We start from the raw sequence: 72,089 nt of genomic DNA, 5'->3' as shown, positions 1-72,089 counted from the left end.
AAAAAAAACTTTTTTGACTGTGAAACATCAGTCTGCTAGTGTAATCTAAATGCAGTTGCCTGCCTGCCTGCCTGCCAGCGTGTGTGCCAGGCCCATTTGCTAAGTGCCACCACTCATATCTGTTGTAACAGTAGTGTAAATTTAAAAAAAAAAAAAAAACTTTTTTGACTGTGAAACATCAGTCTGCTAGTGTAATCTAATTGCAGTTGCCTGCCTGCCTGCCAGCGTGTGTGCCAGGCCCACTTGCCAACTAGTGCCACCACTCATATCTGTTGTAACAGTAGTGTAAATTTTGTAAAAAAAAACTTTTTTGACTGTGAAACATCAGTCTGCTAGTGTAATCTAATAGCAGTTGCCTGCCTGCCAGCGTGTGTGCCAGGCCCACTTGCCAACTAGTGCCACCACTCACATCTGTTGTAACAGTAGTGTAAATTTTGTAAAAAACTTTTTTGACTGTGACACATCAGTCTGCTAGTGTAATCTAATTGCAGTTGCCTGCCTGCCAGCGTGTGTGCCAGGCCCACTTGCTAAGTGCCACCACCCATATCTGTTGTAACAGTAGTGTAAATTTTTTTTAAAAAAAATTTTTTGACTGCGAAACATCAGTCTGCTAGTGTAATCTAATTGCAGTTGCCTGCCTGCCAGCGTGTTTGCCAGGCCCACTTGCCAACTAGTGCCACCACTCACATCTGTTGTAACAGTAGTGTAAATTTTGTAAAAAAAACTTTTTTAACTGTGAAACATCAGTCTGCTAGTGTAATCTAATAGCAGTTGCCTGCCTGCCAGCGTGTGTGCCAGGCCCACTTGCCAACTAGTGCCACCACTCACATCTGTTGTAACAGTAGTGTAAATTTTGTAAAAAAAAACTTTTTTGACTGTGAAACATCAGTCTGCTAGTGTAATCTAATAGCAGTTGCCTGCCAGCGTGTGTGCCAGGCCCACTTGCCAACTAGTGCCACCACTCATATCTGTTGTAACAGTAGTGTAAATTAAAAAAAAAACTTTTTTGACTGTGAAACATCAGTCTGCTAGTGTAATCTAATTGCAGTTGCCTGCCTGCCAGCGTGTGTGCCAGGCCCACTTGCCAACTAGTGCCACCACTCATATCTGTTGTAACAGTAGTGTAAATTTAAAAAAAAAAAATTGACTGTGAAACATCAGTCTGCTAGTGTAATCTAATTGCAGTTGCCTGCCTGCCAGCGTGTGCCAGGCCCACTTACCAACTAGTGCCACCACTCATATCTGTTGTAACAGTAGTGTAAATTTTGTAAAAAAAAAACTTTTTTGACTGTGAAACATCAGTCTGCTAGTGTAATCTAAATGCAGTTGCCTGCCTGCCAGCATGTGTGCCAGGCCCATTTGCTAAGTGCCACCACTCATATCTGTTGTAACAGTAGTGTAAATTTAAAAAAAAAAAACAAACTTTTTTGACTGTGAAACATCAGTCTGCTAGTGTAATCTAATTGCAGTTTCCTGCCTGCCAGCGTGTGTGCCAGGCCCACTTGCCAACTAGTGCCACCACTCATATCTGTTGTAACAGTAGTGTAAATTTTTTTTAAAAAAAACTTTTTTGACTGTGAAACATCAGTCTGCTAGTGTAATCTAATAGCAGTTGCCTGCCTGCCAGCGTGTGTGCCAGTCCCACTTGCCAACTAGTGCCACCACTCACATCTGTTGTAACAGTAGTGTAAATTTTGTAAAAAAAAACTTTTTTGACTGTGAAACATCAGTCTGCTAGTGTAATCTAATAGCAGTTGCCTGCCTGCCAGCGTGTGTGCCAGGCCCACTTGCCAACTAGTGCCACCACTCATATCTGTTGTAACAGTAGTGTAAATTAAAAAAAAAACTTTTTTGACTGTGAAACATCAGTCTGCTAGTGTAATCTAATTGCAGTTGCCTGCCTGCCAGCGTGTGTGCCAGGCCCACTTGCCAACTAGTGCCACCACTCATATCTGTTGTAACAGTAGTGTAAATTAAAAAAAAAAAATTTGACTGTGAAACATCAGTCTGCTAGTGTAATCTAATTGCAGTTGCCTGCCTGCCAGCGTGTGCCAGGCCCACTTACCAACTAGTGCCACCACTCATATCTGTTGTAACAGTAGTGTAAATTTTGTAAAAAAAAAACTTTTTTGACTGTGAAACATCAGTCTGCTAGTGTAATCTAATTGCAGTTGCCTGCCTGCCAGCGTGTGTGCCAGGCCCACTTGCTAAGTGCCACCACTCATATCTGTTGTAACAGTAGTGTAAATTTAAAAAAAAAAAAAAAATTTTGACTGTGAAACATCAGTCTGCTAGTGTAATCTAATTGCAGTTGCCTGCCTGCCAGCGTGTGTGCCAGGCCCACTTGCCAACTAGTGCCACCACTCACATCTGTTGTAACAGTAGTGTAAATTTTGTAAAAAAAACTTTTTTAACTGTGAAACATCAGTCTGCTAGTGTAATCTAATAGCAGTTGCCTGCCTGCCAGCGTGTGTGCCAGTCCCACTTGCCAACTAGTGCCACCACTCACAGCTGTTGTAACAGTAGTGTAATTTTTTTTAAAAAAAATCTTTTTTGACTGTGAAACATCAGTCTGCTAGTGTAATCTAATTGCAGTTGCCTGCCTGCCAGCGTGTGTGCCAGGTCCACTTGCCAACTAGTGCCACCACTCATATCTGTTGTAACAGTAGTGTACATTTTTTTAAAAAAAACTTTTTTGACTGTGAAACATCAGTCTGCTAGTGTAATCTAATTGCAGTTGCCTGCCTGCCAGCGTGTGTGCCAGGCCCACTTGCCAACTAGTGCCACCACTCATATCTGTTGTAACAGTAGTGTAAATTTAAAAAAAAAACTTTTTTGACTGTGAAACATCAGTCTGCTAGTGTAATCTAATTGCAGTTGCCTGCCTGCCAGCGTGTGTGCCAGGCCCACTTGCCAACTAGTGCCACCACTCACATCTGTTGTAACAGTAGTGTAAATTTTGTAAAAAAAAACTTTTTTGACTGTGAAACATCAGTCTGCTAGTGTAATCTAATAGCAGTTGCCTGCCTGCCAGCGTGTGTGCCAGGCCCACTTGCCAACTAGTGCCACCACTCATATCTGTTGTAACAGTAGTGTAAATTTAAAAAAAAAAAAAACTTTTTTGACTGTGAAACATCAGTCTGCTAGTGTAATCTAATTGCAGTTGCCTGCCTGCCTGCCTGCCAGCATGTGCCAGGCCCACTTGCCAACTAGTGCCACCACTCACATCTGTTGTAACAGCAGTGTAAATTTTGTAAAAAAAAACTTTTTTGACTGTGAAACATCAGTCTGCTAGTGTAATCTAATAGCAGTTGCCTGCCTGCCAGCGTGTGTGCCAGGCCCACTTGCCAACTAGTGCACCACTCATATCTGTTGTAACAGTAGTGTAAATTTTGTAAAAAAAAAAAACTTTTTTGACTGTGAAACATCAGTCTGCTAGTGTAATCTAATTGCAGTTGCCTGCCTGCCAGCGTGTGTGCCAGGCCCACTTGCTAAGTGCCACCACTCATATCTGTTGTAACAGTAGTGTAAATTTTGTAAAAAAAAAACTTTTTTGACTGTGAAACATCAGTCTGCTAGTGTAATCTAAATGCAGTTGCCTGCCTGCCTGCCAGCGTGTGTGCCAGGCCCATTTGCTAAGTGCCACCACTCATATCTGTTGTAACAGTAGTGTAAATTTAAAAAAAAAAAAAACTTTTTTGACTGTGAAACATCAGTCTGCTAGTGTAATCTAATTGCAGTTGCCTGCCTGCCAGCGTGTGTGCCAGGCCCACTTGCCAACTAGTGCCACCACTCATATCTGTTGTAACAGTAGTGTAAATTTTGTAAAAAAAAAAACTTTTTTGACTGTGAAACATCAGTCTTTTAGTGTAATCTAATAGCAGTTGCCTGCCTGCCAGCGTGTGTGCCAGGCCCACTTGCCAACTAGTGCCACCACTCACATCTGTTGTAACAGTAGTGTAAATTTTGTAAAAAACGTTTTTGACTGTGACACATCAGTCTGCTAGTGTAATCTAATTGCAGTTGCCTGCCTGCCAGCGTGTGTGCTAGGCCCACTTGCTAAGTGCCACCACTCATATCTGTTGTAACAGTAGTGTAAATTAAAAAAAAAAAATTTGACTGTGAAACATCAGTCTGCTAGTGTAATCTAATTGCAGTTGCCTGCCTGCCAGCGTGTGTGCCAGGCCCACTTGCTAAGTGCCACCACTCATATCTGTTGTAACAGTAGTGTAAATTTAAAAAAAAAAAAAAAATTTTGACTGTGAAACATCAGTCTGCTAGTGTAATCTAATTGCAGTTGCCTGCCTGCCAGCGTGTGTGCCAGGCCCACTTGCCAACTAGTGCCACCACTCACATCTGTTGTAACAGTAGTGTAAATTTTGTAAAAAAAACTTTTTTAACTGTGAAACATCAGTCTGCTAGTGTAATCTAATAGCAGTTGCCTGCCTGCCAGCGTGTGTGCCAGTCCCACTTGCCAACTAGTGCCACCACTCACAGCTGTTGTAACAGTAGTGTAATTTTTTTTAAAAAAAATCTTTTTTGACTGTGAAACATCAGTCTGCTAGTGTAATCTAATTGCAGTTGCCTGCCTGCCAGCGTGTGTGCCAGGTCCACTTGCCAACTAGTGCCACCACTCATATCTGTTGTAACAGTAGTGTACATTTTTTTAAAAAAAACTTTTTTGACTGTGAAACATCAGTCTGCTAGTGTAATCTAATTGCAGTTGCCTGCCTGCCAGCGTGTGTGCCAGGCCCACTTGCCAACTAGTGCCACCACTCATATCTGTTGTAACAGTAGTGTAAATTTAAAAAAAAAACTTTTTTGACTGTGAAACATCAGTCTGCTAGTGTAATCTAATTGCAGTTGCCTGCCTGCCAGCGTGTGTGCCAGGCCCACTTGCCAACTAGTGCCACCACTCACATCTGTTGTAACAGTAGTGTAAATTTTGTAAAAAAAAACTTTTTTGACTGTGAAACATCAGTCTGCTAGTGTAATCTAATAGCAGTTGCCTGCCTGCCAGCGTGTGTGCCAGGCCCACTTGCCAACTAGTGCCACCACTCATATCTGTTGTAACAGTAGTGTAAATTTAAAAAAAAAAAAACCTTTTTTGACTGTGAAACATCAGTCTGCTAGTGTAATCTAATTGCAGTTGCCTGCCTGCCTGCCTGCCAGCATGTGCCAGGCCCACTTGCCAACTAGTGCCACCACTCACATCTGTTGTAACAGCAGTGTAAATTTTGTAAAAAAAAACTTTTTTGACTGTGAAACATCAGTCTGCTAGTGTAATCTAATAGCAGTTGCCTGCCTGCCAGCGTGTGTGCCAGGCCCACTTGCCAACTAGTGCACCACTCATATCTGTTGTAACAGTAGTGTAAATTTTGTAAAAAAAAAAAACTTTTTTGACTGTGAAACATCAGTCTGCTAGTGTAATCTAATTGCAGTTGCCTGCCTGCCAGCGTGTGTGCCAGGCCCACTTGCTAAGTGCCACCACTCATATCTGTTGTAACAGTAGTGTAAATTTTGTAAAAAAAAACTTTTTTGACTGTGAAACATCAGTCTGCTAGTGTAATCTAAATGCAGTTGCCTGCCTGCCTGCCAGCGTGTGTGCCAGGCCCATTTGCTAAGTGCCACCACTCATATCTGTTGTAACAGTAGTGTAAATTTAAAAAAAAAAAAAACTTTTTTGACTGTGAAACATCAGTCTGCTAGTGTAATCTAATTGCAGTTGCCTGCCTGCCAGCGTGTGTGCCAGGCCCACTTGCCAACTAGTGCCACCACTCATATCTGTTGTAACAGTAGTGTAAATTTTGTAAAAAAAAAACTTTTTTGACTGTGAAACATCAGTCTTTTAGTGTAATCTAATAGCAGTTGCCTGCCTGCCAGCGTGTGTGCCAGGCCCACTTGCCAACTAGTGCCACCACTCACATCTGTTGTAACAGTAGTGTAAATTTTGTAAAAAACGTTTTTGACTGTGACACATCAGTCTGCTAGTGTAATCTAATTGCAGTTGCCTGCCTGCCAGCGTGTGTGCCAGGCCCACTTGCTAAGTGCCACCACTCATATCTGTTGTAACAGTAGTGTAATTTTTTTTTAAAAAAAACTTTTTTGACTGTGAAACATCAGTCTGCTAGTGTAATCTAATTGCAGTTGCCTGCCTGCCAGCGTGTGTGCCAGGGCCACTAGCCAACTAGTGCCACCACTCACATCTGTTGTAACAGTAGTGTAAATTTTGTAAAAAAAACTTTTTTAACTGTGAAACATCAGTCTGCTAGTGTAATCTAATAGCAGTTGCCTGCCTGCCAGCGTGTGTGCCAGGCCCACTTGCCAACTAGTGCCACCACTCACATCTGTTGTAACAGTAGTGTAAATTTTGTAAAAAAAAACTTTTTTGACTGTGAAACATCAGTCTGCTAGTGTAATCTAATAGCAGTTGCCTGCCTGCCAGCGTGTGTGCCAGGCCCACTTGCCAACTAGTGCCACCACTCATATCTGTTGTAACAGTAGTGTAAATTAAAAAAAAAACTTTTTTGACTGTGAAACATCAGTCTGCTAGTGTAATCTAATTGCAGTTGCCTGCCTGCCAGCGTGTGTGCCAGGCCCACTTGCCAACTAGTGCCACCACTCATATCTGTTGTAACAGTAGTGTAAATTAAAAAAAAAAAAATTTGACTGTGAAACATCAGTCTGCTAGTGTAATCTAATTGCAGTTGCCTGCCTGCCAGCGTGTGTGCCAGGCCCACTTACCAACTAGTGCCACCACTCATATCTGTTGTAACAGTAGTGTAAATTTTGTAAAAAAAAACTTTTTTGACTGTGAAACATCAGTCTGCTAGTGTAATCTAATTGCAGTTGCCTGCCTGCCAGCGTGTGTGCCAGGCGCACTTGCTAAGTGCCACCACTCATATCTGTTGTAACAGTAGTGTAAATTTAAAAAAAAAACTTTTTTGACTGTAAAACATCAGTCTGCTAGTGTAATCTAATTGCAGTTGCCTGCCTGCCAGTGTGTGTGCCAGGCCCACTTGCCAACTAGTGCCACCACTCATATCTGTTGTAACAGTAGTGTAAATTAAAAAAAAAAAACTTTTTTGACTGTGACACATCAGTCTGCTAGTGTAATCTAATTGCAGTTGCCTGCCTTCCAGCGTGTGTGCCAGGCCCACTTGCTAAGTGCCACCACTCATATCTGTTGTAACAGTAGTGTAAATTTTTTTTAAAAAAAACTTTTTTGACTGTGAAACATCAGTCTGCTAGTGTAATCTAATTGCAGTTGCCTGCCTGCCAGCGTGTGTGCCAGGCCCACTTGCCAACTAGTGCCACCACTCACATCTGTTGTAACAGTAGTGTAAATTTTGTAAAAAAAAATTTTTTAACTGTGAAACATCAGTCTGCTAGTGTAATCTAATAGCAGTTGCCTGCCTGCCAGCGTGTGTGCCAGGCCCACTTGCCAACTAGTGCCACCACTCATATCTGTTGTAACAGTAGTGTAAATTTTTAAAAAAAAAAAACTTTTTTGACTGTGAAACATCAGTCTGCTAGTGTAATCTAATTGCAGTTGCCTGCCTGCCAGCGTGTGTGCCAGGTCCACTTGCCAACTAGTGCCACCACTCATATCTGTTGTAACAGTAGTGTACATTTTTTTAAAAAAAACTTTTTTGACTGTGAAACATCAGTCTGCTAGAGTAATTGAATTGCAGTTGCCTGCCAGCGTGTGTGCCAGGCCCACTTGCCAACTAGTGCCACCGCTCATATCTGTTGTAACAGTAGTGTAAATTTAAAAAAAAAACTTTTTTGACTGTGAAACATCAGTCTGCTAGTGTAATCTAATAGCAGTTGCCTGCCTGCCAGCGTGTGTGCCAGGCCCACTTGCCAACTAGTGCACCACTCATATCTGTTGTAACAGTAGTGTAAATTTTGTAAAAAAAAACTTTTTTGACTGTGAAACATCAGTCTGCTAGTGTAATCTAATTGCAGTTGCCTGCCTGCCAGAGTGTGTGCCAGGCCCACTTGCTAAGTGCCACCACTCATATCTGTTGTAACAGTAGTGTAAATTTTGTAAAAAAAAACTTTTTTGACTGTGAAACATCAGTCTGCTAGTGTAATCTAAATGCAGTTGCCTGCCTGCCAGCGTGTGTGCCAGGCCCATTTGCTAAGTGCCACCACTCATATCTGTTCTAACAGTAGTGTAAATTTTTAAAAAAAAACTTTTTTGACTGTGAAACATCAGTCTGCTAGTGTAATCTAATTGCAGTTGCCTGCCTGCCAGCGTGTGTGCCAGGCCCACTTGCCAACTAGTGCCACCACTCATATCTGTTGTAACAGTAGTGTAAATTTTGTAAAAAAAAACTTTTTCGACTGTGAAACATCAGTCTGCTAGTGTAATCTAATTGCAGTTGCCTGCCTGCCAGCGTGTGTGCCAGGCCCACTTGCTAAGTGCCACCACTCATATCTGTTGTAACAGTAGTGTAAATTTTTAAAAAAAAACTTTTTTGACTGTGAAACATCAGTCTGCTAGTGTAATCTAATTGCAGTTGCCTGCCTGCCAGAGTGTGTGCCAGGCCCACTTGCTAAGTGCCACCACTCATATCTGTTGTAACAGTAGTGTAAATTTTGTAAAAAAAAACTTTTTTGACTGTGAAACATCAGTCTGCTAGTGTAATCTAAATGCAGTTGCCTGCCTGCCAGCGTGTGTGCCAGGCCCATTTGCTAAGTGCCACCACTCATATCTGTTCTAACAGTAGTGTAAATTTTTTAAAAAAAACTTTTTTGACTGTGAAACATCAGTCTGCTAGTGTAATCTAATTGCAGTTGCCTGCCTGCCAGCGTGTGTGCCAGGCCCACTTGCCAACTAGTGCCACCACTCATATCTGTTGTAACAGTAGTGTAAATTTTGTAAAAAAAAACTTTTTCGACTGTGAAACATCAGTCTGCTAGTGTAATCTAATTGCAGTTGCCTGCCTGCCAGCGTGTGTGCCAGGCCCACTTGCTAAGTGCCACCACTCATATCTGTTGTAACAGTAGTGTAAATTTTTAAAAAAAAACTTTTTTGACTGTGATACATCAGTCTGCTAGTGTAATCTAATTGCAGTTGCCTGCCTGCCAGCGTGTGTGCCAGGCCCACTTGCCAACTAGTGCCACCACTCATATCTGTTGTAACAGTAGTGTAAAAATTTTAAAAAAAAACTTTTTTGACTGTGAAACATCAGTCTGCTAGTGTAATCTAATTGTAGTTGCCTGCCTGCCAGCGTGTGTGCCAGGCCCACTTGCCAACTAGTGCCACCACTCATATCTGTTGTAACAGTAGTGTAAATAAAAAAAAAATAACTTTTTTGACTGTGAAACATCAGTCTGCTAGTGTAATCTAATTGCAGTTGCCTGCCTGCTAGCGTGTGTGCCAGGCCCACTTGCCCAATGCCACCACTCATATCTGGTGTAACAGTAGTGTAAATAATTAAAAAAAAAAAAAACTTTTTTGACTGTGAAACATCAGTCTGCTAGTGTAATCTAACTGTGCCTGCCTGCCATGTTGTGTGCCAGACTCACAGCATATACTGTGCCCACTTGCCCAGTGGCACCACTCATATCTTGTTTAATAGTAGTGTAAGTGTACATTTAAAAAAATAAAAACTTTTTGGACTGTGAAACATCAGTCTGCTTTTTTGTGTCAGGCTTACAGCGTATACTGTGCCCACTTGCCCAGTGCCACCACTCATATCTTGTTTAATAGTAGTGTAAGTGTACATTTAAAAAAAAATGTCAGGCAGAGGCAGGCCACCCCGCAGGTGCCGTCGTGGTCATGGTGCTGTGATTCCCTTTGGCCGTAGAGTAATGCCCAGTGTTTAGAGGCCACATCCCATGAACTCGAAAAGTTCTGAGGAGGACATAGTTGACTTTTTAACACAGGACACCCAATCTTCTATAGCTTCCGCTCCGAACCTTGACGCACCATCCTCCTCCAGCTTATCTTCGGGCACCTCTCAAGTTACCACCACTCGCCCGCCTGTCGCCACCACCAACACTAGCACCACAGCCACTTCACTTGATGTGTCAGAGGAGTTTTTTACACATCAGTTGGAAGAAATGAGTGATGCGCAACCATCATTGACAGAGGATGTAGATAACAGTGATATGTCTCAGTCAGGCAGCATTACAGACATGGACGTATGGTGTGATGATGATGATGTTGTACCCGCTGCTGCTTCCTTTTTTTGACTGTGAAATATCAGTCTGCTAGTGTAATCTAATTGCGCCTGCCTGCCTGCCAGCGTGTGTGCCAGGCTCACAGCATATACTGTGCCCACTTGCCCAGTGGCACCACTCATATCTTGTTTAATAGTAGTGTAAGTGTACATTTAAAAAAATAAAAACTTTTTGGACTGTGAAACATTAGTCTGCTTTTTTGTGTCAGGCTCACAGCGTATACTGTGCCCACTTGCCCAGTGCCACCACTCATATCTTGTTTAATAGTAGTGTAAGTGTACATTTAAAAAAAAATGACAGGCAGAGGCAGGCCACCCCGCAGGTGCTGTCGTGGTCGTGGTGCTGTGATTCCCTTTGGCCATAGAATAATGCCCAGTGTTCAGAGGCCACGTCCCATGAACTCGAAAAGTTCTGAGGAGGACATAGTTGACTTTTTAACACAGGACACCCAATCTTCTATAGCTTCCGCTCCGAACCTTGACGCACCATCCTCCTCCAGCTTATCTTCGGGCACCTCTCCAGTTACCACCACTCGCCCGCCTGTCGCCACCACCAACACTAGCACCACAGCCGCTTCACTTGATGTGTCAGAGGAGTTTTTTACACATCAGTTGGAAGAAATGAGTGATGCGCAACCATCATTGACAGAGGATGTAGATAACAGTGATATGTCTCAGTCAGGCAGCATTACAGACATGGACATACGGTGTGATGATGATGATGTTGTACCCGCTGCTGCTTCCTTTGTTGATTTTTCAGATACAAGTGAAGCGGTTGATGATGACGATGCATCCGTGGATGTCACGTGGGTGCCCGCTAGAAGAGAAGAAGAACAGGGGGAAAGTTCAGATGGGGAGACAGAGAGGAGGAGGAGGAGGAGACGAGTTGGAAGCAGGGGGAGGTCGTCGCAAGGAGCTAGTGGCACAGTCAGACAGCATGCATCGGCACCCGGAGTCAGCCAGACAGCACGCCAATCAACGCATGCTGTTGCCACCACCAGAATGCCGTCATCGCAGAGCTCAGCAGTGTGGCATTTTTTTTGTGTGTCTGCCTCTGACAACAGCGATGCCATTTGCAACCTGTGCCAAAAGAAACTGAGTTGTGGGAAGTGCAACACCCACCTAGGTACAACTGCTTTGCGAAGGCACATGATCGCACATAACAAACACCTATGGGATCAACACATGAGTAGAAGCAGCACACAAACTCAAAGCCGCCATCCTCCTCCTGGTCCAGCATCTTCACCCACTTCAACCACTGCTGTCCTCCTTGCCCGCTCCCAACCATCCGCCACTCTCACTTCCGGAGCAGTTCCTGCTCATCTGCCCACAGTCAGGTGTCTGTCAAGGACATGTTTGAGCATAAGAAGCCAATGTCACAAAGTCACCCCCTTGCCAGGCGTCTGACAGCTGGCTTGTCTGAATTCTTAGCCCGCCAGCTTTTACCATACAAGCTGGTGGAGTCTGAGGCGTTCAAAAAATTTGTAGCTATTTGGACACTGCAGTGGAAGGTACCCGGCCGAAATTTCTTTGCACAAAAGGCAATCCCCAACCTGTACTCGATTGTGCGAAAGGAAGTAATGGCATGTCTGGCACACAGTGTTGGGGCAAGGGTCCATATGACCACTGATAGCTGGTCTGCAAAGCATAGTCAGGGGAGGTATATCACCTACACTGCGCATTGGGTAAACCTGCTGACAGCTGCCAAGCATGGAATGCGTGGCTCTGCAGAGGAGGAGTTGGTGACACCGCCACGACTTGCAGACAGGCCTGCTGCCACCTCCTCTACTCCTCCTACTCCATCCTCTTCCATAACCTCCTTGGCTGAGTCCTCTTCTGCTGCTGCGTCTTGCTCCACATCAACGGCACCCCCCCAGCTCTGCAGGTACTATTCCACATCCCGGATATGGCAGTGTCACGCCGTCTTGGGGTTGACTTGAATGAAAGCAGAGAGTCACACCGGACCAGCACTCCTGTCCGCCCTGAACGCACAGGTGGATCAGTGGCTGACTCCGCACCAACTGGAGATCGGCAAAGTGGTTTCTGACAACGGAAGTAATTTGGTGGCGGCATTGAAATTTGGCAAGTTGACACATGTGCCGTGCATGGCACATGTGTGTAATCTGATCGTACAACGCTTTGTGCATAAGTACCCAGGCTTAAAGGACGTCCTGAAGCAGGCCAGGAAGGTGTGTGGCCATTTGAGGCGTTCCTACACAGCCATGGCGCACTTTTCCGATATCCAGCGGCGAAACAACATGCCAGTGAGGCGCTTGATTTGCGACAGCCCGACACGTTGGAATTCAACACTCCTAATGTTCGACCGCCTGCTCCAACAAGAAAAAGCCGTTAACGAGTATTTTTATGACCTCTGCGGAGCTGGGAATTTTTTTGCCACGTTACTGGGCGCTCATGCGCAATGCCTGTAGGCTCATGCGTCCTTTTGAGGAGGTGACAAACCTAGTCAGTCGCACCGAAGGCACCATCAGCGACATCATACCATTTGTTTTCTTCCTGGAGCGTGCCCTGCGAAGAGTGCTGGATCAAGCCGTAGATGAGCGTGAAGAGGAAGAGTTGTGGTCACCATCACCACCAGAAACAGCCTTATCAGCATCGCTTGCTGGACCTGCGGCAACGCTGGAAGAGGATTGTGAGGAAGAGGAGTCAGAAGAGGAATGTGGCTTTGAGAAGGAGGAGGAAGACCAACCACAAAAGGCATCCCAGGGTGCTCGTTGTCACCTATCTGGTACCCGTGGTGTTGTACGTGGCTGGGGGGAAGAAGATACCTTCAGTGACATCACTGAGGATGAGGAACAGGACATGAGTAGCTCGGCATCCAACCTTGTGCAAATGGGGTCTTTCATGCTGTCAAGCCTGTTGAGGGACCCTCATATTAAAAAGCTGAAGGAGAACGACCTGTATTGGGTGTCCACGCTAATAGACCCCCGGTATAAGCATAAAGTGCCAGAAATGTTACCGAATTACAACAAGTCGGAAAGGATGCAGCATTTCCAAAATAAATTAAAAAGTATGCTTTACACAGCGTATAAGGGTGATGTCACAGCACAACGGGAATCTAACAGGGGAAGAGCTGAAAGTAATCCTCCGACTCCCACGACCACGCCGGCAAGGACAGGACGCTTTACAGACATGTTGTTGATGGAGGACATGCGGTGCTTTTTAACTCCTATGCATCGCCACAGCCCTTTGGGGTCCACCCTCAGAGAACGACTCGACCGACAGGTAGCAGACAACCTCGCCTTAACTGCAGATCTCGACACTCTGAGGAGCGATGAACCCCTTGACTACTGGGTGTGCAGGCTTGACCTGTGGCCTGAGCTATCCCAATTTGCAATAGAACTTCTGGCCTGCCCCGCTTCAAGTGTCCTGTCGGAAAGGACCTTCAGTGTAGCAGGAGGTATTGTCACTGAGAAGAGAAGTCGCCTAGGTCAAAAAAGTCTAGATTACCTCACCTTTATTAAGATGAATGAGGGATGGATCCCGAAGGGACTGACATTGGGCGATACATTCGAGTAAAAAAGGCCTGATGACATGAGCTGCCTTGGGCTAAAAATGGTCCACACGCTGCTGTATTTTATCTTCAAATGCAGGATGACTTGCGTGACTTATCCGCCACCAACTAGCGTTCAAGCCGCAATGTTTTAGGGCACTTTCTGCCTGGGAAACAAACATCAATTTTTCTGGCCGCTGCTACAGCAGCGGCTGCAACAATACCTAATTTTTCAGGCATGTGTACATGCCAAATTTTTCTGGCCTCTGGTGCTGCACTGTGGCTTCAAAAACAAAACAAAAAAAAGACACTTAACAGGATTAAACTGATAGGAATTGTACTACTTAACACACCACTCCTATCTGGTGGCACATTAGATTGCATGCGCAGTGCCCCAAATTTGAAGTAGGAGGACCGACCAAGCATCTTTTTCCATCTCCCGGTTCCTAAAATCCATGCCATATACACATCCCCTGATAGGGGACACCGCAGTGGATGGTACCCGGCCGAAATTTCTTTGCACAAAAGGCAATCCCCAACCTGTACTCGATTGTGCAAAAGGAAGTAACCTTACCATGGGTCTCAGACCGCACGTCTTGTAATTCTCTGTCTGGGAAATTATATATCTATCAAATCTATCTATTTATCTATCAAATCTATCTATCAATCGTATCTATCAAATGTATATTGCATCTATTGATCTATGTAATCTATGTATCTATCTATCAAATCTATCTATCTCGTGGCCGGACGGTTTTGTGACAGCCACTTGTGTTTCGGCCAAATGTCCGTCGGCCAAATGTCCGTCGGCTAAAAGTCCGGCCACGATTGCACGCGCAGTGCCCCAAATTTGAAGTAGGAGGACCGACCAAGTATCTTTTTCCATCTCCCGGTTCCTAAAATCCATGCCATATACACGTCCCCTGGCGCCCCAACTGCCTCTGAGAACCTTACCATGGGTCCCAGACCGCACGTCTTGTAATTCTCAGTCTGGGAAATTATATATCTATCAAATCTATCTATTTATCTATCAAATCTATCTAACTATCAATCGTATCTATCAAATGTATATTGCATCTATTGATCTATGTATGTATCTATCAAATCTATCTCGTGGCCGGACTGTTTTGTGACAGCCACTTGTGTTTCGGCCAAATGTCCGTTGGACAAATGTCCGTCGGACAAATGGCCGTCGGCTAAAAGTCCGGCCACGATTGCACGCGCAGTGCCCCAAATTTGAAGTAGGAGGACCGACCAAGCATCTTTTTCCATCTCCCGGTTCCTAAAATCCATGCCATATACACCTCCCCTGGTGCCGCAACTGCCTCTGGGAACCATACCATGGGTCCCAGACCCCACGTCTTGTAATTATCTGTCTGGGAAATTATATATCTATCAAATCTATCTATTTATCTATTAAATCTATCTAACTATCAATCAATCGTATCTATCAAATGTATATTGCATCTATTGATCTATTTTGTACGAAGAATCAGTAAGAAACTGACAAAAGGGTACAAATGTAGCACTCTGTGAACTTATTGATGTAACATAGGAGGTGAAAGAATTGAAAAAATTAAAATATAACTTTTACTAGATCAAGTTAAAAAAAGGGGATTTACAAACATTTTAAAAGAATTTGGATGTACTACCTATTAGCTATGTAGTGTACCTACTGGCTATTGGAGACACATACCCTTGTTAGGTTGATGTATAGTCTCTAGATAAATCAAATGACAGGGTTGTCCCTTGGTATGTTACTCTAGGTACTATTTGCCCCTAAGTGGGGTGAGTTTCCATAAACACTTGAGACTTATGAGTTTTGATCACTGCTGTGTACCACAAAATACAAAAGGACTGGAAAGTCTTATAAACTCTCATTTATTACCTGTTAGTACCACAATAAATTGTGCTAGGATTTCCTTAAATAATATTGTGAGAACTCAGTAGATAAACTCTAATACTGGGTTATAAACTCTCATTTATTACCTGTTAGTATCACAATAAATTGTGCTAGGATTTCCTTAAATAATATTGTGAGAACTCAGTAGATAAACTCTAATACTGGGTTACCTTTTATTATCGTTTTGGTTATTACTGACAAGTATATAGGTTGGTAATGGTATTAATACCTGCAGTACTATACAACGTGAAGAGTCTGATAAACTCCTTGTGTTACCTATTAATACCGTGATAAACTGTACCTATATTTCCATTGGAGTTGTTATACAGAATCAATTATTAAACTCCAATAGTAGATTAGAACCATTCATTAAATATCGCTGGTCAGTATCAAGGAGGTCAGACCTTTATGATAGTACCTGCAGTGCTATAAAAGTTGAAGAGTCTAATAAACTCCTTGTTTTACCTATTAATACCGTGATGAACTGTACCTATATTTCCATAGGAGTAGTTATAAAGAGTCAATTATTAAACTCCAATTATATATTAGAACCATTCACTGATTAGTATTAAAGAGATCAGACCTTTGTATAGATGTTATCTTGTTGGTACCGCTAATAGTGCTGTAAAAAGGTAAATTGTACTTATTTATTACTTCTATAAATATATAGGTATATTATAGATTTGATACAGCCACAACGGCGAAACGCGTCAGTGGCGTCCCCCCGTTCTTCCTTACATGTTGTTTTTAACTAAAATTTGTTGATATACTACCTTATTTAAATGACAATGGAATAATAGTATAAAAATCTTGTTGCCGCAGTTGCGGTGTCTAGTGCAAGCTATTCAGCCATACTAGCTAGACAAGTAACTTTGTTCACTCATAGGAAATACAAAAGTCAGACTAGACTTATTTAAATCTATATTATACCTAGATATTTATAGAAGTCATACTAGACTTATTCAAATCTATAATATACCTATATATTTATAGAAGTAATAAATAAGTACAATTTACCTTTTTACAGCACTATTAGCGGTACCAACAAGATAACATCTATACAAAGGTCTGATCTCTTTAATACTAACCAGTGAATGGTTCTAATATATAATTGGAGTTTAATAATTGACTCTTTATAACTACTCCTATGGAAATATAGGTACAGTTCATCACGATATTAATAGGTAAAACAAGGAGTTTATTAGACTCTTCAACTTTTATAGCACTGCAGGTACTATCATAAAGGTCTGACCTCCTTGATACTGACCAGCGATATTTAATGAATGGTTCTAATCTACTATTGGAGTTTAATAATTGATTCTGTATAACAACTCCAATGGAAATATAAGTACAGTTTATCACGGTATTAATAGGTAACACAAGGAGTTTATCAGACTCTTCACGTTGTATAGTACTGCAGGTATCAATACCATTACCAACCTATATACTTGTCAGTAATAACCAAAACGATAATAAAAGGTAACCCAGTATTAGAGTTTATCTACTGAGTTCTCACAATATTATTTAAGGAAATCCTAGCACAATTTATTGTGATACTAACAGGTAATAAATGAGAGTTTATAACCCAGTATTAGAGTTTATCTACTGAGTTCTCACAATATTATTTAAGGAAATCCTAGCACAATTTATTGTGGTACTAACAGGTAATAAATGAGAGTTTATAAGACTTTCCAGTCCTTTTAGTATTTTGTGGTACACAGCAGTGATCAAAACTCATAAGTCTCAAGTGTTTATGGAAACTCACCCCACTTAGGGGCAAATAGTACCTAGAGTAACATACCAAGGGACAACCCTGTCATTTGATTTATCTAGAGACTATACATCAACCTAACAAGGGTATGTGTCTCCAACAGCCAGTAGGTACACTACATAGCTAATAGGTAGTACATCCAAATTCTTTTAAAATGTTTGTAAATCCCCTGTTTTTAACTTGATCTAGTAAAAGTTATATTTAAATTTTTTCAATTCTTTCACCTCCTATGTTACATCAATACGTTCACAGAGTGCTACATTTGTACCCTTTTGTCAGTTTCTTACTGATTCTTCGTACAAGTTTGTCTACCGGTACAAGCACCTATCCCTACCAGATACACAATATTGGAGTGTACTAACACCAAGTACACTCATTATTCTATGAATTAGTAGTGGAACGTTAAAATACACCAATAAACTGAGTAGTGCCATTGTCTCCTCTCTTGTTTACATATCTATTGATCTATGTAATCTATGTATCTATCTATCAAATCTATCTCGTGGCCGGACTGTTTTGTGACAGCCACTTGTGTTTCGGCCAAATGTCCATTGGACAAATGGCCGTTGGCTAAAAGTCCGGTCACGATTGCACGCGCAGTGCCCCAAATTTGAAGTAGGAGGACCGACCAAGCATCTTTTTCCATCTCCCGGTTCCTAAAATCCATGCCATATACACGTCCCCTGGTGCAGCAACTGCCTCTGGGAACCTTACCATGGGTCCCAGACCGCACGTCTTGTAATTCTCTGTATATATCTATCTATCAAATCTATCTATTTATTTATCAAATCTATCTATCAATCGTATATATCAAATGTATATTGCATCTATTGATCTATGTAATCTATGTATCTATCTATCAAATCTATCTATCTCGTGGCCGGACTGTTTTGTGACAGCCACTTGTGTTTCGGCCAAATGTCCGTCGGACAAATGTCCGTCGGACAAATGGCCGTTGGCTAAAAGTCTGGCCTACAAATTTGAAGTAGGAAGACCGACCAAGCATCTTTTTCCATCTCCCGGTTCCTAAAATCCATGCCATATACACCTCCCCCGATAGGGGGAGTAACAGGTATTAAACTGATCAGAATAGTACTACTTAACACACCACTCATATCTGGTGCCACAGTAGATTGCACGCGCAGTGCCCCAAATTTGAAGTAGGAGGATCGACCAAGCATCTTTTTCCATCTCCCGGTTCCTAAGATCCATGCCATATACACGTCCCCTGGCGCCGCAACTGCCTCTGGGAACCTTACCATGGGTTGCAGACCACACGTCTTGTAATTCTCTGTCTGGGAAATTATATATCTATCAGATCTATCTATTTATCTATCAAATCTATCTATCGTATCTATCAAATGTATATTGCATCTATTGATCTATCTATCTAATCTATGTATCTATCAAATCTATCTCGTGGTTGTGCAAATGGACTGTTTGCGGTTGTTTGTGGTGCGTTAAACGGGGAGTTTGGTCTGTCACTGTGAAGCGGGCGTAACCCTTACACTACCTGATCGATACAACATCATACCTGATGTTGTAAAGCACGTTATTCCAAACAATTTAGGAATGTTAGGTGATTTATGCCCTTTATGGATTAAAAACAGACTCTGCATCAACTATGTAATTTTCCGTGGGAGTTTTGCCATGGATCCCCCTCCGGCATGCCACAGTCCAGGTGTTAGTCCCCTTGAAACAACTTTTCCATCACTATTGTGGCCAGAAAGAGTCCCTGTGGGTTTTAAAATTCGCCTGCCTATTGAAGTCAATGGCGGTTCTCCCGGTTCGCCTGTTCGCGAACAGTTACGGAAGTTCAAGTCCGCCGTTCGCTAACGGAAAATTTTAAGTTCGCGACATCACTAGTCTTGAAGATGGACCCGCTCTGCGCCGGATGGATGAAGATAGAAGATGTCGTCTGGATGAAGACTTCTGCCCGCTTGGATGAAGACTTCTGCCGCCTGGATGTGGATGGATGTCCGGTCTTCAAAAACTGTAAGTGGATCGTCAGGGGTTAGTGTTAGGTTTTTATAAGGGATTATTGGGTGGGTTTTATTTTTAGAGTAGGTTTTTGGGCAATGTAAAAGAGATAAATGCCCTTTTAATGGTAATGCCCATCCAAATGCCCTTTTCAGGGCAATGGTTAGCTTAGGTTTATTTAGATAGGTTTTTATTTAAGGGGTTTCGTTGTATGGGTGGTGGGTTTTACTGTTGGGGGGTTGTTGTTTGTATTTTTTTTTACAGGTAAAAGAGCTGATTTCTTTGGGGCAATGTCCCGCAAAAGGCCCTTTTAAAGGCTATTTGTAATTTATTATAGGGTAGGGATTTTTATTATTTTGGGGGGCTTTTTTATTTTATTAGGGGGATTCGATTAGGTGTAATTAGTTTAAAATTATTGTAATTATTTTATTATTTTCTGTACTTTAGTGGGGGTTTTTCGTACTTTAGTTTATTTAATTGTAATTAATTGTAGTTAGTTTAGGTGATTTATTTAATTATAGTGTAGTGCTAGGTGTAATTGTAACTTAGGTTAGGATTTATTTTACAGTTATATTTGTATTTATTTTAACTAGGAAGTTATTAAATAGTTAATAACTATTTAATAACTATTGTACCTAGTTAAAATAAATACAAAGTTGCCTGTAAAATAAAAATAAACCCTAAGATAGCTACAATGTAACTATTAGTTATATTGTAGCTAGCTTAGGGTTTATTTTATCGGTAAGTATTTAGTTTTAAATAGGAATAATTTAGTTAATGATAGTAATTTTATTTATATGTATTTAAATTATATTTAAGTTAGGGGGGTGTTAGGGTTAGGGTTAGACTTAGATTTAGGGGTTAATAAATTTAATATAGTGGCGGCGACGTTGGCGGCGGCGACGGCAGATTAGGGGTTAATAAGTGTAGTTAGGTGGCGGCGACATTGGGGCGGCAGAGTAGGGGTTAATAAATAAAAAGTAGGTGTCGGCGATGTTGGGGGCAGCAGATTAGGGGTTCATAGGGATAATGTAGGTGGCGGCGGTGTCCGGAGCAGCAGATTAGGGGTTAATAATATAATGCAGGTGTCGGCGATGTCGGGGGCGGCAGATTAAGGGTTAATAAGTGTAAGATTAGTGGTGTTTAGACTCGGGGTTCATGTTAGGGTGTTAGGTGTAGACATAAAATTTATTTTCCTATAGGAATCAATGGGGCTGCGTTAGAAGCTGAATGCTGCTTTTTTGCAGGTGTTTGTTTTTTTTTCAGCCGGCTCTGTCCCATTGATTCCTATGGGGAAATCGTGCACGAGCACGTTCAGCCAGCTCGACTTAAGCAGCGCTGGTATTGAGGTGAGATGTGGAGCTAAATTCTGCTCTATGCTCACCTTTTTGCGGCTAACGCAGGGTTTAAAAAAAAAACCTGTAATACCAGCGTTGTCTTAAGTGAGCAGTGAGAAAAAAATGCTTGTTAGCACCACACCCTTGTTACCGCAAAACTTGAAATCTAGGTTTTAGTTACTTATTCAGAATTGCCCATTAAAATGCATTGGAATTTGGGTACCAGATTTGGTGCCATATTACATGATAAATATCATTTGGCTCAGGCTAGATTGATTAGTTTTAGATAGAGGGATGCTCAATTAGCATAAAACAAGCCAAATGTGAGTGAGCCAAGATGGTTTTCATAGATTAAAAGCTTGCTGCTAGATCATGAGTTTGGCGTTAGCCTTAAAAAGCAGCGTTGAGAGGTCCCAACGCTGCTTTTTAACGCCCGCTGATATTACGAGTCTGGCAGGTACAGGTGTACCGCTCACTTTTATTCCGCGACTCGAGTTTACCGCAAATCCCCTTACGTCAATTGCGTATCCTATCTTTTTAATGGGACTTGCCTAACGCCGGTATTACGAGTCTTGGAAGAAGTGAGCGGTAGACCCTCTCCTGTCAAGACTCCTACCGCATTTAAAAGTCAGTAGTTAAGAGTTTTATGGGCTAACGCCGTAACATAAAACTCTTAACTAAAGTGCTACAAAGTACACTAACACCCATAAACTACCTATTAACCCCTAAACCGAGGCCCCCCCCCCCACATCGGAAACACTTAAATAAAGTTTTTAACCCCTAATCTGCCGACCGGACATCGCCGCTACTGTAATAAACATATTAACCCCTAAACCGCCGCACTCCCGCCTCGCAAACACTAGTTAAATTTTATTAACCCCTAATCTGCCGTCCCTAACATCGCCGACACCGATCTACATTTATTAACCCCTAATCTGCCACCCCCAACGTCGCCGCTACTATATTAAATCTATGAACCCCTAAACCTAAGTCTAACCCCCCTAACTTAAATATAATTTAAATAAAACAAAATAAAATTACTACAATTAAATAAATTATTCCTATTTAAAACTAAATACTTACCTATAAAATAAACCCTAAGCTAGATACAATATAACTAATACAGGGAGTGCAGAATTATTAGGCAAATGAGTATTTTGACCACATCATCCTCTTTATGCATGTTGTCTTACTCCAAGCTGTATAGGCTTGAAAGCCTACTACCAATTAAGCATATTAGGTGATGTGCATCTCTGTAATGAGAAGGGGTGTGGTCTAATGACATCAACACCCTATATCAGGTGTGCATAATTATTAGGCAACTTCCTTTCCTTTGGCAAAATGGGTCAAAAGAAGGACTTGACAGGATCAGAAAAGTAAAAAATAGTGAGATATCTTGCAGAGGGATGCAGCACTCTTAAAATTGCAAAGCTTCTGAAGCGTGATCATCGAACAATCAAGCGTTTCATTCAAAATAGTCAACAGGGTCGCAAGAAGCGTGTGGAAAAACCAAGGCGCAAAATAACTGCCCATGAACTGAGAAAAGTCAAGCGTGCAGCTGCCAAGATGCCACTTGCCACCAGTTTGGCCATATTTCAGAGCTGCAACATCACTGGAGTGCCCAAAAGCACAAGGTGTGCAATACTCAGAGACATGGCCAAGGTAAGAAAGGCTGAAAGACGACCACCACTGAACAAGACACACAAGCTGAAACGTCAAGACTGGACCAAGAAATATCTCAAGACTGATTTTTCTAAGGTTTTATGGACTGATGAAATGAGAGTGAGTCTTGATGGGCCAGATGGATGGGCCCTTGGCTGGATTGGTAAAGGGCAGAGAGCTCCAGTCCGACTCAGACGCCAGCAAGGTGGAGGTGGAGTACTGGTTTGGGCTGGTATCATCAAAAATGAGCTTGTGGGGCCTTTTCGGGTTGAGGATGGAGTCAAGCTCAACTCCCAGTCCTACTGCCAGTTTCTGGAAGACACCTTCTCAAGCAGTGGTACAGGAAGAAGTCTGCATCCTTCAAGAAAAACATGATTTTCATGCAGGACAATGCTCCATCACACACGTCCATGTACTCCACAGCGTGGCTGGCAAGAAAGGGTATAAAAAAAGAAAATCTAATGACATGGCCTCCTTGTTCACCTGATCTGAACCCCATTGAGAACCTGTGGTCCATCATCAAATGTGAGATTTACAAGGAGGGAAAACAGTACACCTCTCTGAACAGTGTCTGGGAGGCTGTGGTTGCTGCTGCACGCAATGTTGATGGTGAACAGATCAAAACACTGACAGAATCCATGGATGGCAGGCTTTTGAGTGTCCTTGCAAAGAAAGGTGGCTATATTGGTCACTGATTTGTTTTTGTTTTGTTTTTGAATGTCAGAAATGTATATTTGTGAATGTTGAGATGTTATATTGGTTTCACTGGTAAAAATAAATAATTGAAATGGGTATATATTTGTTTTTTGTTAAGTTGCCTAATAATTATGCACAGTAATAGTCACCTGCACACACAGATATCCCCCTAAAATAGCTATAACTAAAAACAAACTAAAAACTACTTCCAAAACTATTCAGCTTTGATATTAATGAGTTTTTTGGGTTCATTGAGAACATGGTTGTTGTTCAATAATAAAATTAATCCTCAAAAATACAACTTGCCTAATAATTCTGCACTCCCTGTAGTTACATTGTAGCTATCTTAGGGTTTATTTTTATTTTATAGGCAACTTTGTATTTATTTTAACTAGGTACAATAGTTATTAACTATTTAATAGCTACATAGTTAAAATAACTATAAATTTACCTGTAAAATAAATCCTAACCTAAATTACAATTACACCTAACACTACACTATCATTAAATTAATTACATAAACTAACTACAATTAACTACAATTAAATAAAATAAACTAAAGTACAAAAAACAAACACTAAATTACATAAAATAAAAAATAATTAAAGAATTTTAAACTAATTACACCTAATCGAATCCCCCTAATAAAATATCCCCCCAAAATAATAAAAAGCCCAACCCTATAATAAATTACAAATAGCCCTTAAAAGGGCTTTTTGCGGGGCATTGCCCAACAGTAATCAGCTCTTTTACCTGTAAAAAAAAACATACAATACCCCCCCAATATTAAAACCCACCCCCACACTCCCAACCCTACTCTAAAACCCACCCAATCCCCCCTTAATAAAACCTAACACTACCCCCTTGAAGATCACCCTACCTTGAGCCGTCTTCACCCAGCCGGGCACAAGAGGTCCTCCAGAGGAGCAGAAGTCTTCATCCGATCCGGGCAGAAGAGGACCTCCAGACGGGCAGAAGGCTTCATCCAGACGGCATCTTCTATCTTCATCCATCCAGAGCGGGTCCATCTTGAAGCCATCCGACGCGGAGCATCCTCTTCTTCCGACGGCTAAGACTGAATGAAGGTTCCTTTAAATGACGTCATCCAAGATGGCGTCCCTTCAATTCCGATTGGCTGATAGGATTCTATCAGCCAATCAGAATTAAGGTAGGAAAACTCCTATTGGCTGATGCAATCAGCCAATAGGATTGAAGTTCAATCCTATTGGCTGATCCAATCAGCCAATAGGATTGAGCTTTCATTCTATTGTTCCAATCAGCCAATAGAATGCAATCTCAATCCTATCAGCCAATCGGAATTGAAGGGATGCCATCTTGGATGACGTCATTTAAAGGAACCTTCATTCAGTCTTAGCCGTCGGAAGAAGAGGATTTATTTTACAGTTATATTTGTATTTATTTTAACTAGGAAGTTATTAAATAGTTAATAACTATTTAATAACTATTCTACCTAGATAAAATAAATACAAAGTTGCCTGTAAAATAAATATAAACCCTAAGATAGATACAAATGTAACTATTAGTTATATTGTAGCTAGCTTATGGTTTATTTTATAGGTAAGTATTTAGTTTTAAATAGGAATAATTTATTTAATTGTAGTTATTTTATTTAGAATTATTTAAATTATATTTAAGTTAGGGGGGTGTTAGACTTAGGTTTAGGGGTTAATAAATGTAATATAGTAGCGGCGACGATGGGGGCGGCAGATTAAGGGTTAATAAGTGTACTTAGGTTACGGCGACGTTGGGGAGGCAGATTAGGGGTTAATAAATATAATGTAGGTGTCGTCGATGTTGGGGGCAGCAGATTAGGGGTTTATAGGAATAATGTAGGTGGCGGCGGTGTCCGGAGCGGCAGATTAGGGGTTAATAATATAATGTAGGTGTCGGCGATGTCGGGGACGGCAGATTAGGGGTTTATAAGTGTAAGATTAGGGGTGTTTAGACTCAGGGTTCATGTTAGGGTGTTAGGTGTAGACATAAATTTTATTTCCCCATAGGAATCAATGGGGCTGCGTTAGAAGCTGAACGCTGCTTTTTTGCAGGTGTTAGTTTTTTTTCCAGCTGAATCTGCCCCATTGTTTCCTATGGGGAAATAGTGCATGAGCACGTTTAGCCAGCTTACCGCTACCGTAAGCAACGCTGGTATTGAGGTGAGATGTGGAGCTAAATTTTGCTCTACGCTCAGCTTTTTGCGGCTAACGCCGGGTTTAAAAAAACCTGTAATACCAGCGTTGTCTTAAGGGAGCGGTGAAAAAAAAAGGCTCGTTAGCAACGCACCCCTGTTACCGCAAAACTCGTAATCTCAGTGTTGGTTACTTATTCAAAATCTCACATTGAAATGAGGGTACCAGGTTTGGTGCCATATTCCATGATCAATATCATTTGGCTCAGGCTAGATTGATTATTTTTATTTAGAGGGATGCCCAATTAGCAAAAAACAAGCCAAATGTGAGTGAGCCAAAATGTTTTTCATAGATTAAAAGCTTGGTTACTTATTCAAAATCTCCCATTTAAATGCATTGAAATTAGGGTACCAGATTTGGTGCCATTTTACATGATTAATATCATTTGGCTCAGCCTAGATTGATTCTTTTTATATAGAGGGGTGCCCAATTAGTATAAAACAAGTAATATGTGAGTGAGCCAAGATGGTTTAAATAGAGTAAATGCTTTGCTACTTATTCACAATTTCCCATTGAAATGCATGGATGCTAGAATGCCAGCTTTGATGCCATATTATATGATCAATATCATTTGGCTTAGGCTACATTGAATTTTTTTATATAGAGGGATGCCCAATTAGCATAAAACAATACAAATGCGAGTGAGCCAAGATGGTGTTCATAGATTAAAAGTTTGGTTACTTATTCAGAATCTCCCCTGGAAATTAATGAAAATTATGGTGCCACCTTTGGTGCCAAATTTTATGATTAATATCATATTAATTTTGCTAATTGTTGTTTAATAAATAATTTATTTCATGAATAAGAAGCTAACCTGAATAGGATGCTAGGTGAATAGTAAGCTAACTTCAATCTTGGAAAGAAGCTGGCCGAATAAGGAGCTAACTTCAGCATCATCAATTAGAGCGACAATGGAAAAACAATTGAAACATTAAATTACAAAAAAAGCTGACAAAATAAATAATAGAAGTGCATTACAATCATTTTCACTGTGTATGATTAATTGTTTTTAAGGGATTTGGGATCTAGCTCTGTAATTGTGAACTTCCCCATTCTATGCACGACCTGACCATTAGGAGGAACAGTTCTATGACCAGTAAGGGAACTAGCTCAAAGTCAAAGGCCAATACTCCGTTTTTATTTACCACCTGACCACTAGGAGGCAACATAAACACAGCCTAGTTTTCTATATAAATCTATCTGACCACAAGCGAATAAAGGGGCCAATAGCAGTAAAGGAATCGTTATTCACACAGTCCAACTAGTTCCTTAAATTGGACAAAGTCAATGTACAGGATGGGAACTAGTTATAATCCGGAATAAGCATTTATGTTCTTGCTACTTGAGTTTTTCTTTGCTACTACAGCCCCCGTACTCAACTAACTACCAGCCTAGCGAGGATAGCAGCAATATAAGCAGACAATCTCTCTCTATATATATTTTTTAGCAACATATATAAGCACAACAGGACTCAGGAGAATGGTAGCGATTGCTTCTCGTAACCATACTACAAAACTAAAACTTTTCATTGGTCAAACAAATCCTGAGAGTGAGGCTTGATACGCAAGTTGACTTCCAGTCATACACGTCATTACTGTGCGACTTTACGCGTGTCTTCTAGGCACATATACCTCGTGTGGAACTTATGGGGTTTGTAGTATGGCAGAGTCTGAGAAACCCGTACAGCAGCCACCCGCACAGACACAGCCCAGTTCCTTGTCTTGTGTGGAGCTGCCCTCGTTTGCTGATGCTTGCCGCTTGGTAAACAGCAAGTATTCGTGCCTGGTGGTAGAGACGCACCGTAGACACCTGGCGCTGTCACCGAAATATTTAAAGAAGAAGCGGAGTGGGATCCAGGAGCAGCTCAACACCGAGCTCCTGAAGTATAATGTGGGGTAAGGACAGGGTCCCGTATATAACGTTAGGTGTCAGTGGGTTTTGCAACATGATACGTGCACATAGCTTTACCCGTACTAGGCAAAACCATTATATTAATGTTCTGAAATATTAATTCTAGCTACAATATTGTTGGATACAAGGCAGAAAAAACATTTGCACTTCAAGGCATCAGAATGTAATGCAATTGTAAAGTCCATGTGAGATTAAAGCTTTATGGAAGTGACAGAATGTATATAAGCCTAATATTTTGTTTCCTGGTTAACCTACGGTATGAACTATGATCCCAGCGCTGTAAAAAAGAAAAGGGAAAATGAACGGTCACTTTCACAGTTGAAGAGTAAACCCAGGCAGTCTGATAGAAGCTTGGGAGCATGCACCTGTTTTTAGCAGTCTTTGGCAGCAGTGTTGTCAACTATGTATATAACATTGTGCTAAACATTTGTGCAAACTGCTACTAGATGTATAAAGTCACATGCATGCTGAGCTCTAACAAAGGGTATCAAGAGAACTAAGCAAATTTAAAATTGGAGGTAAATTGGAAAGTTATTTAAAATGTCAAGCTCTTTCCAATCCATTTTGTTTTATTTTGAGTTTACTGTCTATTTTACATATAGAGTGTTTATTTTTATGACAGCTTAATCCTTTTGCATGTAAAAATTGTTTCTTACAGAGTATATTAATTTGGTAGCTATGAAATGAGGCTGTAAATGTATAACTCCTTTTTTATATGAATCCCAAAAATCTGATGAATACATTTCTTCACATAATCTGTGTATACGTAGCAGCTTTCACTAAGGTGTTGAATTACTTTATCAACCCTTAAAGGGGCACAAAACCAATGATTCAGATAGAGTATACCATTTTAAACAACTCTATTTTACTTTTGTTATCAAATTTGCTTCATTATTCTGTCATCCTTTCTTGAAGGAGCAGAATTATACTATTGGGAACTAGTTGAACACATTGGCAAGCCAATGCTTAGAGGTATATATGTGCAGCCACCAATCATCCATTCCAAGCGCTTTCTCTGGTATGCTTTTCAACAAAGGATACTAACAGAACAAAGCAGATTAAATAATAGAAGTAAATTTTTAAAGTGTTTAAAATTGATTCCTTGATCTGAATTATGAGAATGTTTTTGGGTTTTGTGTCCCTTTTAAAGGGATAGTAAACCCCCAAACCCCCAAATTTTCTTGTATGATTCAGATAGAACATACAATTTTAAACGACTTTCCAATTTAATTCTATTATCAAATTGTCTTCATTCTCTTATTATCCATTGCTGAAAGGACTACATTGCACTACTGACAGGAAGCTGAAAATATATCTATTTAGCCAATCACAAGAGACAAATGTGTGCAGGCACCAATTAGCAGCAGCTCCCACTAGTGTATGATATGTGCATATTCATTTTTTTAACAAGGGATACTAAGAACGAAGCACATTTGTCAATAGAAGTGAATTGAAAAGTGTCTTAAAATGACATGCTCTATCTGAATCATGCTAGTTTAATTTTGACTTTCCCTATCCCTTTAAGTTAGCAAAAGAAACCTGCTTCAAAAGGTAATCTTGTAATACTGTCCAATATTTATTTAAATAGACAGTTTATGTTCATTTTAATCTGCTCATATTCAATACTGTTGGATTTAAAAAAAAAAAAAAAAAACAGAGAGCAATGTGTTTTTCTATGTAAAGAATAATTATACTTTTTCTCTCTCTGGTTAGGAGTGAGATATTGACACATTGTTAACCCCTTAATGACCACAGCACTCTTCCATTTTCTGTCCGTTTGGCCAAGGCTATTTTTACATTTTTGCGGTGTTTGTGTTTAGCTTTAATTCTCCTCTAACTCTTTTACTGTACCCACACATTATATACAGTTTTTCTCGCCATTAAATGGACTTTCTAAAGATACCATTATTTTGATCATATCTTATCATTTACTATAAAAAATATAAAATATGAGGAAAAAATGGAAAAAAACACACTTTTTCTAACTTTGACCCCCAAAATCTGTTACACATATACAACCACCAAAAAACACCCATGCTAAATAGTTTCTAAATTTTGTCTTGAGTTTAGAAATACCCAATGTTTACATGTTCTTTGCTTTTTTTTTAAAAGACATCCCAAAGTATTGATCTAGGCCCATTTTGGTATATTTCATGCCACCATTTCACCACCAAATGCGATCAAATAAAAAAAAAAATTGTTCACTTTTTCACAAATTTTTTCACAAACTTTAGGTTTCTCACTGAAATTATTTACAAACAACTTGTGCAATTATGGCATAAATGGTTGTACATTTTTCTCTGGGATCCCCTTTGTTCAGAAATAGCAGACATATATGGCTTTGACGTTGCTTTTTGGTAATTAGAAGGCCGCTAAATGCCACTGCGCACCACACGTGTATTATGCCCAGCAAGGAAGGGGTTAATAAGGGATCATGTAGGGAGTTTTTTGGGGTAATTTTAGATTTAGTGTAGTAGACAACCCCAAGTATTGATCTAGGCCCATTTTGGTATATTTCATGCCACCATTTCACTGCCAAATGCGATTAAATTAAAAAAAAATAGTCAACTTTTTCACAAACTTTAGGTTTCTCACTGAAATTATTTACAAACAGCTTGTGTAATTATGGCACATATGCTTGTAAATGCTTCTCTGGGGTCCCCTTTGTTCAGAAATAGCAGACATATATGGCTTTGGTGTTGCTTTTTGGTAATTAGAAGGCCGCTAAATGCCACTGCGCACAACACGGGAATTATGCCCAGCAGTGAAGGGGTTAATTAGGTAACTTGTAGGGAGTTTGCAGGGATAATTTTGGCTTTAGTGTAGAGATTAGCTTCCCACCTGACACGTCAGACCCCCTGATCCCTCCCAAAGAGCTCTCTTCCCTCCCCCACCCCACAATTGTCCCCGCCATCTTAAGTTCTGGCAGAAAGTCTGCCAGTACTAAAATAAAAGGTATCATATATATATTTTTTTTAAGCATATTTACATATGCTGCTGTGTAATATCCCCCCCCCCCCAAACAGCTCTCTAACCCTCTGCCTTATTGGGGGCCATTTTGGGTACTGGCAGCTGTCTGCCAGTACCCAGTTTGCATATAAAAATGTTTAGTTTTTTTTTATTTTTGTTTTTTTCTGCAGTGTAGCTTCCCACCCCCCCCCAAGACCAATCCCCCCACCCCCTCCCAGATCCCTTAGATGACTTTTATCAGGGATTTTTATCCCTCCTTTCTCCCCATAATGAAAAGAGTTTCTGTAGTGTAAGCGGTTCCCACCCGCTCCCACCCCGTGCACGCGCCCGTCCCCCATGCACGTGCGCATGCCTATGCACGCCCCCTGCGATCCCGCCCCCCTCTGACTAAGAAGCCATCGATGGCCGCCCACCCGCCTCCCACTTCAGCACCCACCAACGAATGCGGCCATCGATGTCCGGTGCAGAGAGGGCCACAGAGTGACTCTCTCTGCACTGGAGGGGTAAAAAATGTTATTGCAGGATGCCTCGATATCGAGGCATCCTGCAATAACCGGAAAGCAGCTGGAAGTGATCAGGATCGCTTCCAGCTGCTTTCCAAACCGAGGACGTGCAGAGTACGTCCTTGGTCGTTAAGTGACTTTTTTTTAAGAGGACGTACCCTGCACGTCCTCGGTCATTAAGGGGTTAATGTTTGCAGAGCATGCATTTTTCTAATGTGTGTTTTTTTTTTTTTTTGTCAATCACTTTTTAAGGCTGGAGGGAGTACCAGTTGCTTATGACAATATTAAACTTGTGGGTGAGTTGGGCGATATCTATGATGATCTTGGACATATACATATAAATGTTGAAGCAGACTTTGTTATCTTCAGGCCAGACTATGGGCAGAAACTTGTGGTAAGTATATAAAGAGAATCATTTTCTGTTTTTATCCAAAATTGTGTATTTATTCTTTAAAGTGCTATTAAACAATAAAAATAGAAAAAAATAATAAAACATACAACATCTAGTATTCATTTCTGCACACTTTTATTTATTTTTTATTTTCTGTCTTTTTAACATCTTATTTGTTTAGTACAGTATTGCCTTTCTTTATCTATACAGAGAGGAGGCCTTATCTAACTATTCCTGTATTCTGCTAAATGTATTTTCTTGCAATGTTTTGTGTATCCCAAACACTAGGTAGGTTTCATGTTGTGCTGTTAAGTGACACTTTTTTTCTGAATGTAGATGCCTTATGGAGGCTTTATCATTGGTTGTTTCCACTTCCTTAATAAAATACTGTTAAAACACTATATAAGACCATGTGATTAATTCTGTATGTATTAAATAGAAAGTAAACACCTTTTGTAATTGACATATGTGTTGTCTTCCTATAGAATAACATGAGCGAAATCTAAGCATTTTTTAAAACAAAATAACATCCCTTTTACTGCAATTTGTGTATCAGTAACCAATCTCTACCCCCATTTGCCTTATTTGGAGAAGCCAATCTGGGCTTTAGTCTGCTGATTAAAAGATTGCCACTGTCATTGTTAGTATAACGTGAATTGTTTTGGAGTTATCAGCCATAATCAGCAGGATGCATTTCCGCCTCTAAAAATAAAAAAATATCTACAATTTTTAGAGTTAAATGACATGAAAAGGGTATAAAATAATGAAAGTATATTGGAAAGTTGTTTGCTACACATAACTGAACATTTTATATTCAAATTTCAAGGTGTTTATTGTCCCATTAAGGGACACAATTCATTTGCTTTATGTATTCCTAGTATGTCAAGAAGTAAACACTATACTGCAAAATATATGTATGCATAAAACAAGATTTAAAAGCATTTAAGGTGTCATTTTGTTAGAAAAATGTGCATCTTTTTCCGTCCCTGGACATACCCATTTACCAGCCTCTTATCTCCTTTTACAAAGGTTATTTGGGAACTGATATTGCCATTTCCACACACTATAACATTATTTTTTTTATACAACATGATACCTGAGAACTCAACAAAGGTTAAAAATGATATTTTTATTAAAAAATGACTGACTAAGGCTATACTTTATTTATTTATTTATATATATATATATACATACACACACACACACACACACACACACACACACACACACACACACACACACACACACAGTCTTTGTTCAGAACTTTATTGCCAAACACTGCTGTAAAATAAAATAAATGCCATGTGCCTCTACTCCAACTACTCCAAACAACATTTACTATTTTTGTTTTCATAATGTTAAAACAAGACACCCACTATTCGAAAGACAAGGTGATTTCCTTTCAAATAGTGGGTCTTGTTTTTTTTTTTACTTAAAGGGACACTGAACCCAATTTTTTTTTTTTTCTTTCATGATTCAGATAGAGCATCCAGCTTTCTAGCTTACTATTAATTTTCTTCGTTCTCTTGCTATCTTTATTTGAAAAAGAAAGCATCTAAGCTAAGGAGCCAGCACATTTTTGGTTCAGACAATGGACAGCACTTGTTTATTGGTGTTGTCCAATCAGCAAAGACAACCCAGGTTGTTCAGCGAAAATGGGCCGGCATCTAAACTTACATTCTTGCTTTTCAAATAAACATACCAAGAGAATGAAGAAAATTTGATAATAGGATTAAATTAGAAAATTGCTTAAAGTTGCATGCTCTATCTGAATCACAAAAGAAAAAAATTGGGTTCAGTGTCCCTTTAAGGGATCCAGTCCTATGGAGCTGCTTTCTACATCCTGGTTTTTGTGCATGTGGTGACGCGTGTCACTGGCACCACTGAATTCCCTAGTGATGTCAGCCCATAGCACTCTCCAAGTGATTTATGCCTAGAGGAAACATCAATATGCTGTACCTGTGTATGCCACAAAAGGGCATGAGCATCTGAGGCCCAGATGTCATTGTAACACGCCCCCGCATTCCCAACTACATAAACTTCAACCATCAGTGCTTTAGCCCAATATATGAGGTAGCATTCTTTATTAGTCCTATGCCCTAGAGAAGTGATGGCTAATCTTGGCATCCCTGAGGTTTCAGAACTACATTTCCTATGATGCTCAACTAGACTGCAGAGTGCCTAAGCATCATGGGATTCAAAACATCTGGGGTGGCAAGGTTATGCATTACTGCCCTAGAGTCTGATATTGGTCAATCTCTACAATGAAAAAGCAATACCCTTTTTTTTTTTTTTTTTTTTTTTAAGCAGTGTTTCCCAAACCCAGTCCTCAGGACCCTTACTCAAGCCAGATATTAATTTGATCTTAACTAGAGCACAGGTGAAACAATTAGCTCATCCATCAGCTGATTATTTCACCTGTGCTCTAGTTAAGATATAATGAATATCTGGCCTGAGTAAGGGTCCTGAGGACTGGGTTTGGGAAACACTGAGTTAAAGGGATAATAAACCCAAAAATATTTCTGAATGAAATCAGAGAAAACAATTTTAAACAAATTTCCAATTTACTTCTATTATTTAATTTGCGTCCTTCTCTTATCATTTTCTAAAAGGTTTATCTAGGAAAGCTCAAGAGCAGCAAAGAACCTTGGTTCTAGCTGTTGATTGGTGGTTGGATCAGTGACGTGCGGTGATGTCAGAGGCTGGTGGGATCTTAAGACTTTATTACAGCTGTAAAGTTCTCTGGAAAATTACCCTCCTGTTGTTACAGTGCTCTGCAATGTTCCCTCCAGCTAAAATATTTAAATGTAATAGTTAGTACAACAGTAGTCCCCTCAGAGTGATATGTAAAAAAAAAAAAAAAAAAAAACATTTAGCTGTGTCGTGCGGCAGATAATTCCTTTTAGATTGTAAGCTCCGTTTAAAACGGGATACTCATTATAGCTCTCCGGTATTAAATGAACAAGAATAGTTGCTATTGTTTACCTGTTTTTATATTTTTTTTTTTTATCTATCACACACACTCTTTCATCCACTTAGGGTGCTTCCATAGTATTGATAGTAGTGAAGAATAGGGATGCACTTGTCAGGGTTTTCAAAGTTACTTTTTAATGTAATGTTTCTGGGTGTTGCCCCATTTGTCAGACAATAAAAAATAACAGCCACAACCTACTTACCACCGTGTCTTTTAAACTACCCAAAGTGATACAGTTCCAGGTCATCACCTGTGATGCCACTCCCACTATCAGCATTTAACAGGTGAAGACCCCCACTGCCCTCCCAGTGTGTGTGACTAATCATATAAACTAAAAAGTGAACACCAAATTACCCATAGAACAGAATGCACGTAAAACACTGCACTGAACCTGTTAATAAGGCAATGGAAAAAAAAACCCCAAGGATAGTGTGATATTAGTACCTGATAGACCCTAAATAATTTGTACTAATTAGTGCCGGTGCATGGTTGCCATAGGAACCATATCTAACAATACGGCCCCCAATCGTGGGTAAGGCATAAACAGGCCAATCAGATGTACTAGAGCACGGAGGAGCACCCAACCCCCAAACAGTTCAGCCAACCACCCAGCAATAAAAATGAAATACAGTAAACTAAACACATACATAGAAGTGAAGACAAAAACAAGAGAGCACCTCATGGTGTGGTATCGTAATAACAAATGTGGAAAGAAGTGAACAGGTAATGAACAGTTACTCACAAACGAGACGGCACTCTAAAGAAGTGCATACAAGCAGGCTGACTTTTAACAGCAGTCAGTATGCTGAGGGGCTAAGTCTTGTCGGTGACACGCCAGACAATAGAAGGGCAAATCTTATTAGCCGCACTGTTGGAAGCTTGTGTGATCCTGCAATCAGCGTGAAAGGGTAGACACTCCTCCTGACAGGCGATGGAAGGAAACGCATTTTGGCGCTGTACTGAGAGGAATAGAAGACCGGACCAATACGATCTGTAAAACCGACACTTATATGTGCCCAACGAATGCTTTTCAAAGTTTCACATACATAAATGTGGTATAAAATAAATGTTTAATAGAGCAATACAATACTCTTGGCCGTTTCATCAGGTAATATACAAGTTTGGCCTAACGTGAGGCTTTAAAAACATACCGGTGGGGTTCCGCCAATAACAATGTTACAATACATCTGTTACAAAATATACGAACAATAAAAGACACAATTAATCTATTGGTATGTAACTGAATGGATATCAATAAAAGCTAAATTAAATTCTAAAAAAATATACAATCTAACACTGAGTCTTAAAAGAATATTGCAAAAAAATATAACAATAAAATGTTTTACATGTTACAAAAAGAGAGACTGTAATCACTATAATATTACAATATATAGTAAAAAATATTATAATAGATAATACTCTAAAAAATGGTTAGATCTTAGAAATACGTGTGAGATATGTATTCACATTTGGTATATATAATACAAAAAAACCAGAGGGTGTCTAAAAATATCATAACAAGGACAAGAAACCAATCAGGAGGAGCTTTCCTATTGGATGATAAAACGGAGCATGTGAGAAAAGATGAAATCTTGAATGTATGTGGTGTGAGAAATTGGCAGTGTGTGTATTGATATAATGTGTAAGCTAGCAAAGGCATGTATAAAAATGTATGAAATATTCAATTAAATGCAGCTAGGTCGGAATGTAAACCTGATAGCCAGAGTGTTAAGTTTGTGTATCCAAAAAGTCTCACGTTGTCTGAGTTTAATGATTCTATTGTAGTCTGTGGATGGCGAAATATAATCTATGGAATAGAACTTTAAAAATTTCATGGTTGCCATTATGCTTTGTGAGACAATGATCTGGGACGCTGTGTTTGATCTTTTTTCTTTTTGCAATTCTTGCAATTTCGCCAATGTTCACCCCAGCGTACCCTGGCTTTCCTAGAGGTACGCCCCACGTACTGTACCCCACAAATGCATTCTAGAGCATAAACAATAAAACTGGAATTACAATTAAAAAAATGTTTTTAGTAAAGCCAGGGTACGCTGGGGTGAACATTGGAGAAATTGCAAAAAGAAAAAGATCAAACACAGCGTCCCAGATCATTGCCTCACAATGCATAATGGCAACCATTACATTTTTAAGTTCTATCCCATAGATTATATTTCGCCATCCACAGACTACAATAGAATCATTAAACTCAGACAACGTGAGACTTTTAGAAACCATCTTTTAGAGTATTATCTATTATATTTTTTTACTATATATTCTAATATTATAGTGATTACGGTCTCTCTCTTTTGCAACATGTAAAACATTTTATTATTATTTTATTTTTTGCAATATTCTTTTAAGACTATCTCAGTGTTAGATTATTTATTTATTTATTTTAATTTAACTTAGCTTTTATTGATATCCATTCCGTTACATACCAATAGATAAATTGTGTCTCTTTTTTATTGTTCGTATATTTTGTACCAGATGTATTGTAACATTGTTATTGGCGGAACTTCCGCCCAATCAAACCCCACCGGTGTGTTTTTAAAGCCTCGTGTTAGGCCAAACTTGTATATTACCTGATGAAACGGCCAAGAGCTTAACGGCCGAGAAACGCGTTGTATTGCTCTATTAAACATCTATTTTATACCACTTTTGGACTCTTTCCACATTTATGTATACAAAGCTTTGAAAAGCATTCGTTGGGCATATATAAGTGTCGGTTTTACAGAATCTTTACAGATCGCATTGGTCCGGTCTAATATTCCTCTCAGTACAGCGCCAATGTGAGTTTCCTTCCATCGCCTGTCTACCCTTTCACGCTGATTGCAGGATCACACAAGCTTACAACCTGGATGCACTGTTAGCTGCACTGTTGGATCATTGGTTACATTGTTTTTGCATATTTGTATCATTTCTCTTATTTGTATTTTTTGCTCACAGTGTATTTCTATTTGGCAGCATGATTTTGACATATAGTATTTTCTACACTCTAGCAGATTTTAAGTTGCACTATATTTATTATTTTTTAATTTCACATTTTGTGCATTGAATCCTCTTTTTCTAGGCGCACCCTAGTTATATGCTCCTTGCATATATTTTTCAAACGCATACATAGTACATTGTCACTACATTGCTGTAAAAATAACATGAGCCACAATACAAGTAAATAGCCTAAGGCTGGTGCACAATTACGCCCTCTGATGCTGTGTTGCAAAAATGGATCTCAGTGATCTCCACACACTGGTCAGTGTAGAGGTGTGTTTTTGGTAGCCAATCAGGGGGCTAGATATTACGGTGCGTGTCAACCCCACAGACATCGACAATGTCCTAAGAAATGGAATATCATGTACAACTCAAGCATGGCTTCGTTAACAACATGTTAAACAATATACTGTGTCAGTCTAGTGTATGTCGTCGTCCCCAGTATAGCCGGGTTATGCCCAGCATAGAGGCGTGTCATAATTGGCCAATAAGGGTGCTAGAATCTATGGAATGTTGTATAGCCACAAACTATAAAGTTGGGGGGGTATCTCCCATGTAGAAACTAAAAAGGCATAAGTAATAAAGTATCATACACAACTCAAGCATGGCTACGTAGACAACCTGTGAAACAATATACTGTGTCAATCTAGTGTATGTCGGCGTCCCCTGAGCCGGGTTATGCCTGATATAGAGGCGTGTCATAATTGGCCAATTAGGGGGCTAGACTCTACAGTATGTGGTATAACCACAACAGTATATAGGTATACAAAGAAATAAAGTAAAGAGGAAATGAAAAAGGAAATGCAACAGTAGGAAGTCCAGCCATGTCATACATATATGAATCCCAACTGCACAGTTATAGTCAGAAAATAATAGAGAGAAGCATTACAGAAAGCAATGCTAGTCAAGATGAACATTTAGGTTGTGTGTTGTAGTCTTTGCTTTGTTGATGTTAGCATCCATCTCGGACGCATGAGTCTTGCAAAGGTTTTGATGCTGGCGTTATTACTGACAGGATCGTATTTTGATGGTGCCCTCAGTGGTTTGTCCATTTCTTGTTTTCTGGGAAAAAAATTCCCTTGGTCTCATGTTGTGTTGAAATTTCTGTAGGCTAACATAATGTTCTTAGTCGCCTGTTTTCTGTGTGGGGATAAAGGATAGTCCTTTGTTCAAAATTTCATTTTCTGTATCCGAGAGTATGTAAGAACGGAAGTTGATCTCAATGTTATCCTTCGTTAACACGGGGGTCTGGGCGGTTTTTGCTTTGCACCCCCACGTCTGAGGTGGGTTTTATGTTGGGAAAACGACCGACTTGAGGACACGAATGGCCAACCACAGGTCATCCATACGTGTTGCCATTCTGAAGGGAACATCGGATCATCCGGTGGCAAGACACTTCGTCCAAAAAAGGACATACGGTGATTGATTTGAAATATACAATCATCGACCACGTACCACCTTTATCCAGAGGTGGGGACAGAGGGAAAATTCTTCTGCAGAGGGAAGTAAGGTGGACACACAGATTGGGTACCCTGGCCCCAAACGGCCTAAATGTTCATCTTGACTAGCATTGCTTTCTGTACTGTTTCTCTCTCTTATTTTCTGACTATAACTGTGCTGTTGGGATTCGTATATATATATATATATATATATATATATATATATATATATATATATATATATATATATATATATATATATATATATATATATATATATATATATGACATGCCTGGACTTCCTACTGTTGCATTTCCTTTTTCTTTTCCTTTTTCATTTCCTCTTTATTTCTTTGTACAACTTTATACCACATACTGTAGAGTCTAGCCCTCTTATTGACCAATTATGAGACACCTCTATACCAGGCATAACCTGGCTCAGGGGATGCCGATGTACACTAGATTGACACAGTATATTGTTTCACAGGTTGTTTACATAGCCATGCTTGAGTTGTGTATGATACTTAATTACTTATGGCTTGTTATTGCCTAACGCTAGTGGTAAACCACATGTCCACACTTACGCAATATAGTTAGCATACACCATGCCATGTTATAGTTTGGCTATACAACTATAGATTCTAGCACCCTTATTGGCCAATTATGACACGCCTCTATACCAAGCATAACCCGGCTACACTGGGGACACCGACATACACTAGACTTACACAGTATATTGTTTAACATGTTGTTAGCGCAGCCATGCTTGAGTTGTACATGATATTCTATTTCTTATGGCATTGTGTATGTCCGTGGGGTTGACACGCACCGTAATATCTAGCCCCCTGATTGGCTACCAAAAACACACCTCTACACTGATCGATGTGTGAAGATCGCTGAGATCCATTTTTTTCAGCACAGCATCAGAGGGTGTAATTGTGCACCAGCCTTACGGCTATTTACCTGTATTGTCGCTCATGTTGTTTTTACAGCTATGGAGTGACGATGTACTATGTATGTGTTTAGTTTACTGTATTTCATTTCTATTGCTGGGGGGTTGGCTGAACTGTTTGGGGGTTGGGCACTCCTCCGTGCTCTAGTACATCTGATTGGCCTGTTTATGCCTTACCCACGATTGGGGGCTGTATTGTTAGATATGGTTGCTATGGCAACCATTCACCGGCACTAATTAGTACAAGTTATTTACGGCCTATCAGGTACTAATATCGCACTATTCTTGGGGTTTTTTCAATTGCTTTATTTACAGATTCAGTGCAGTGTTTTAAATTTTTATATATTTTTTTTTTTTCTTAGCAAATGCAGGAAATGCCAACATGTTAATCTTAAAGATAAATGTAAAAAATACAGCTTTGTACCGTTTTTTTATTTATTGAAAGTATGGAACTTCAAGCTGCCTTATAAAGCACATTTTCTTGCAATTTGAGGAATTGACAGGAGGATATGCTGGGCTCTACTAAAACCATGATCCTCTACACTTACAAACATCACACTGCACCCTCCCACATTACCAGAGCCCTCAGCCCTCCCACCTTGATTTTACTCCCACTCAGTCAGTTCTCAGTTAAAGGGCCATATAATTATTTTTTTATTATGGGGTTAATAAGAAGTTGATGACAAAACTTTTAAAAAAAAAATACTAATATACATTTATTAAAGGTAATATGCTTTTAAATTTTACTTACAAATATATAATACTTCCACTGCCCATGGAAGTGTCATTCAGCTTTCAATTCTGCGAGTTGCATAACACAGTCCAGCATTTCCTCATCTCCTTACAAAGTAGAGAAACATGCTGCCAGACATCAATCAAATGCCCTTCTGCTCCTGTTCATTAGGGAAAGGTTCTGGCAATGGTTGCTATGGCAACTTGTGAAACATACTGCAGAACTGATAGCATTCTGCATAAACAAACTTCACTGATTGAAAGAGTTTACAATCTGTGTTTTTCACTTTGATCCTCTTTCAGGGCACATTCTCCTGTCTGCAGCTCTCCTCTCTGCTACGGATAATACTTTGGGCTAGATTTATTAAAGCCCTATGGCTGCAAGTCCTCACAAGAACTTGCTCTCCGTCATTTATCAAGCAGCGGTCACCAAATCGCCGCTTCCCTAACCTCTTCGCCACCTCTAAGGTGTCGAAATTCAATCTCCTTGGTGTAGTCAGACCGAGGAGATTGACAGCTCCTGCGCGGGCAGGGAGCGGGATTGCACGCGAGTGCAAAATTGCACTTGTGTGCAATGGCGAATACCTGCGGGTAATTTCGCCCCGCCACAGGTGAGCTGAGGCGTACAGGGGCGCGTATACGCACCCTGTCCGCCTCAGCTTTAATAAATCTAGCCCTTTTTATCTAGTCTCATACACGCACTCCCCTTGCCTCCCTTTCACTGCAGTCACTGTTATGTGCTGACAGAACGCTGTAAGCTAGAATAGCGCACATAACAGTGACTGCAAGGGGAGTGTGTGTGTGACTAGATAAAAAATATTATCCGTAGCAGAGAGAAGAGATCTAGATAGGAGAATAATGTACAATCTAAATAAACACACAGCTCCAAGACTTCCTTGTATAACGGTCCTGACTCGCAAAATACAAGTACTACCAACAAGTGAGGGAGAAGAGAAAGCTCAGCTCAGAGCTCTAATTAAATACATATATTGCACATGGCGATAACGTCTTACAAAGAAGCAGACAATGTGCATCATCAATAGGTCTGCTCTAGCCCAGGGAAGTTGCCAAAAGACTTGCATTACAGACAGCAGCAGTGGTAAGTCTGTCTCCTGTCAGTCCCGGTCTTTCCCCATAACTCCTCCTCACTGAGGCTGAGCTCAAAAGATAAACATGATTTATTTAATAAATAAAAATACACTTGCAAATACAAGCAGCAGTGTCGTTGTCCAGCTGCTCACTCAGTGTCCACTCCGGTCTCTTGATGTCCTCGTAGTTGCTTGTGGTCAGGGCTCTGTTCCCGCCGTTCCGTCTACTTCCCTTCCCTCCTAGGCACAGTTGCTCCATCTCTTCTTGTTCTGAGTGACTCACTGCAGTGGTCATGTTCTCGTGGGAGCGGGTTGGCCTCAAATGGGCACTTTTGGGCCGCACGATGAGCTGCTTAACCACCGTCCACCAGTGGGTGGCGCAGCTCTCGTAGGCCCATAGCCAGAAGGAATTTTGCATGTTGTGCAATAGAGGGCAGCAGTCCTGCTTGTGCCTCTCCATTGCGCAACATCTAGCTGGAATATTATTATTATTATTTTATTATTTTTTTAAAGCAAAAATTAAAATAATTTTTTTTTTTTGTCCATATGACGGGTGCGGCTCTGCCTCACCTGCCTCTAGTGAATGCACGTCCTGCTGGATATATATACCGATTGTCATTGGCTCACCCATGTGTTCAGTCAGCAACCAGTAGTGCATTGCTGCTCTTTCAACAAAGCATACTAAGAGAATGAAGAAAAATTGATAATAAAGTAAATTAGAAAGTTGCTTAAAATTGCATGCTCTATCTGAATCGTGAGAAAAAAATTTGGTTTTCATATCCCTTTTAAATAAGGATACTTCCACAAAGCTTCTAATGCGACAGACTCAACTAAAGTGACCAGGAAGTGGATTCAGTAGTGTTGATAATATACGTATTCATAGCATGTTTCTATATAAAGGTTTAGTACAGTCATACATATTCTATATAGTGTATCAATCTGTCTAATTAGTTAGAAGCAGTGACACATCTGATGTTTCTTATAACCCCCTAGCGGATTACATTGATACATGAGCTTCTATATTCTGTTTCTGAACATGGGAATTTGCAACATGGCTAAAGGGACATGAATGTCAAAATGAACTGTTCATGATTTAGAAAAAGAATGCAATTTTTAAGAGGCTTCTCAATTTACTTCTGGTATAAAATGTGCTTTGTTTCTTGTGTCCTTTATTGAAAAGCATATTTATTGATTGGTTGCTACACACATTTTTCTCTTGTCATTGGAACAAGATGTGTTTAGCTAGCTCCCATTAGTTCATTGCTGTTCTGGGCTAACTTTAACACCTTTGCATGGGGGAGGGGCACTTTTGGTAGTGCGTTGCAATTCCTAAGCTGCCTACCTAGGTATTTTCCAACAAAGGATACCTAGAGAAAAAAGCAAGCTATATAATAGAACTACATTTTGAAAGTTGTTTAAAATTGCATCATCTGTCTGACTCATGAAAGTTTAATTTTGGTTACTTTTTATTATCAGTGTTATAATACTGTTTAATTTTTTTTTTTTTTTTTTCTCTCTTTTTTTAGGGCGTGGTCAACAAAGTAGCTCCCAGTCATATAGGCTGTCTGGTACATGGCTGTTTTAATGCTTCCATACCAAAACCTTTTAAAATGCCTATTGAAGTCTGGCAGCATATTGATGTAAAGATGGATGATCAACTAGAATTTGACGTTTTCCATCTAGATTCAGATGCTATAGGTGTGTTTTGCATTCGTGGCAATCTGGACAAGAGGTAAATATATTTATTTCATAGTTTTAACAAAGTCATCATCTAAATAATGTGTATAAAGTGCTTATTATATTTTTACACAATGCATCTAATCTTGTTAAAGGGACAGTCTAGTCCAAAACTAAACTTTCATGATTCAGATAGAGAATGTAATTTTAAACAATTTACTTTTATCACCAATTTTGCTTTGTTCTCTTGGTATTCTTAGTTGAAAGCTAAACCTAGGAGGTTCATATGCTAATTTCTAAGCTTTTGAAGACGGCCTCTTCTCTCAGCGCATTTTGACAGTTTTTCACCACTAGAGGGTGTTAGTTCATGTGTGTCATATAGATAACACTGTGCTTACGCACGTGGAGTTCAGGTGAGCCAGCTCTGATTGGCTAAAATGGATGTCTGTCAAAAGAACTGAAATAATGGTGCAGTTTGCAGAGGCTTAGATACAAGATAATCACAGAGCTAAAAAGTGTATTTACAGGTAGCCCTCAGTTTACGCCGGGGTTAGGTTCCAGAAGGAATGGTTGTAAATTGAAACCCAGTTTATAATGTAAGTCAATGGGAAGTGAGGGAGATAGGTTCCAGGCCCCTCTCCTAATTGTCATAAGTAACACCTAATACATTATTTTTAAAGCTTTGAAATGAAGACTCTAAACAGCATTATAAACCTAATAAAATAATCACACAACACAGACTTCACTTGCATTTTTCTGCAAACAGTTCTTTCTATGCATTCCAATCTGGACTGATTTATAGACAAGAAGATCTTATTCCTTTGAAATCTGCTCGATAGCTCAGGTCTGGTTAAACTAATTAATTTCAGCTTGCTTGGCTTTGCTGCAACACAAGCGGACAGCTCCAACTACTGGCTATTTTAATAAATGCACTACTTCTCAATGCTTTTCAATAGTAGTCAGATGACTGGAAAAAAAGGTTGTTATTCTGAAACGGTGTAAATTGAACCGTTGTAAAACGAGGGCCACCTGTATATAACTGTGTTTGTTGTGGAAAACTAGGGAATGGGTAAGGGATTATCTATCTTTTTAAACAATAAAAATTCTGGTGTAGACTGTCCTTTTTAAGCCAGTATTTCGAACTTTAGTTCTTAAGTTATTGATCATAGTGCATTAACTAGAGCCATTGCAAGACCAATGCTATGCTTAATACTGTATGTTATTTGACTCTGTAGGTATTAGCTAGTCACCATGCACTAGAATCACTTAGGGCTAAATTACGAGTGGAGCGCTATTTTAACGTGCGTCCGTAAAGGGGCATATTTGCCAGTTTACTGGCGCATATTGAATGACCAGCCATTACAAGTGGCTAGTTAATGCTCGCTGGAGCACTTTGCTTAGCGCAATTAACCAGAGGTCAGACCTCTGTTTAATTAAAAAAAAATGCCCAAATAAAGTGGTCAGTATATTTTTTTTTATATATATAATATATATATATATTTTTTTTTTTTTTAAATAACTGCACTAAGCAGTTATAAGGGGTTAAAGTGAGGGAATGTGGGATGTTAGAAAAAAAATGGCACTGAAAAGTGCCTTTACATTGAAGTCTATGGGGGGTCTGCGTTTTTACCCCCAGGGCTGCTCTAGGTTCTTTGCCGTGTACGGCATGAGAAGGAGGCTCTTATTGGAGCCTATAGAATGTGCTCAAGAGAGCACAAAGCTTCCAGGCAAGGCGAATGCCAGATTCGCTTTCGCATTGCGCTTAACTTGTAATACCAGCGCACATTTGCGTGTGCTGGTATTACTGTTATGGAGAGCAAATATCACGCTTGTCAATAGTGCAATTTTGCTCTCAACTCGTAATCTAGCCCTTAGTTAATGCAACATTTTGTAAAGTTCAGTTTGGACGTTTACCATTTTAATGCAAGAATCTTATAAAAAAAATGCAGTTAAGTGGACATTAAATGCTAAATACTTTTAATGATCTTTCTCCAACATTGGTGTGTCCGGTCCACGGCGTCATCCATAACTTGTGGGAATATCTCTTCCCCAACAGGAAATGGCAAAGAGTACAGCAAAAGCTGTCCATATAGTCCCTCCTAGGCTCCGCCCACCCCAGTCATTCTCTTTGCCGTTGCACAGGCAACATCTCCACGGAGATGGTTAAGAGTATGTGGTGTTTAGTTGTAGTTTTTTTGTTCTACTATCAAGAGTTTGTTATTTTAAAATAGTGCTGGTATGTACTATTTACTCTGAAACAGAAAAAGATGAAGAGTTCTGTTTGTGAGAGGAATATGATTTTAGCAGCAGTAACTAAAATCGTTTGCTGTTTCCACATAGGACTGTTGAGATGAAATAACTTCAGTTGGGGGAAACAGTTAGCAGACTTTTCTGCTTAAGGTATGACTAGCCATATTTCTAACAAGACTGTGTAATGCTGGAAGGCTGTCATTTCCCCTCATGGGGACCGGTAAGCCATTTTCTTAGTCTCAAACAGAATAAAGGGCTTAATATGGGCTATAAAACTGGTAGACACTTTTATGGGCAAGATCGATTGCTTTATTTGGGCATTTTATACAGATTGAGGTTGAATTTCACACTTATAAACTTTGGGGAACGTTTTTTAACGTCAGGCACTGGTTTAGACACCTTTTCAGTCAGGAAGGGCCTTCACTGTAGTAGGCTGAGCCTCATTTTCGCACCATTACTGCGCAGTTACTTTTGAGAGCAGGACATGCAGCTGCATGTGTGTGGATCTGAAAGTAGTTGAAAAGGTTCCTAGAAGGCTTCATTTGGTATCGTATTCCCCCCTGGGTTTGGTAAAGTCGCAGCAAAGGCTGTAGCTGGGACTGTAGAGGGGTTAAATCTGTAACCGGCTCCGGTTTCTTAATTTTAAGGGTTAAAGCTCTGAAAATTTGGGTGCAATACTTTGAATGCTTTAAGACACTGTGGTGAAAATTTGGTAAAATTTGAACAATTCCTTCATTGTTTTTCACATATTCAGTAATAAAGTGTGCCCTGTTTAAAATTTAAAGAGACAGTAACGGTTTTAATTAAAACGTTTTTTTGTACTTTATTGACAAGTTTAAGCCTGTTTAACATGTCTGTACCTTCAGATAATCTATGTTCTGTATGTATGGAAGCCAATGTGTCTCCCCCTTCCAAATTGTGTGATAATTGTGCCATAGCGTCCAAACAAAGTAAGGACAGTACTGCCACAGATAGTAAGGTTGCCCAAGATGATTCATCAGATGAAGAGAGTAAAGATAGTTCTGCTTCATCTCACTCTGTGTCTACACCAGTTTTGCCTACGCAGGAGACGCCTAGTACTTCTAGCGCGCCAATGCTTGTTACTATGCAACAATTGGCGACAGTAATAGATAACTCCATAGCTAATTTTTTATCCAAAATGCCTGCATTTCAGAGAAAGCGCGATTGCGCTGTTTTGAACACTGTAGAGCAGGAGGGCGCTGATAATTGTTCTGTCATACCCTCACACCACTCTGAAGGGGCCATGAGGGAGGTTTTGTCAGAGGGGGAAATTTCAGATTCAGGTAGAATTTCTCAACAGGCAGAACCTGATGTTGTGACATTTTAAATTTAAATTAGAGCACCTCGGCGCACTGCTTAAGGAGGTGTTATCTACTCTGGATGATTGTGACAACCTGGTCATTCCAGAAAAATTGTGTAAGATGGACAAGTTCCTAGAGGTTCCGGTGCACCCCAACACTTTTCCTATACCCAAGCGGGTGGCGGACATAGTGAACAAGGAGTGGGAGAAGCCCGGCATACCTTTTGTTCCCCCTCCTATATTTAAGAAATTATTTCCTATGGTCGACCCCAGAAAGGACTTATGGCAGACAGTCCCTAAGGTCGAGGGGGCAGTTTCTACACTAAACAAGCGCACTACTATTCCTATCGAGGATAATTGTGCTTTCCAAGATCCTATGGATAAAAAATTGGAGGGTTTGCTTAAAAAGATTTTTGTTCAGCAAGGTTACCTCCTACAACCCATTTCGTGCATTGTTCCTGTCACTACAGCAGCGTGGTTCTGGTTCGAGGAACTAGAAAAGTCGCTCAATAGAGAGACTCCGTATGAGGAGGTTATGGACAGAATACACGCACTTAAGTTAGCTAATTCCTTTATTTTAGATGCCGCTTTGCAGTTAGCTAGATTAGCGGCGAAAAATTCTGGGTTTGCAATTGTGGCGCGCAGAGCGCTCTGGCTAAAGTCTTGGTCAGCGGATGTATCTTCCAAGACAAAATTGCTTAATATCCCCTTCAAGGGTAAAACCCTTTTTGGACCAGAGTTGAAAGAGATTATCTCAGCAAACGACTGCCAGCTGTGCCAGATGTTCAAGCCTTTGTTCAGGCTTTGGTCAGGATCAAGCCTGTTTACAGGCCGTTGACTCCTCCCTGGAGTTTAAATTTAGTTCTTTCAGTTCTCCAAGGGGTTCCGTTTGAACCTTTACATTCCATAGATATTAAGTTGTTATCTTGGAAAGTTCTGTTTTTAGTTGCTATTTCTTCTGCTAGAAGAGTTTCTGAGTTATCTGCTCTGCAGTGTACTCCGCCCTATCTGGTGTTCCATTCAGATAAGGTTGTTTTGCGTACAAAACCTGGTTTTCTTCCAAAGGTTGTTTCCAACAAGAATATTAACCAGGAAATAGTTGTACCTTCTTTGTGTCCGAATCCAGTTTCAAAGAAGGAACGTTTGTTACACAATTTAGATGTAGTCCGTGCTTTAAAGTTTTATCTAGAAGCAACAAAGGATTTCAGACAAACATCTTCTCTGTTTGTCGTCTATTCTGGTAAAAGGAGAGGTCAAAAAGCTACTGCTACCTCTCTTTCCTTTTGGCTGAAAAGCATCATCCGATTGGCTTATGAGACTGCTGGACGGCAGCCTCCTGAAAGAGTCACAGATCACTCTACTAGGGCTGTGGCTTCCACATGGGCCTTCAAGAACGAGGCTTCTGTTGATCAGATATGCAAGGCAGCAACTTGGTCTTCCCTGCACACTTTTGCCAAATTCTACAAATTTGATACTTTTGCTTCTTCGGAGGCTATTTTTGGGAGAAAGGTTTTGCAAGCCGTGGTGCCTTCCGTTTAGGTAACCTGATTGGCTCCCTCCCTTCATCCGTGTCCTAAAGCTTTGGTATTGGTTCCCACAAGTTATGGATGACGCCGTGGACCGGACACACCAATGTTGGAGAAAACAGAATTTATGCTTACCTGATAAATTACTTTCTCCAACGGTGTGTCCGGTCCACGGCCCGCCCTGGTTTTTTTTAATCAGGTTTGATAAATGTATTTCTTTAACTACAGTCACCACGGCACCCTATAGTTTCTCCTGTTTTTTCTCTTGTCCGTCGGTCGAATGACTGGGGTGGGCGGAGCCTAGGAGGGACTATATGGACAGCTTTTGCTGTACTCTTTGCCATTTCCTGTTGGGGAAGAGATATTCCCACAAGTTATGGATGACGCCGTGGACCGGACACACCGTTGGAGAAAGTAATTTATCAGGTAAGCATAAATTATGTTTTTTTCTAATTTCCTTTTGGAAAACCTAGGTTACACTGCAGGTATGTGAAGGAGAGTTGCTGCACATGCGCAAACACATCAGCACTGGAATGCAATGAAAGACAGATTTCAAAATGGCGACACCCATGACTAGAGGGAGGCAGGGATTAACCTCAGTACTATGCATATAAAATACATTTAGTGTTTAACGTCCCTTTTAACTGACATTGATTTATTTAATAATGCTTAAAGTGTAAACTGTTGACCTTTTTGAAGAAAAAAAATGTAATTTTGAGATGGTAGTTCATGTTTTAACATGCAAGAGATAGAAATGGAGCGAACAAAAGCATAATAGCTTGTTCCGTGAAGTCATCACCCTCCGATCAGCCTCTTGTGGTTCAAAATGTACTTTTTACAGAGAAGAACATTCATGCAATATATGTCTGGTCAGTATAGTCCACCCCCAAAATAGCAGTAACTGAGGTGCAGCCAAATCCTTCTTAGTTACATTAAAGGGACATGAAACACAACATTTTTCTTTGATTATTCTGATAGAGAATACGATTTTTAAAAAGTTTCTAATTTACTTCTATTATCAAATTTGCTTTGTTCTCATGTCTTTTTTGAAGAGATACCTAGGTAGGTAGCGTGCACATGCCTGAGGCACTACATGACAGGATAGTGCTGCCATCTAGTGCTTCTGCTAATGTATAAAGTACAGGTTTTTCAAAGACTTTCCTGCGCTGCCTAGGTGTTGACTAGCCCTAACTCCTGAAATATCAACCCCTGATTGATATTGGATTAGTTTGTGTAGAAGAGAGTTTAAGAGTTTGGGGCGCAAATAAATGCTTCAACTAAAGATATGGGTTATAGTAAGTTACTATATATTTGAAATTTATTAAATTAGTATTCGGTCAATTATACTGATAGACATATAATAGGTAAATATTATCCTTTATTAAAATACAAGTTTATCTATATCACGTTGATCTAAAAAAAGTACAAATGTTCTTCTAAAAATAGTAAAAATTGTTAAAATATATTCAAAAAATAATAAAGATACATAAAGATCATATAATGGTGTTATGGGATTTCAAGTGATTGTGCGAGGAATATAAGAAGGGCTTCTTTTATCTATGTATGTAGAGATCTTACTCAGAGAGGTGCGTAAGTTTTCGAAAAAATATATTTTCCTATAGATGTAATTAATAATGATCTGTTTGGTTATATATGCAAGAACACCTAGTTCATCAACCTAGTGTAGTGTAGACAAACTTTCAGTTCACAATAGTTACACATCAATAGGAATAGTTGGTTACTAGTAGTTAGTATGTACTAATTCAGCTCCTCTTGGTATACATACATGTAATCTATGTAAAAAAACATGTGTGGAGAACAGTCAGTTTAACATGTGTGGAGAACGGTCAGTATCAAAGTGAGATTCTGATAGTTAGATTCTTATGTAGACATGATGTTTATGCTAACATAATATTTGTACAGCAGAATGCAGTCGGCCGACTGAAATAGATAGCTCGTTCAAACTGAAAGAACCGTTTGTAGTCTTTATTACGGTATGATAGTTTTGCTATTTGATTATCAATAGTCTGATGTACGTTGCCCGGGTAGGTAATTGTTGTGTTGCCAGAGCTCTACGGATTAGGAGCACATAGTAAAAAGTAAGGAATGATAGTTTTACTTACTTGAATTCTCCTAACCGATTTTGGAGCCTGGATGCAGATGAAAATAAAAATGCAAAATGTTCCTTTATATATCCTTCCGCTCAGTAGATGTTGCTGAGGGTAGCTTCTTTTGATGTCCTCAGATGTATTCAGATGTATTTAATCCGTCTGCTTACAACTTGGGTGTTACGGTTCAATAGTAGTCCTTCAGTGCGCTCACAAATTGCGGCTATTTTGTTGCAGAGCTGTAAGTGCTGGTTTTTTAAATTGCAGTCTCTTGCTTAACAAAGTTCAGAGTAGTTTATACCAGCGATATTCCTGTAGGTATCCTTGGGGACACAGTAGAAAGTGTTTTTCAATGGCAGTAGTGTGCTACGCGTTTCGGCCGTTAACTTTGGCCTTTTTCAAGCTAGACTACTGCTTTACTTCTTGGCGGGCTTTTTATACCCTGTATCAGTTTTTTACAACGGTCATGTAATTAGATAATAGTTTCATTGCTATTTCAAATACACATGCAATTGGTCTAATAAGTACTTGATTAATTAATTTGCATATATAACCAAACAGATCATTATTAATTACATCTATAGGAAAATATATTTTTTCGAAAACTTATGCACCTCTCTGAGTAAGATCTCTACATACATAGATAAAAGAAGCCCTTCTTATATTCCTCGCACAATCACTTGAAATCCCATAACACCATTATATGATCTTTATGTATCTTTATTATTTTTTTAATATATTTTTAACAATTTTTACTATTTTTAGAAGAACATTTGTACTTTTTTTTAGATCAACGTGCTATAGATAAACTTTATTTTAATAAAGGATAATATTTACCTATTATATGTCTATCAGTATAATTGACCGAATACTAATGTAATAAATTTCAAATATATAGTAACTTACTATAACCCATATCTTTAGTTGAAGCATTTATTTGCGCCCCAAACTCATAAACTCTCTTCTGCTAATGTATAACATTGTTGCAAAACTGCTGCCATGTAGTGCTGCAGACATGTGCACACTCCTGAGCCTACCTTCTTGCTTTTCAACCACGAATAACAAGAAAATTAAGAAAATTTGATAATAGAATTAAATTGGAAAGTAAGTTTCTTTGTTTGTTTTTTTTGTTGTTGTTTTTTTTTGCGCATGTGCCATGGTTATTTCAGGAACACTTATTTATGCCAGGCAGTTAAACGTGTGTTCTAAAAATGGTCAAAGAGAGAATTGTTTTTGTTCTGTCTGTGGAAATGTGAGTGTAGATAATGATGGGTCATTTAGAACAGTGTTTTTCAACCAGTGTGCCGTGGCACACTAGTGTGCCGTGAGAGATCCTCAGGTGTGCCACGGCAGACTGACAACAGTGTGACATATTTTTTAACTTTGCTTGTTTTTTACTCCCAGTGCAGGGGTAGTTTGTAGGAGGCATGGCATAACAGCACAATACATACAGTATGTGTGTGTATGTGTATATATATATGCTGTATTAGGCTACAATGTGTGATTTTTTTTTAAATATTGGGATGGTGGTGTGCCACGGGATTTTTTAATGTAAAAAAGTGTGCCACGGCAAAAAAAAAGGTTAAAAATCGCTGATTTAGAATGAGATACTAATTAGATATGTGGTGACATACTAGAGCCAGGAATAGGATAGGTCTGGTGCAGCAGGTGAAGAGCAACGTCTAAGGAAGATGGCAGAGGCATTCATTATGGATTGTAAAGGAGCTAGGCAGAGGTAGATTTTTATCATTATCTGCTTACACTCTCGCTGTAAAGGTTGGGAAAAAGTGTGAAAATTCCATGTGCACTTGATAAACATGTACAAAAAAAAGGTAGAACATGGGGTTTGCTTTCATAGTCTGTGATTTGTGTTTTAAATTGCTCCTAGCTGGTCAGCATTTTAGGCTATTCTTACTGGGATCAATAAAACAGTCTGAAAGTAAGTATTCTGTTTTAATGTTGATATATCCTAGAGAGTGTTGACCAGCTGGGGTAAAATTGTAATTGTTTTCTCTTGATCAAAGAGATTGAATCTTGTTATTCTGTAGTCAAGAAGGATAATTTTTAAGTGACAATGATTTTATATATAAATTGTATTTTCGGTAACTTACGTAATGTCTCCATAGTCGCATTATTCCATAGAACACTGATTGCTGTAGTTTCATTAAAACATTCAACTTTATTATTTAGGATATATTATAATATACCCACTTTATTTTTAACAGTATGGAAAACAAAGCAGTCGAAGCATTACAAGAGGCAAATGCAAATCAAAGTGAGAATCCGTCTGACAATACAGAGATTGTGACAGAGGATACAAGTGTGCAATCCACAACTGAGACAAATGAAAAACCTAAGAAAAAGAGCAAAAAAAGAAAATACCAGGACACACTTGTTAAATGTGAACTGGAAATAGGAAGTTCAACTAGTGAAGTTAATGCTGCTGAAGAAAGTTTGGTTCTTGAAAGCTCAAGTGAATTCAAGAGTGAAGTGCCACAGAAAAAGCGTAAAAAGCAGAAACACCAGGATAAACTTGCACTAAACAATCCGTCTGATGCTGATGATGTTGAAGAAAATAGTGTTCTTTTGGTTGATGATAAATCTTTACTTCAGGTAAAAAAGTCCAAAAAAAAGAAGCACCGGGAACTTAATGATTCAAGTCTTGATCAAAGCCTACAAAATGGGATTACAAACAATGAAAGTCTTGCAGAAGTGAGTGGCTTTGAACCATTAAGTGATTCTGAAACGGGAAATTCTTTGGAAAATACAAAAAAAAAAAAACATAAAAAAAAACACAAAGATCCCATTGTCCAAGATCCTGATAAGGGAATAGATGAATCAGTTTTTATAGAGCATGCTGATGAAAGTCTTATTTCTCAGGATCCGCCAAAGAAAAAAAAACATAAAAGGAAGTGCCAAGAGCGCTTAATAATAGGAAGTGATTCCAGTGGTTATCAGAGTGACAGTAAAATTAGACCGTCTAAGATGCAGTTTTCAGGACAGGGTGAGCATCCTTCATTGATTGCCGTGGAACAAAAAAGGAAACGGACAACCTAAAATGAGAAGATATCTTTTAATAGAGTAAAATCCTATTTTCATAATGATTTATTAAGATTTTATGTGCGGCAGATCAACACTTGTAAATTAAAACCCTGGTCGTCTTATTAATAAAAAATATTTGTGTACGAAAAAGAGGTCTATCAACGGAGAGACCTAGAGTTTTGTGTTCTTATTAGTACATTATTATAAAGTCTAAAGAAAATATGCACCAATGAGGCGTAGTATCTGCTGCAGTAAAAAATGTTTATTGTACAATCCAAAAGTAATGTACAGACAAAGTCACAGTGGAGAACGCCTGACGCGTTTCGCGCATGCGTAGATGCGCTTCATCGGAGGCTAATTAGAATCTGAATGTGACAGCTTTTTAAACAAACATTCTACCAATCATATGTGAGTTCGAATATGAGCCAATGGTGTGATTGCCCAGTGTTGCTAATATAAACATAAATCAGTTCAATGGTGAGCGGGATAAGTTATTTTTGTTTAATACCGCAAATTATAGCCACACTGGGAATTCAGACCTTGAGGAATTCTTCTTCCTGGCTCCTATTAGACATACTTATATGCATATTAGATATTCAATATACTAACAAAAAATGTATACATTCTGAGATATCCGTAGTGACAGATAATGAATTTCTAAGTGAAATTACCATATAGGCTAAAGACATATGTTGAACAATTGTGTAAAGTATAAATACTTATACTAAACGTAAAACACTTATTGTCTAGGTGATTGCTACATAATGTCAGCCTAAAAAATGACTAGTCACTGCTGGTAAAACAACACGAAAAAAATATAAAGGATATCCTGTCATAAAAAGTAAATAAAACTAAATACATGTACATCGCTCATATTCATAATAAAAAATCAACAAAATACAAATAATATTCAACTGACTCACTAGTTGGACATTCTATTCCTACTTTGAATCGTATAATGCCCTGATAGATGATGGAGCCCTTGTCCTATGCGGTTAGGGCAAAATTTACTCTGGTTAAGCCATTTATTATTGCCCATTAGTTTAATAGAATGAAACTTAGTCTAATGTCGATATCTAAGGTCAGCTAAACAAGGGGTCTTGGGTAGTCATCTTATGTGAGTGTATGATCAATAATAGAAGCTAATAAATAAAAAATATATAAGAATGAATATAGGGAATGGATAAAAAAGAAATGGATAATAAAAAAAAAATAAAACAAAATGGTCTAGGGAAAAGAATGGAGGAATAAAGCATATAAAATATGTCTTAGTAAACAAAAGATAAAAATAAGGTATAAAGTAAGACTCAGAATGGGATTTAAAATTCAATTTCAGACTTCAAAGGGAAGACCCTAGGTTATGATATGATGTATCAATGTGTTGTGTATTTTCAGCTTATATTGGGTGGAAATAAGGGGGTCATAGAGATGTGATAACGGTCACTAAGATTTAATTAAACTAGCAAGGCTTTATCCAAATGGTAGTATCATTAAATGAGTTTATATGATTGGGGGTGTGTTATGTATTCTATATTTGTGTTTATGGTGGTATTCTCAGAGGTATTACTTATACAAATAGGTCTACATCTAATCTCCTATTTATTCCGTGAGGGTATCTGGTGTCTAATTTGAGTATCCAAAACACTTCTCTTTTGAGTAGTTTGGCTGTCTTATCCCCTCCTCTTGCATTATTTATGATTTTCTCAATGCCAGTGAATGAGAAATAATCAGTGCCTATACCATGTTGGCGAAAGTGTTTCGCTACAGGGGTCTTAGGCTCTTTTTCAGTTAAGGATAAAAGATGCTCCCTGATTCGATCTTTTAGTGGACGTGTCGTAATACCAGTATATTGCTGAAAACAGTATTTGCATGTAACCAGATAAATGACGTATTTTGATGTACAATCTATCCTCTGTCTAATATTATAAGTTTCTTTTGTATTCATCGATGAAAATGTGTTAGTTTTTTGTGTGTATTCACAGCTTTTACATGGTCTGTGACCACATTTGAAGAAACCTGGGTTTGGGGTTAGCCAGTTGTCTATGGATTGTGATTTTTCTGAAAATCTCTTGCTAGTTATGTCACCTAATGAAGGTGCTTTTTTTGCTACGAATTTTACCCCTTTGGATACTATTTCTTTTAAAGTGTCATCACTTTTTAGAACCGTAAGATTACTTCTGATGACTTTACAAATTTTATAATACTGATTACTAAACTTAGTGGAAAAGACAATATTGTCATTGTCAATTCCTCTGTCTTTCTTATTAAACAGGCTATTCCTTGGTAATCCCTCAATTTCTTTATTGATATTATGAAGTTTGTGTTTATTGTAGCCTCTTTTAATGAGTCTGTCAGTTAACTCTTTAGCCTCTGCTCTGTATAGATCAAGATTAGAACAATTCCTACGAAGTCTTAGGTATTGTCCTTTGGGTATCCCCTTTTTCAGGTGTGGTACATGACATGAATCTGCTCTAAGGATAGTATTCCTAGAGGTCGGTTTTCTATATGTGGATGTAATAATGTTTGAATTTGAATCATCAACGCTGAGTTTTAAATCTAAGTATTCAATTATTTGTGCATCACTCTTATAAGTGAAACTCAGATTCATGTTGTTAGTGTTGATATAAGATATGAATTGTTCTATGGTATGTTCATTATTTGTTGTATCCCAAATTATAATGAGGTCGTCAATAAAGCGACCATATAGTATAATATTGTTTTTGTATGGAAAATCGGCTGTAAAAATCATGTTCAGTTCCATATGCCCCATGTATATGTTGGCATAAGCCGGGGCAAATTTAGCGCCCATGGCCGTGCCACGTTTCTGTAGATAATAATTGCCCTCATGTACAAAATAATTATGTTTCAATAAGAATTCTGCTGTCTCTACAACATAAGTAATAAAGCCTGTTTCAAAATCAGTATGTCTTAATAGCATCTCATTCAGTGCTGTTAATCCTGCTGTGTGGGGGATACTAGAATACAGTGCGGCTACATTATTTGGTTATTGGGACCTGTATCCCCCATGTTTATGTGCTTCGATATACGTTTAGAGCACTTGGGGATTTTTGCTCTGAACACACTTCTGCTTTGATGATTATTAGTACATTATTACATGCAGGGTTTTTTTGTTTGTTTTTTATTCGTTTAAGAAGAAAAAAATATATTGTTTTGAAATGGAAGTCATACATTTTGCTGTCATGCATTTAACAGGGGATGATGTGAATGCCTTTCACTTAAAAATAGTGGGGAAAGTGTTTTTAAGCTGAAAAAGTGCAAGATAAAAGTACATTACCATACTGTGTCTTTGTGACTCTCTAAAAATGTTTCCAAAATGTTTGAAGGCACTGACTGCAGTTCTACTGTCTCAGTAGCTTTATGGTGGGAGGGAGAGATTTTTATTTCAGTAAAGTTTGTACGTTTATTTCTAACTTTCCTTTTCTTTGACCCTCCAATACTACGTTTCCCAACACTCTTGGTGTGTGTGTGTGGTTTTTTTCCCCCCCTGCTCCCTTTCCTGGTGTGGGAGTGTGTAATTCTTTTACAGGGGTTTTATAAACCTATCATCAGGCCTCCTTATTAGGTCAGATTTTGAACTAGTGCACAGGCAAAATTATCAGCTGATTGGTAAATATGGTTATTTACCTGCTCTTACCCAAGGTAATCCTGAAAATCTGGCATTTTAGGGAGGCAGAGGACTGGTTTAAACCCCTGCTCTGTTATTGTGCTTATAATGAAATTGTCAGGCTTATGGCCTCTCTAAAAGAATGGAGCCCAATGGTACAGGTAGCAGGAAATTGGGCAGATAGCTTTGCAATGGACTGGAGACCCAAATATATACAACAGTCCTGTTTATTAGGAGAAAATCACACAGGCACATGGAAAGTAATTTTCTGAAATGGATTATACTGGGAAACCAGTACAAGCAAGAGTTAAAGGGACATGAAATCCAAAGTTTTTCTTTCATGATTCAGATATAGAATACAATGTTAATCAACTTTTACATCTATTATCTAATTTGTTTCATTCTCTTGGTATCATTTGTTGAAGGAGCAGGGATGCACTAATGGTTTCTAACTGAACACATGGGTGAGCCAATGACAATCAAAATAAATATATATAGGCACCAATTAACAGCTAGAACCTAGGTTCTCTGCTGCTCCTGAGCTTACCTAGATAAGCCTTTCAACAAAGGATAACAAGAGATGGAAGCAAAATAAATAATAGAAGTAAATTGGAAATGTGTTTAAAATTGTATTCTCTATCTGAATCATGAAATACATTTTTTGGGTTTCATTTCCCTTTAACAGAAGTAAACTGTACAAACCAGTATAGCTGATCTTCAGACAAACAAGAGCCAAGTAATGACATTCCCTCTCCAGGGTCAAGCAAAGGAGAGTGTCTGCTTCTGGGTTAAATAAAGCGGTACCAGGGGTTATTGAAAACAGGCTCCAAGCAGGTGCAAACAGAGGAAGTGCTATAGACAGGAGACACAAATAGACACAGCAGGCAATAAGGTACAGGAGCTGTGAAACTGCAACAGAGAAAGTCCAAGCAAAAATACTAGCTGTGCCAAAGGCAGAGACAAGATCAGGACAGTCCAAGATTTAAAGTAAGGCAGCAAATATCTAAACCTTGGCAGGGTCACAGGCAGGAAATTCAGCCACAACCTGGAACAGGAAAGACTCTAATGTCGGAGCAAAGCGTATAGGCTGCTCAATATATGGTCAGAGAGCACTTCCCTGATAGGCTTGCATCCAGAGAGGGTGGAGCTGGGAGACAAAACTGCTGATAATCTTGCACAATTCCAAATAACCAAACCTTTTCTAGTGGCACAGACATAGCAAGCTGGAGTCCTTGGTTCTATCCCAGGCAGGGCCCAGCAAGGGAAGTTAACAGCAGCGTCCCTGGCGAGCAGTTTGTATTTTAGTATGAACAGAGCTTATAGGATCATGACAGAAATATAACTACAAGGGGCACTTTGGCATCAAACTACAATCTAATGTTTGACTAGCATCGCCCAACAGAAAGGGCATCTAATTTGGCATAGGCTACTTATTTTTTTTACTTTTTACAATACTATTATTATATTAAGCCCCCTAGCTTATTCTTAAAGGGACACTAAACCCACATTTTTTATTTTGTGTTTCAGATAGAGCATGAAATTTTAAGCAACTTTCTAATTTACTCCTATTATGTCAAATTGTCTTCATTCTCTTGGTATCTTTATTTGAAATGCAAGAATGTAAGTTTAGATGCCGGCCCATTTTTGGTGAACAACCTGGTTTGTCCTTGCTGATTGGTGGATAAATTCATCCACCAGTAAAAAAAAGTGCTGTCCAAGGTTCTGAACAAAAAAAAAAGCTTAGATGCCTTCTCTTTAAAAAAAAAAAAAATATAGCAAGAGAACGAAGAAAACTTGATAATAAGAGTAAATTAGAAAGTTGCTTAAATTTGCATGCTTTATCTTAATCACGAAAGAAAAAAATTAGATTCAGTGTCCCTTTAACAAAAAGCTGTAGGTTCTTTCATTTTATTTAATATTTGGTTGGACTAGTATGTTAAAAATAATTACAATGCTCTGTTTTCTCCCCAGAAAATTTCCCAGGCTGGGTGGCAGCATCTCATGTGTAATGTATATATTAAGTGCATTAAATGTATAATGTACTTTTTATGTGTGCTATGCTTTGCCTATACGTTGCATAGCACATATATAGAAAATCTGTATGTTTTAGATAACAATTTGTGCTCTACAGGTCTTCCACAAAGGTATTTTTGCCTGTGCAACAAATAAGTGTTTGCCCTGTAAAGTGCTGATTGCTTTATATAAAGCACACAGAAAATTGTGCATCAATTTGTAAATATATATATTCATATACAGTGTTCCCCTCTAATATTTTCACCCTTGGTAAATATGAGCAAAGGAGGCTGTGAAAATTTGTCTTTATTGTTTAACAAAAAAAATTATACACAAAAATTGTCTGCTCTGATGGATACCAAACAATTGCAAACACAACACAGGTTTGTAAAAAAAAAGAATCTAAGTATGTGTGCCACAATTATGAGTGGCACACCAATGAATTTGTATGTGAAACATATATTTGAAGTATATTGCCATTGACCTTTTACATCAGGAAATTGTTAAACAATGAGTTTAGATGGGGTATAAATATGAGGTAACACATAGGCCAAATTCCCTTAGTCATTCATCACAGTGGGTAAGACCAAGGAATGTAGCTGTGTGTGTGGCAAAAGGTTATTGAGCTTCACAAAATGGGAAGTGGCTATAAGAAAAAAAGCAAAAGCATTGGAAATGCCCATTTCTGCAATCAGGGCAATAATTAAGAAGTTCCAGTCAACAGGAAATGTTATGAATCAACGTGAAGGAGGATGTGTGTGTATATATTGTCTCACACAATGTGAATAGGATGGTTAGAATGGACAAAATATCTCCCAAGGTTCACAGCTGGAGAATTGCAGAAGTTAGTTGTGTTTTGCGTTAGAAAGTCTCCAAAACTACAATCCAACGTCGCCTACATCACCACAAGTTGTTTGGAAGGGTTTTAACAAAAATTCCTCTACTCTCATCCAAAAACAAGCTCAAGCGTCTTCAGTTTACACACTTCAGTAAATTATATACAGCAATGTTCTTGTCATATGATAAATTCCTTTGTCATCTAATGAGTTTAAAAGCTTAACATTTGTTTTGGCCAATCCTGATGCCATAAAAGATATAGAAATATTTTTTTTTTCCTACTGCTGGCTTGTAGCACAAGCTATTACTTTTACTTTATTTAAGTGGAGGCTGTCAAATGCTCTGCTGTTGCCTTGAAGACACCCCCCTGGAAATAATGAATTTATGAACAATGTAAAAAGTTGCCAAAACAAACCATGAGCAGAATGGTTTACCTTTCGTCTGATTTTTTTTTATCTGTTCATGTGTACAATATATGTATAAATTATATATGTGTATACATACAATTATATACATGCAGTGTGTGTGTATAATAATATATAAATATATATATATATATATATATATGTGTGTGTGTGTATATTTATATATATATATATATATATATATACAAAAAATTTCCAAAGACAGCTATTACCCAATGCAATTTGTGTTTTTCTATACACTGTTTTGATAATCTCCATTATCTCACTGTTGGGCCGTATTGAATTTTAAATATTTCACTGAAACAATTAAGATTGCTGTTCCTTTAAAGCTCTTAGTCCCAGGAAGTGGAAGGAAAACTAAAAATCCTGAGGCCAAATACATTAAACCTAAACCCGTTCACTACTGGGAATTTCAGAGAAGAACTCTTCCCCCAAAATACCAGAGAATTTTGATCATTTTGCAATCAGTCCATTTAAACAGAAATAGAGCATATTTTTTAATTATTTGTAAGTCAAAACAACATTTTGTTTAACCATTTGACGCCATTAGGACGTTCCATGCCGCCCTAAATGCGATGAGCTTTAAACTCCTTTAGGACGGCATGGAAGTCCTAACTTTTGCAGCGTCCTGCCCCATACTAAAACTAAACAGTTGGTGATCCGACTGGGGGACATGTCTAGCAACGCAGGCAGTTTCCCAGACAGACAGTTTCCCAATTATGTGCTTCATTTTACTTTTTTTGTAACTTGGACGGATCGGTCCATCCTAAAGGAGTTAAGTAGACAACCCAAGATATTGATCTAGGCCCATACTGGTATATTTCATGCCACCATTTCACCGCCAAATGCGATCATATTAAAAAAAAAAAAAAAAAAGTTCACAAGCTTTTGGTTTTTCACTAAAATTATTTACATACAGTTTGTGCAATCATGTCAAATGATTGTAAAAGCTTCTCTGGGATCCCCTTTTTCCAGAATTAGCAGACATACTTGGCTTTGCCATTGTTTTTTTTTTGTTTTTTTTTTATAATTAGAATGTCCCTGGATCAATGTATTTAGTTTTTGTGCTGACCTAGACACCAAGAAACCAAATGCCCAAAGGCTGCAGCAATTGTAGCTCATGTTTGCAATGTATATTTCTCACAGCTAGACACCAGGCACACACGGAGGGATTAGGCACTTCTTAGATGACCAGATATTATTTTGTAATACAATGAATAAATAACATGTTTGGAGAACACGAGGAAAGGAAGGCATGATGCTATAAAACTACCTATCAAAATATGCCCCCCTCCAAATCTTGCTGCCCTAGGCACACGCCTATAAGCCAAACACAACCCTGGTCCCTAGTGATTTATCTCTTGTGTTGGGGACTAGACCCTAACTATACTGAGCATACTGTACTGAAAGGGCTCAGAGTTGTGTGTAAAGTAGCACACTCTTCAGCTACAGCTGAACTGTATCCTGTGCTCACTCCAATTAGGTAGAAACATAATTAGAACTGTCAAGAAGAGATTTGTGTGTAAGAGAGGGAAGTACCATCATTACTTTTAAAAGGTTTGCCTACTGTAAGAAGGAACTATTACAACAATACCATATCAATACATGATGGTGAGAGAGATGTCATTGTGCAGAATTATTTAAAGGGACAGTCAAGTCCAAAATAAACTTTCATGATTCAAATAGGGCATGTAATTTTAAACAACTTTTCAATTTACTTTTATCACCAATTTTGCTTTGTTCTCTTGGTATTCTTAGTTGGAAGCTAAACCTAGGTAGGCTCATATGCTAATTTCTTAGACCTTAAACTCCGCCTCTAATCTGAATAAATTTCACAGTTTTTCACCACTAGAGGGCGTTAGTTCATGTGTGTCGGGTAACTTTGACCTCATGCATTTGAAGTTACCTAGGAGTCAGCACTGATCAGCTAAAAAGCAAGTCTGTCAAAAGAACTGAAATAAGGGGGCAGTTTGCAGAGGCTTAGATACAAGGTAATTACAGAGGTAAAACTTGTATTATTATAATGTGTTGGTTATGCAAAACTGTGGAATGGGTAATAAAGGGATGATCTATCTTTTTAAACAACAATAATTCTGGTGTTGACTGTCCCTTTGCTTTAACATATTACTGTGTTTTCCCTTTTTATTGTGTAGGAATTTTATTCCACAACTTACTGTACATCCCAAAACAATTGTGGATTTTTTAAAACAAAAAAAATAAATACTAAACCTGTATTTTTTTAAGTTTGATTGTATCTAAGCAATATCAGTCTGGTTGAAACTAAGGCTGCGCTATACTGATATATTAATATGTGTATTGTATAGTCACATGATAATTTGTTTAATTTGATTATGAAAATTTAAGATTCAATGTGCACACTTTGTCAATTTTAATATGATGCAATTTCTGTACAAAAATGCTTAGAAATTCTTGCACCTAAAAAAATAGCAGTATCACTTTCTGTATTTAACCACAAGATGCCACTGTTGTGCTATTAAAGAATTTTTTTTCTGGTTAAAGACAATAACTTGATTTTAGTTTTTGTGACATGTATTTTTGTTTTTTATTTGTAAGACGGGGGTAACTATAAACAGCCCTAAAGGTCAATTTATCAGACTAAGAAGGAAGCACAAGTCTGATAGCATTTATGAACAACAGTCTAAAGAACTTAGAGATTGATATGATGGGGTTACAATTCTCAATATAGACAAGTGCCGTCAAGACAAGAAAACTTATGAGGAAAAAGTAGATTTGAATAAGCATAAAGATTTTACTGCAAATACTGTTGTATTTACTACAGAATACACCCAACAATGTGATTCAGTTGTCAAGATTTTTTTTTTTTTAGACGTTTTTAGCTATAATACGAGTGGAGCGCTATTTATCACTCCCGCGCGTGTGCCAATTCTGCTAAAAGTTAACTTTTAACTTTATTAAATACTATTCGATAAGCCTGCCCAAAGGGCAGTCTAATTTTTGTTTAAACTACAGATGTAGAAACAACCTATTTTGTAACTCTTATATAAATAAGTGGGAAAGCCTGCCCAGAGGGCAGTCTTTTGTGGTGACGGAACCACCCTGCCATTTTTGGAAGGGCGGTCTATTGTGGTGACGGAACCACCCTGCCATCTAGGTGGATTTTTTCCACTACCCTGCCATCCAGGTGGATTCTTTTACCACCTCTTTTGCTCTCTCTCCCCCTCTCTTTTGCTCTCTCTCTCCCCTCTCTTTTGCTCTCTCTTGCCCCTCTCTTTTGCACTCTCTCTCCCCTCTCTTTTGCTCTCTCTCCCCTCTCTTTTGCTCTCTCTCCCCTCTCTTTTGCTCTATCTCTCCCCTCTCTTTTGCTCTCTCCCCTCTCTTTTGCTCTCTCTTTTGCTCTCTCTCTCCTCTCTTTTGCTCTCTCTCCCTCTCTTTTGCTCTATCTCTCCCCTCTATTTTGCTCTATCTCTACCCTCTATTTTGCTCTATCTCTCCTCTCTATTTTGCTCTCTCTCTCCCCTCTATTTTGCTCTCTCTCTCCCCTCTATTTTGCTCTCTCTCTCCCCTCTATTTTGCTCTCTCTCTCCCCTCTATTTTGCTCTCTCTCTCCCCTCTATTTTGCTCTCTCTCTCCCCTCTCTTTTGCTCTCTCTCCCCTCTCTTTTGCTCTCTCTCTCCCCTCTCGTTTGCTCTCTCTCCCCCTCTATTTTGCTCTCTCTCCCCCCTCCATTTGCTCTCTCTCCCCCTCTCTTTTGCTTTCTCTCCCCCCTCTCTTATGCTCTCTATCCCCCCTCTCTTTTGTTCTCCCTCATCTCTTTTGCTCTCCCTCTCTTTTGCTCTCTTGCTCTCCCTCTCTTTTGCTCTCTCGCTCTCCCTCTCTTTTGCTCTCTCTCCCCTCTCTTTTGCTCTCTCTCCCCTCTCTTTTGCTCTCTCTCCCCTCTCATTTGCTCTATCTTCCCCCTATCTTTTGCTCTCTCTCCCCCCTCTCGTTTGCTCTCTTTCTCCTATATTTTGCTCTCTCTCCCATCTCTTTTGCTCTCCCTCTCTTTTTCTCCCTTCCCTCTGTTTTGCTCTTCCTCCAGCTCTCATTTTCTCTCTCCTCTATTTTGCTCTCCCTCTCTTTTGCTCTCTCTCCCCTCTTTTGCTCTCTAGTCCTCTCTTTTCCTTTCTCCCCCCTTCTCTTTTGCTCTCTCTCACCCTTCTCTATCTAACCCCTCTTTTGCTTTCTCTCACCCTTCTCTATCTCCCCCCTTTTTTGTTCTCTCACCCCTCTTGTGCGCTCTCAGGCAGACAGCCGCTCCCGCATGGCTCCACCCCGTCACGCCCGGTCATCCCCGCCAGGTCAGTTTGCCCACACTTCCACCAGCAAAAGATCGTTACATATGGTGACACACACAGTGTCACTGTCTGTAACGATCAGGCATCAGGCCTCATATGGTGGCGGAGCAACGATCACGCTCTGGCTCCATATGCCTCAGATGCCTGAAGCTTCATAAGCTCCAACTCTCAGCTGTTATGTTACAGCTGAGAGTTGGAGCTCCTGAAGCTGCATGTCGCTGCGAGGCGGCTGTGCGCGCATCCAACATTCCTTTGAGGATGCTTGCGCAACTGCCGATGGCGACGGATATTACAAACACAATTATAGTATAGATGAATATTGCATAAATATGATTTTACATGTTTTCAGCTACTTGACTGCAAAGTGCTCTAATGCACTTATATATATTATATATTCATGTATATGTCAGTAAATACATATATACACATATAAATACATTTGTACACACACATATGCATATATAAACATACATATTTAGGCATGTTTATGTATGTAACTCTATGTTAAAGCCCTTTGCAGTCCTTTTTTTTCTCTCTAACACTCGAGACCTCATATCTTTGAGTCATTATAACTTTTTAATGCAATTTTTAAAAAATATTTTTTATTAGATGGTGTTATGAGTGTAATTGTACTTTTTAATTGAAATACATTTTTATTAAAGTATTTTGTTACATTAGAAATTACAAGGACGTTAATAAAACATTGGAGTAATTTCAGCATATTAATATAGCATTGTATTTCGAACCTTTTCAATATACTATTACATGTTTTGGTGTATATATCATTCAATAAATCAAGCTTTGGCGTATACCAAGTAACAGATCTCTGTGTAGGAATGACTATATACATAGGTTGACATTCGTTCTTGCTTATGGTAAATACATTAGATTAAAACCTGACAATTTTCTTATGAAATGAAATACAAAATCCTTGAGTTAGGAGAGAAATAAGAAAAAAATTAAGGGAAAGAAACGGGAAAGAAAAAAGAAAGGTATGGGAGAAATGCTTTTGGACTCTGGTGCACCTTGCAGATTTTTCTGCATCCTCTCAGACTTATGTGGCTACTAACTGAATGGTGGATTTGAGGTATACAGCTATAGTGTAGAGACAAGTGACTGTTTTCTTTATATTGTTATATGGAGTCAAATGTAATCCAATAAAACCAGATCTTGTGGAAAGCTTTTTGAGTGTTTGTAATATTGCTGCTTGAGCTGACGTAAAAGTGTCTGATTTTGTTCAATATCTCATCCCAGGAGGGAGCCCCTTACTTCTAGTGGTGAGCTATACATATTTGTGTGGCTGTGCATAGTATCTTAATAAATTGATTAATATATTTATTAAATTTGCTCAAGTGTCTATGTGATAGAGCTTGACCTATGGATAGTTGCATTGGGCTTTTTAGGATGGTGCCTAAAAAGAGTGATAGTTTATTCCTGATTCCTCTTGAGTGAGGACACTCCCACCACATGTGTTTGTATGTGCCCTCCATTCCACACCCTCTGTAACATATTTTGGATCCATTTTTAGTGGCGTGTGAGGTAATAGTGGGAGTGAGGTACCATCTGAAGACAACTTTCCAACATGTTGGCACTCAATAGTCCCTTGGATTAGGGTTGCACCGATACCATTTTTTTATGACCGAGTACAAGTACCGATACTTGTTTTCAAATACTCGCCGATACCAATTACCGATACTTTTTTTTTTATGTCATGTGACAGTATACCAAGCACAATACAGACTAAATATTTAAGATTCCTTCTTTATAATTATAAAGGACTGTAATTCAAAAGACATTATGAAATAATAAAACAGTTTTATTTGTCACAAAGTTCACTGAACATGTTTATAAATAAAAAATATTACAATAAAATATTAAATTTAAAGGGGTGATGCAATTGGGTTGTAGGGCTGTTATATAACATCATTTTGACATTTGTATGGAGGTTCGACTCTAAGTTGAACAGTCTTTCACTTTCCACACTACTGCATGGGGCAGAAAGATATTTGTGGCCCATTTTAGCCAGAGCTGGAAATCTGTTTATTAACTGCCCAGTACTTCAGGGGTTTGTCTGAACGAGGTACAGTTATCTCTCTTACAATAATACAAATAACAGCAATTTGTATTGGCAGAACAGTAGTAAACAATTTTTAGTTGAGTCTCCACTCCAGTTTAAAATGAAATGGGAACATGCAGTTTGAAAAAAACGCCACAAGATAGCATATGGCTAGGAAGTGGAGGTATCGGTTTAAGTATCGGTGCATTTGCACGAGTACAAGTACTCATGCAAATACTTGGTATCGGTACCGATATACAATGCTTGCATGCATTGTATATTAGATTATTCCAGCTATGGGTGTCTAGATCTGTGTTTAGGTCTGCTTCCAATATAAGCTGTAGAGTTGTTTTAGTGTTCTGAGTGGCCAACTTGATCATTTGATATCATTGAGTGATAGTTTTCCTGGGCTCAATATTGGAGCTACATATAATTTCTTGAGTAGTAAATGGACTTCCTTTTGAGGAGGACGGGTACTTGTGTATAGTGGAAGAAATTTGTAGGTATAAGAACCAATGCTGTTTCATAGGTTTTAGTTTGTTCTGTAACTGAGTGTAGGTCAGTAATTTACCTTTGTCCATCATGTCTGCTATCCTATAGAGGCCTCTGTTTTCCCCTTTTTTTATAATTGAGATCTGGGCTGACTTAAATATACATTTTAGGGGAGTCTTAAGTGACCTCCTAGGTAGTAAATTAAGGGATGAAGTTATTTTGAACCAGGTTTTAAGCATAAAATCTGTGACTGGGAATTTATTATGGGGTTGATTTATGATACGCGTGGATTCCATAAAACTAATTCTTGTGAATGGGAGTCATGAATGTCTCTTTCTATTGTAGTCCACCTGATCTCCTCTTCCATTTTATTGAGGAGAGCAGTAACTGTACTTTTTAATGTATTTATGATTTTTTTGTGCAAGTTTTTATTTGAGTGTAACAGTTAATCAGAGCTTTCAAGTCACGCTAGTCTGACATGTTTACTTTCAGCTTGTAATACGTGCGCTACTTCCAACACGCGCGAACACCTGCAATAAAGCCCTTTTGGCTTGCTCATAACTGTTAGCGCGTCACTTGTAATCTAGCACTTTGTCAGCAGATGGTATATTACAACCTTTTATAAAAAATTGTAAATCTATTTCAAAGAAACCATGTACATTAGACCAAGCTTTGTCTCCTAGCCTGGTGGAAAGGAAACATATTAACAATCTATCAAACTGGCTGCATAGAAAGGGAAATTTTAGATGTGGTATTAAAAACTGCAACACTTGTTCCCAAGTAAAAGTTGGGAATGCATTTGTATCCAGTGTGAATAAAAGGTTTTATGCTAACTGTAAAATCAACTATGCAGTATATTTGTAAATATGCAATCTGTGTGATTGTCACAGAAAGTCATATAAAACAGATTTGTCAGTACAAATAATAGATTTTGCAAAGGTACCACCTAGAGGTGGAAATAAGAATACCATTTTGGAGAGTATTGAATTAAACTGGATTTTAAAATGATAAACAAGGATCCCACTAGGATGAGCAAATAATGGGACATAAGCTACTTTATACACTTGAAAAAATGCAGACCGGGGAGTCCGTTAAATAAAACTAAACATCTTTATTTCTTCAACAGTTGAAATCCACTAAACAGCGTATCCATACTCCACACTGTCTCAATAACATCCGGAATGTGCCGGCAGCGTCACAGGCCAACTCATGTGTTTCGGCCAATGGCCATAGTCATAGCTGTATGACCTGCCTATCCAGACTTGAAGCTTAAAAAACATAGATGTCTCCATGATAGTTTAAAAACTTAATGACGCTATCGGCTCAGCCCCCTTATCATTATCAATCTCATTCATTCAGTTATCAGCTTGTTTATACAGTCATATGTTATAAATTCAAGTACAAGCAATCTGTGTATACTATTATCATCCGGGCTTGGTTATGAATATCTACCCTTCTAGATGGTTACTGCTTTGACTTTGTGATAATCCTTTGACCCCCGCAAATGGCTTTAGTCTGTGATACACACTAGATAGTCACAATCAGATGTTCCTTAGAGTGTTAATATACCACTTTTTCAGATGAAAATATACAATAATGTATTTTCTTATTTTAAACAGGGAATTCCTACTCTTATTGTTATAGTATGAATATCCAGTAAACAATCACTGTGGAGGTAGGAGATCCAATGTAGGATTCCTTGATACAGGTATTTGACAAGTAATAGATTAAGAGTATTGCCAGTGTGATACATTTTATTTCCTTTTTCAAGTATACAATACAAAGGACAATAGTTTCAATTTGAGAGGAGCGGTATTATTAATGAAGGGAATAACCTATTTATGTAGAGGTTGTACTAAAACATTTGTAACCCTTTAAAGTGGTTAAGTTTATTTTTTACACACTTGGTTTTTCATATCTGTGTTAATGAAGATTATGAATGTAAAATATGTAATCGTTTTGTACATAACAAACATGTTGGCAAGCATTATGCGATCACACACAGTCGAAACATATCCAGCCCGGATGATAAAGTATACAGATTGCTTGTACTTGAATTTATTACATATGGCAGTATAAACAAGCTGATAACTTTATGAATGAGATCGATAATGATAAGGGGGCTGGGCTGACAGCATCATTAAGTTTTTAACCTATCATGGAGGCATCTATGTTTTTTAAGCTTCAAGTCTGGATAGGCAAGTCATACAGCTATGACTATGGCCATTGGCCGGAACGTGTCAGCTGGCCGGTGACGCTGCCGGCACATTCCGGATGTTATTGGGACAGTGTGGAGTATGGATACGCTGTCCAGCGGATTTCAACTGTTGAATAAATAAAGATGTTTAATTTTATTTAACGGACTCCCCGGTCTGCATTTTTTCAAGTGAATTTATCATTGCCTGATACCGGGTTGAATCTGGAGAAGCACGGCTCAGCTGGGACATAGGATTTTGCACACCATAGGAACAAGAAAGTTGTCACACATTAGCCTCTACCCTGAGGAGGAGAGGTGAGCAGCGGACTTTTTAGTGTCCTTAAGATATGTATCTCACTCTCTGTAGACTGGGGTTTAGACAACACAAAATGAGCACTTAAGATTGTGTGGGTGACATAAAGTGTGGGAGACATGCATACAAAGCACCATAACAGGACTGTATATTTATAATATGTTCCCAGTTGGTTTGAAAGCAGTGACAGCTGCGAATATGGTTGACTTCATGTAAAGAGGGTAATAATTTTTGTTTATTGATAAGCTACGTTATAGACAGCTTAAATAATAAACATACTTTTCCAAATTTTCTTCCTTTCCTCTTTTAAATGTTTTTTAAATATACTTTTCACTCTAATGCATTGCATTGTTGGCGGTTGTGGGTATTATTTAAAAAGGGGGAAATCAATTATTATAACCTAATGATGGCACCTTGCCTTTTATCATTGTAGAAATCTTGCAGAATAATTGTATCAGTGGCTACTTTGTGTAACATTAGTGCTCAGTCTAAGATAGTACACTTTCATTTTAAGCTGTGGTTTTTAAATGACATGAAAGGGTTAATGTTTGTTTGCTGTAAAAGTATGGTGTAACTAAGGTAGCATAGTCTATGGGTAAATGCCAGTAGGGGGCGCAAAATGCTTCAGACACTTCCTCTCTTAGACACTGTAATTGTCTGTATATTGGTTTTAATGTGTGCTCATATAAAGCCTTGGATTTTATTTACAGCACAACTTGTAGTGCTTGTTTATACTTGTGTCCTTGATCAACCGCAGTAACGGCCCTCCGAACTGGGGGATCCTGTACATTGATGCACTTCTGGTGACCGGAACTTGGCATAGCCTGGAGCCGCGTTGTTTGTGTTTGAAGTTGCACGCTACCTATCTAGGTATCCTCTTCAACAAAGAATGCTATGTGAAGAAAAATGTTGGGTTTCTGGTTCTTTTTATTAAATGAAGAAAATACATACTTTTAAAGGGACATTATACACCAATTTTCATATAACTGCATTTAATAGACACTACTATAAAGAAGAATATGCACAGATACTGATGTAAAAATCCAGTATAAAACCTTTTAAAAATGTACTTAGAAGTTCCAAGTTTATCACTGTTGGTGAGGTTAGGCTGAGACATCCAGTGAAAGGGGCTGGGAAAGCAGAAAGAGCAGCAGGAATCTGTAGACCTGGGACAACATCTGATACCTTGTGGCTTGGTTAGGAGTCTGAAAACCAGCACAATGTTATTGAAAAATAGGCAAAACTATATATTGTTACAAAACACTCCCAGATGGGCTATATATATGGCTCATCTACAAAACGTTTATGCAAATAAAAATCTAGTGTACAATGTCCCTTTAAGACAACAAATACATATGATTAATTATAATGACAAAGAGTGGAATTTTAATACCTGACCTTAATGGATAAATAGGCAAGGTAGGTTATTGCCTAGCGGTTCATGGTTCACAATCCTGAAGGTAGTATTTCCTGGCTGGTAAAGTGATTAAAAAAAAAATTGTATGTTTCATTTAAGGAAAAATGTATATAATAGTACATATTTTAAAGGGCAGTGTACTGTAAAACTGTCTCTTTAAAGGACCAGTAAATACAGTAGAATAGTTTAATCAAGTGCATAATAAAAAAACATGTAATAACACTTCCTGGCAAATTTATTTTTTCCCTCCATTTGCCGGCCCCCTGTGTCATGTGACAGCTGTCAGCCAATCAAAGACTAATATACGCATACACTGTGAACTTCTGCACATGCTCAGTAGGAGCTGGTGCCTCAGAAAGTGTGTATATAAAAATGTGATAGAATTAAACTGGAAAGTATCTTAACACTGCATGCTTTATCTGAATCATGAAAGTTTAATATTTACTTTAGTGTCCCTTTAATGTGTTTACAATGACTTGTTAAATCAGCTACAGAGTATGGAAATGTATGGAAAAGTAATAATTTGGTTTTATTTTTATATATGAAATAGATATATCTGCTAGTTTAAACCACAACCAACCAAATGGGTTGAGCTTCCAGGGAGAGCAGACTAAAAGGGATACTAAACCCACATTTTTTCTTTAATGATTCAGATATAGCATGCACCTTTAAGAAACTTTCTAATTTACTCCTACTATCGATTTGTATTCGTTCTCTTGCTTTCTTTATTTATAAGTAGGAATTTAAAGCTTAGGAGCCAGACCATTTTAGGTTCAGCACCATGGATAGCGCTTGTTTATTGGTGGATACAGTTAGCAAACCAATAAGCAAGCATAACCCAGGTTCTCAACCAAAAAAGGAACGGCTCTTAAACTTTACATTCCTGATTTTTATATAAATAGTTTTTATTTAGGTAACATGAAAACATATTACAGACATGAAACATAATACATTGTTTGCAATTCACATTTGGTTTCACAGACATAGAGGCCGAATTATCAAATGTCTGCCGGACCTGATCCGACAGTGCGGATCAAGTTCGACAGACATCGCTGAATGCAACGCCGCCCCCTGCAGACTCACGGCCAATCGACTGCCAGCAGGGAGGTGTCAATCAACCCTATCATACTCGATCGGGTCGAAATGTGGCGATTCCTGTCCGCCTCATCAGAGCAGGCGGGCAGGGTTATGGAGCAGTGGTCTTTAGAGTTCTTCATAGTTATCCTTAATGTCCAACAACAACTAACATATTTATTGCAGAAA

At 38.9% G+C, this 72,089-nt stretch overlaps 1 protein-coding gene across 1 annotated transcript; it reads left to right on the top strand.

Moving 5' to 3' along the window:
- Positions 1 to 26,856: 26,856 nt before the first annotated feature.
- POLR1F (RNA polymerase I subunit F) lies at positions 26,857 to 53,285 on the top strand. The gene is made up of 4 exons (XM_053712990.1): positions 26,857 to 27,158; positions 30,900 to 31,041; positions 42,738 to 42,943; positions 52,319 to 53,285. The coding sequence occupies exons 1-4, from the start codon at positions 26,923 to 26,925 to the stop codon at positions 53,148 to 53,150; spliced, it is 1,416 nt and encodes a 471-aa protein (XP_053568965.1). The 5' UTR covers positions 26,857 to 26,922; the 3' UTR covers positions 53,151 to 53,285.
- The last annotated feature ends 18,804 nt before the right edge of the window (positions 53,286 to 72,089 follow it).

This window comes from Bombina bombina, chromosome 5 (genome assembly GCF_027579735.1).
Source record: "Bombina bombina isolate aBomBom1 chromosome 5, aBomBom1.pri, whole genome shotgun sequence".
NCBI classification, from domain to species: Eukaryota; Metazoa; Chordata; class Amphibia; order Anura; family Bombinatoridae; genus Bombina; species Bombina bombina.
This window is presented reverse-complemented; position numbering and strand designations above follow the sequence as displayed.

What these genes read in the sequence shown, in the direction of transcription:
- POLR1F (XM_053712990.1), top strand. Translation starts at nt 26,923, where the DNA reads ATGGCAGAGTCTGAGAAACCCGTACAGCAGCCACCCGCACAGACACAG. An exon ending in CTCCTGAAGTATAATGTGGG is followed by an intron (nt 27,159 to 30,899) that starts GTAAGGACAGGG and finishes TCACTTTTTAAG; the next exon opens with GCTGGAGGGAGTACCAGTTG. An exon ending in CGTGGCAATCTGGACAAGAG is followed by an intron (nt 42,944 to 52,318) that starts GTAAATATATTT and finishes TATTTTTAACAG; the next exon opens with TATGGAAAACAAAGCAGTCG.